The following is a 72089-nucleotide window of genomic DNA, read 5'->3' as shown; positions in this document are numbered from 1 at the left end:
CCCAGCGCATTTATGAATGAGTTCCTGCAATCCTTTTATAGTGTTACTATCATGCAATAGCTTCATGCATGTTTTTAGGAACGTCGTGAGCATCAATGGTTCCATTTCTGGCTCTGGTCTATCTTTGCTTCCTGAAGTGGAGGCATCAATGAAGCTCTTCCTAGCTTCCATGAAGGTTTCCTTAGCACGCTCCAAATCAAACTCTGGTTCTTTCATCGTAGCCTTGCGAACCTAACTACTATCTTTAGGCTACTTGCCTTTATCATCTCCTGTCATAATTCCACTTCGTAGCACAATGTTCACATTGGGGTCTTCTTCACATAGCTCAAACCTCATCATCTGCAGGTTCTAAGTCGAGGGAGGTTGGAGCACTCCCTTGTCTCGCATCCTAGCTATCAGTGTGGGACAATCCTCCATCTCATGATCAAACAACGTACAACGCAGACATGATGGACGTGTTGGATTCATACAATCACGGGCATAATGTCTTGGTCCCCCGCAATTGTAACAAATCAGTTGTCTGTGACCTCTTCCAGGTCCTCCTCCACCTCAACCTCATTCACGCCCCTGAAATCCGATTCATGCCATTCCTGCATTCTGGTCAAGGGGTCGTGTTTCAGTCTGAACTCTATAGGTGTGAGTCCTATCCATCATTAGCTCATAGCTTCTACAGGTACGCTCATCATGTCCCACTGATCTACAGAAATTACAAAATAACTGTTGCGAATTATGCATGTACTTCTGCAACAGATGACAGTTGTCCATAATATGCTTTCCTCCTATTTGACAGATTGTGCACCACAAAGAAGGCATCGCGCTAGGTCCTGCTTATGCCTCTGGTCTTATCGGCATCGGCCCTCCTCCCGCAAGGTAATTTGCAAACACTGGGTAGTGGTCCTTGTCTTGTCCATAACCCTTTCACTTTACGCACCATACTTCTTCGCGCACTTCCAGGTGAGATATCCTGTCCTGTTTCAGACTCTGCATCTCAAGGCATAATTTTTTCAACTGTGCATGGACCTGTTGAACTCCTAGGTTAGGATCCTGTATCGGGGTCTCATGCAGTCTCATCATGATCTCCAAGGCCTCTGCCTAAGTCGTTAACCTCTTTTGTGACAACGCATTGCTCAAATGCAGCATTAGCAATGCTACAAACCATTTGCGGTGTTGTCCATTTGTCAAATTCATATCGCCTTTGTGAATTGTGCACTTCAGTCTCTAATCCAACTCCCAAGGAGTCTTGCCTAGCAACATTGTGATCTCCTTGAACCCAATTATCAACTGCACCTCTGACTTCAGCATGCTAAATTCTTTATTCAACACAATTTGGATATCCATGGTCCCCCATTCAGATTGTCATTAGAATGGTTAATATACCAGGTCAACATGCGATCCTCAAGAGCATTGACCAACGTTTCTTTCTTTATGTTATCATCTGTAACTCCTTGCACTTCCCATAAGACTTTTATCACGAACGAAAACTGGTCTGAATCTTCACTTCCTACTCCCTTTAACACTGACAACTTTATCACGCTTGCCATATTGACTCACTGTGGTGGCGGAGGTGGTACGGGTGAAGATGGGGGTGAAGTCGGTGAAACTGGTGGTGGTGTCGGTGGGGGTGGTATGTGAGGAATCCTTTGCCTTATCAAATTAATCGCACTTCTTGGTGAGACCTTTGCGAGCTCCTCCTCATCCCCTCACGAAGGTGAAATTAAAGGGCTAGTTTCTAGTTCTGTACTACCTTCGTTTCTGTAAATTCTCCCACTTTGCATAGCCCCGAACATTAATGTATTTGCATAGTCCACTTTTCACACAATAGAATTTTAATCTAAGTGTCCAGAGACTTAACGTACTGACCTCACAGTCATTTGAGAAAGCATCGTTCTGCCTCACTATAGCTTACTGAAGTGTCTACCGCGAACTCAGTAATGAATCCTCCTATAATCCGATCAAGCTAGTGATCAACAGTGCGCACGAGCTTATCCTCCGATGCTTCCAATCTATGCACCAACTCTAGAGTCCACACAATAGAATTACCAAGTTTCCGCCTCCCTTGGCTATCTGCTAGCTTCGTGATCCACTCGTACAACTCAGTAGGGAAATATGTGAAGAAAATTTCATGGATTTCCGTGTAAAGGTAACAGTCTAACCACTTTTCCTTTGATAGTCATGAATTTTCCTATCCAACCAATCTTCAATTCCTTTCTTAGTTGGATTCCAATGATATGACATCAGACATCTCTATGTAGATTCCGGTATCGGCAAAAAAAACAATTTTTTTGCTTGTTGGTGCCTGACCCAAGTTTAGAGTTTATTAGCCAAACAAATCCCTATACTACTGGCCCTTTCGGCAACAGTCCGTGGAGTGACAACTAAGGTCTCACCCGAAGTAGTATGGGGGGATGTTGGAACCAGGTTTCTGCACCCTTCAGATGTCTGAGGGGTTGATTTAGTCCAACTATGCATGCCTTCACGCAGGTTACTTCACATACTTCCCTCACATGTGATGCCTTCGCACAATATTATATTTTCCTTCGTGCAGCCCTAACCAGGGGTTTTGGGGCTTTTGCATGGCCAGGGTAGTGATCTGCACTATTTCCCCAGTCACAACGAGGGTCTTACTTATCTTCTTATAACATTTAGTTATCTTCACGTAAACAAATACCTTCTATTAGATTTACTTATTCAACACATTTATATAAGCTTGCGTAGTAAATAAACCGTAAACTTAGAATTCATACCCCATATATTTCAATCCATAAAATAGGAAAAAAACACAGAAACATGGTGAAACTCCTCTTTATTAATGCTTCAAATGGTTACAGACTCGACTTGCCCTGTGCACTTAGCTGCAGGGGTCCGTGCACTTAGCTGTGGACTACTAGGCCTCTGTGCACTCAGCCGTAGAGCCTTCTCCTACTCTACAACCCAAAGACACGACTCTACACTTAGACTCAATACTTCATGGATTGATTTCCTTCCATTCTTTCTCTGATATATCTTTACACTTAGAGCCTCACTCTATTTATACAATCCCATGGTCCACAGACCATGGGTAGATCTCCCAAACCAGCATTACATTTACAAAAATGAGGGCGGACAACCCTCTGACTCATTTATCATCTTCGCACTCCGCACCCACAAATCACGGAGTCTTTACATCGGACTTAGTCAAAACTTGGGCTTTAAGCCCCAAAACTTGCCTTGGGGGGATCGCACACCCAAAAAAGAAGAAATTGAAGCTACCTCATTTAGAACATCCATGGAGTAAGGAGGTCCTAGAGAGCCAAACCCAGCAGGAGGAAATGATGGATCTCATTCTTCAACTAAATTCTCAAATGAAATAAATGGAGAATGAATTGAGCAGTTTAATCCAGTTGAAACAAGCCAACCTTGAGATAGCTACTGCCACTGCTATCCTTAGAGTTACTACAGTAGTTCCTTCAACTGTGCCAGCTTCATTGGCCCCAACATCTCCACAAGCTACAACAGTTCCAGTTGCAACTGCAACTACATCAGCAACAGGTTCAACAACAACAACAACTCAGCCAAGTGATGAGGCAAGTAAATTGGTCAAAACCATGGAGGACATGTCTATTTATACCATTGAGATAAATATATTAAAAGAGAAGATAATAAGTCTAGAGGATGAGAAGAAATTGACTCAGATTATGCACAAAAAAGAAGTACAGAAGTCAAACAGGTTGACTGAAAGGATAAAGAACTTGGAAAAAGAGTTAACATTGAAGGAGCCACTTTCCCAAGCTAAAGAACAATTATGGGCCAATATCATTGACTCTGTCAATGATATTTAGCCATATACAAGTCATCTTTGAACAAAATGATTTAGTCAAAGAGGCTACTAAAGCATTTGAGAGAGTTAATTTCGAACTTGGAGACATGCCAGAAGAAGCCTCAAGAATAATCCAATTCCTTAACTCCAAGAATAAATATGAATTGTAGGAGTTGGACATAGCTGATAGGACTGGCACTTACTAGAGGTGAAGAAAGTTCTCACCAAGATGAACTTAATGATGCAGCTTGAGGACAAATGCCAAACCATGGAGCTAGCTATAGGCAGGTTCATGGTTAAATTTGATGCTTAAGGTAGAAAGGCCTACCAAATCCCTTGGTAATAAATCACAGATTAATTCTACATGAAGACTACAACAGGAAACTCAGAGAAGTGACAAGAGAGCAAGCCAATAGTTCCTCTATGAAGGGGATGCCTATAGGAAAGGTTTTGTACCAGACTTTGGAGAACCTATTTTACCTCCAACATGAGGTAAAACACCTTTTAGTAACCAAGGCCACTTTTTCAAAATACACAGAAGTAGATGAAGTCTACAAAAGAATGGTAAATATTAAATTACCAGATATAGAGACATGGGAAAAATTAAATGACTTACTATAAAATGCAAGATAAAAGTGAATACAAAACAGTGAAAGAAAAGTAATAGTTCAACCTAGTCAAAGAGTATCAGTCAAAAAGAAAAGTAAAAGAATAGTGAGCGTGGAAGATAAACAGCAAAGGAGAAAAGGCAACAAAAGATCTGACAGCAAAGCCAAATAAACAGGGATAGCTTGAAGTAGTTACATATCTGTCTCTATCTTCTTGCTTGAAGATATATATTTTTCCTCGAATAATTCCCAAGGCAGTTTGGGAAATTTTGTAACTATTTTTGTATAAATACTTCATAATTTGAAGTATAGAGTGTGGATTTCTAGACATTTCTATCATTATATTGATTTGAAACATAAGGGTTCATTGTACCATTTTTCAAGTCAGCAGACTAGACTGAGTAATAAAGACATTGCATTACAGGATTCATGTGTTGGGCCACTTCAGAGAAGTATTTTCTGTTTGTCAAATTGCTATTCTCTTAAGTGTTTCACAAACTTGCATGTTATCTAAATTAAATGAAATAACTAGAAAACTATTACAAAATTTGTTTAAGTACACTCTGTCTTGAATAGTTAATAATTTTAATGTTTCCTTCTGATATCCAGAGTAGGGAATCCTTCATTTCTCCCTAGTTTCGATTAACCTTTATCATCTCTCTCATTATCCGGTTTGAGGAACCCTTAATTTCTCCTTGACCCCGATTGAAAACCACTTCATCATACAACCTAAAAGATCTGAATTTACTCAGCTACCTTGCCTTCTAAACACTATCTTTAGAACTTGATTTAGACATGTTTTCTTGAGAATTTACCCCATAGCCTAATGGTAAAATACTTCCCTCTATCCATCTAAGTTTGTGATTACACCACCAATTCAAAATCAAAACCCAATCAAAGCATAAATAACTAGCATAAAATCAATTAACTTAACAAAGTTAAATAAAAAAGAGACAACCCTCTATGAGCACTAGGAAGGCTAGACCTTGATCTCAAAAGTAGGTTTGTGGTTACCTCTATTTTTTCTTTCATAAAAATTCTAGGGAAATTTTATGGCGATAACATATTGGCAACCATACTGGGAACCAGTACTCAATTTAATAAAACTTTAAGGAAATCTTAAATGTCATATTGTGCACCTTAAGGTCATTTTAGAGTTGTTAAAAAAGTTTCATTAAACAATTAAAAAATTAAAATTCTAGCTTCCAAAAGAACACACTATACCAAGGCACATCTAGATCCAAACCCTACTATAATAGTTGATTATCCTCACAGAATTTTAAGAAAATAAAAAAAGGTAGAAACTCAATGAAGTAGTAGTAAGTTAATTAAACAAAATTCACTCCCTAAGGAGATATCAAGTTTAGAGGATATTCAATTTGATCTATCATTTGAGCTTTCTTTGTTTGGAACTAAATCTGAAAATTTAATTCATGATACTGTAATAGACCCTAATTTTATTCAATTTATTGAATAAAAAAAGGTTCCTATACATCCTGATTTAGATCAACATGTTTTGGATACTTTTGTTAAACAAGAAGCTTTAACCTCTACTTTGATAAGGCATATAGATGAAGCCTATCTTTAACAATCATTTGAATTAGCTGCCCTCATTGTTGCTACCCATGAAATTTCCACAGAGACTTCAAAAATTGTAAATACGGCTTCATTTACTACCACCTCACCTATAATATCCACCACACTTCACTCCCCAAAACCATTCATACCTCAGCTTCCTCCCCAACCAAACATCTCAAGTTCTTCTCCAAGCACCACTACTTTCCCCCCAGTCAAACCAGAATCTCAACCATGGAAGACAAATATTCACCTTTGGTCTTACCAGCTCAACTACATGCCATGCCCAAAGACTATCAAAGTAAAATGTTTCTGTTTGATGCTACTGGTCAGTATACTGCCCAACAGCAAGTGAATAAAATGATTGATTACTTTGAGTTACATGAGATTGATGAGTCTGATGTGAAAATGAGGTTATTTTACCAAACACGAGTAGGGGATGTCAAGAAATGGTTTAAAGATTTACATGCTAATCATATTTTTGATTTAGCTGCTTTTCATAGATTGTTTATTGATAGATGGGAAAGAAAGAAAAACCCTTTACAAATATTGTCTGAATATGAAAACATTAGAAGAGATCCTAATGAATCTGTTCAGGACTATTGTACTAGGTTCAACAATATCTATAATGCATTCCCTGCAAATATTAAACCTCCACCAGACCTAGCACTAATCAAAGTTCCTAATGGTTTTGACACTGATGTGTATTACCGATTGAGAGAAAGAAACCCTCAAACATTGGAACGAATGCAAAGTAATGTTGTTAGTGTAGAAGCCAATTTATTAGCTAAGAAAGCTAGGATGACAAATGAAAAAAGAGTTACCAGTAAAGAGGAACCATCCACTTTAGATGGTAAAATAGAGAGTTCAGCGAAAAGTGTAGAAAGGATAATGGATAGATTAGAAAATATGGAAAGAAAAAATCAGTGGGAAAATCAACAAGCACCCCCAATAAGAAACCCCAACTTTAGGAAAAATCCTAATACTACAAAAATAAGAGATGCTATACCTAATAAATAGATTAGACCACCTTTCCAGGAAAATTATGCTGAAGGTTTACAAAAACATGAAGAAGAGGACACCTAAATAAACCTATTAGGGATTAACAACGAAGATGTTGTTTTTCTTACTCAGGAAGAACAGGAATTGCACATGTTACAATATTTACAATTAGAATTTGGAGAGTCCTTTGATTACAAACAAGGCTATGAATCTGCTATCTGTGAACTTCACAAAAAGTATAGCCTTAGAAGCAAAAAGAATATTGAAGTTCCCACTATGAAATCAGTCCAAACCCAAACTAACTAAATAGCAGAATCTCCTATAACCAAAGTTCTACAAATTCTCCCTAGAGGAACTCAGGATACTTCTAGCCCAAAAATTGTAGATATAACTTCAACTGAAACTCAAACTTCAACTGTTACTCATACCATTCCAAATAAGAGAATTCAAAACAAAACTGCTGGTACACAAACTGAGTTGCCCATTGCTGATAAAGAAGATAAAACTACACAGACCACAATTGCTAAGGAAGATCTCATAGAATCAAGAAAAAATCAATTTCCATTCAACATTAAGACTGAGATAGCCAAGTTGAAAATATCAGTTCCTTTGACAGAGCTAGTGAAAAATGAATCACACAAAGCACAAATCACTGAAACCCTAAACATAGGGGAAGGTGAAGATGTTGTAAACCTTAATGATGATCAACCTGAGTTATTATTTGGACCGGAAGTAAATGGAAAACATCAACAAGGGGGTATCCCTCCATTCTACATTAGCTTAAATGTTCACGATAAAATTTTACATAATGCTATGTTATATTCAGGGGCATCCCATAACCTAATGCCTAAAGCAATCATGGAAAGATTGAACTTAGATATCACCAGACCCTACAAGGACCTCTTTGCCTTTGATTCTAGTCAAGTCAAATGTCTTGGCCTGATTAAAGATTTGTGTGTGACTCTAGTCTAGTGCCCAACAAAGAGTATCGTTATGGACATAGTAGTTGTTTCTATCCCACCCAAGTATGGAATGTTATTATCTCACTCATGGGGAGAAAAATTGTAGGGATCTCTATCGTTAGACATTCATATGCTACCATCTCTGTTTCTGGTTAGCAAAGAAAACTTTATAGAGAAACCTTGATGAAATACATGGTAAGTAGTTCAAAAAAACCATTGAATTACCCTATATACTGCATGCATTCTGATATGGACTCATTTATCTTATATAATTCAGACAATGGCCAAAATGAGATCACAACTGTAGAAGAAAAATACAAAGCACCTCATAGTGAAAACATTTTTCATGAGTCTCTATGGAATTTAGATTTTGATGGCTCTTTAAATAGATTAGGAGCAAGTGCAGGATTTTGGGTTCATAACATGGAAAATAATCATTCTGGAGGTCGTGCCTTTAGATTAAACTTTAAATGCACAAACAACATAGCATAATATGAAGCTTTAATCCTAGGACTGCAAATTGTAAGAAAACTTGGATACAAGAGAGTTTCTATCATGGGAGACTCGGAATTGATTATAAAACAAATTAAAGGAGAATATTCTGTGAATAATCCCAGACAGCCAATACAAAGAGATTGTTCTAGATCTTATTAAGGAACTTCTTGAAACTGATTTTGCTACTATTCTTAGGAAACAGAACATGCAATCTCATAATTTGGCTACTTTTGCTAGCACTTGCAAATTACCTTTTCAGCCCAACCACTAGTACATTGCATAAGTAAGACACAGACCTGTTATACCTAATAATCTAAAATATTGGCAGATTTTTTGACAAGATACTCAAATCTATGATTTCATGAATGCTGAAGGAGAATTTCAAAACTGTAACATAGATACTGATTGTATATTAGATAACATCATAAATAGTGAGATAGATATAAATGATTTTGATGTAGATAAACCCACTAAATTCACTAAAGTAGAAATAGATAACTTAGAAAAAGTAGAAATAGAAGAAATAATCAATGATGATTCTGAGATTTTAAACCTTAAAAGTAACTTTTTTCCTAAAGTATTAGTCCCATTAGAAGATTTGTTTGATTCAAATGATGTAGCCAAGAAACCAAAAATGGAGCCTTTTAGAATAGACATAGAAGAATGTAACATAGGAACAGAAGAAAAACCCAATCTTATCAAAATATCCAAAGCATTACCTCCAAAAGAAAAGCTTAAATACATAAGTCTGTTCGAAGAGCTTCAAGATGTCTTTGCCTAGAGTTATGAAGACCTTAAGTCTTATGATACTAGCATCATTCAACATAAAATACCTATCAAAGAAGATCAAAAACCCTTTAAACAAAATTTTAGGAGAATTAATCCAGTTCTTATGCCATTAATTGAAAAGGAATTAAAAAGGATGTATGCTGCATAAATCATAGCGCTAATTAGATACTCAAATTGGGTCTCTAGTTTAGTCACTACTAGAAATAAAACAGGAGAAATCAAACTCTGTGTTGATTTCAGAAACTTGAACAAAGTGGCATTAAAAGATAACTACCCTCTCCCTAAAATGGACCACATTCTCCAAAGCGTAGTAGGGTCATCCAAAATTTCATTGCTTGATGGATTCTCTGGATACAACCAAATCTTAGTTCAACCAGAGGATCAAGCAAAGACTGCATTTACCACTCCCTGTGGTACTTTCATGTATTTGAAGATGCCTTCTGGATTGATGAATGCTAGAGAAACATTCCAAAGAGAAATGGACATAGGATTTGAAAAAGAAATCCATGACTTTCTAGTTGTCTACCAAGATGACATCACAGTATTTTCCAAATCAGATAGCAAACATCTAGATCACCTAAGAAGAGTTTTCATTAAATGTAGAAAATTTGGCATTTCCTTGAATCCCAAAAAGACACTCTTTGGTCTAGAAGAAGGTAAACCCTTGGGGCACATAATATAAAAAGATGGAACTAGAATACATCTAGCTAGAATAGAGGCAATCCTAAACATCACTCATCCTAGAAACATCAAAGAATTCCAATCTGATGGGTCTCTAAATTAGACATAAATTAAGGCTCGTGCCTCTAATTTAAAACATAAATTAGTGCCTATGACCATCCTTCAGAACATTAAACCTCTCTTCTTGCATTAGATAATTTATTTTTAACTTTAAAGTATTCATTAGGAAGGTTTATGAATAATTGAATATTTGTGCCTAATGTTATTTATTTTTTGTGGAATATTATGAGAATATTGGGAAGATTATGAAGAGTTGGAGGAGGAGATAAGTTAGGGACTTGTTCCCTAATACTGGAGGATCAATTATAAATAATAAGTCAACAAGATACTCTGGAATTATGGCACAAATTGTGGAACTCCAGTGATTGCGAAAATCTAGGAATGTGTTCCACTAATCAAGGCAGAAAATACATTAACCAATGGAGTAGATCCACTAATCAAGGGATTTCGGTGGGGAAAGCTTCCTCCATTCATGGGAAATTATTATTAATCATTTTGTATAAGTACCAAGTGGAATTTTCCTCTAGGGAATGATTGAGAAAATCTAGGAATGTGTTCCCTGCCATTTAATGCAAATTCCTAGTATTGGGGACTAGATCCACTAATCAAGGTATTTTGATGGGGAAAGTTTCCTCCATTCATGGGAAATTATTCCAAATCATTTTTTATAAGTACCAATTCGAATTTTCCTCGAGGGATATTTTCATTAGTGTTATTGTGGAGAGAACTTGTATTCTTGCAGCTCCATTGTATTTTCTTGCAGGGATGTAATTCTATTGATGAAAATACTGAAGATTGGTGCCATGTTCAGCTTCTAAATCTTGTTCTCCTCCATAGGTCTCTGAGTTACCTTGGTCTTGGCCATCCTAGGAACCTCAAAGCCCTTTTTTATCATTTTCTTTCCTTCTTTTGATTGCTTATTTGCTTGCATCTCTAGTTTTTATTTCTTTCTATTTCTGCATTTAGAATTAATGACTTCTTATCGTAGGATTGAGTTAAATAGTTGATGTAAGTTCTTTTGCAGGATCAAAAGCATTATTTCATTCTTGGAAAAGATTTGGAATTTCATAAGAATCATTGAGAAGCTTGGATTAGTCTTCTTATTCCCAAATCTAGATTGTTGGACCTCCTTTTTAGCAAAAGAACAATAAATTTCTTCTATTTTTAGAGCATGCTAATGAGATTCAATCGACTCAATTCCACTTGCATTAGATCAAAAAAAAAAATAGTTCATAAAAAAAATTACCCCATTACATTTTCACTTGATTTGGTTAGGCATGTTTTAGATTTACTAGCTCACTAGTTCTCAAATTTCTAGATTTTCGACTAGTAATGTTTTATATTTTTTTATAATGGGTTAACATAGGTCTTTTTGAGTGATTCCACTTCGAATAGGGACCTAATACATCCTAGTTAATAAAAAAAAAATCACATCCACTTTGGATTTGATTTTCTTAGTCATTAAACCCTCACCAATTTCATCATTTCCCAAGGAAACTTCTCCAAGCTTTTTGAGCAAATCCATCCATCTCTTAACTTTGGTTTCGAGATTTGAGTGATCTTAGACATTTTCTCACTCCACTCCACCCATATACCACCTTCCATATGCCTTCCATCACCTCCAACACCTCACATTTTTCTCTTGGTTGTATCATGTAGGTTTCCTGTAATTCCTACAAGATCATCCTGTAGGTTTCTAGTACATCCTGTAGGTTTTCCTGAAACGACCTGTTTTGAGGATGAATTGATGGAAAACCTCTAGGAAGTCACAAAAAGCCTCCCAATGGTCTCCCACACCATCCAACCATCTCCTAACCCTTCCATCCAACCTCCAACAACCTTAATTCACCTGCCACATCACCAAAGGAAATTGGTTTGCATACTTGATTTTGCATAAAAAGATAAAAATACAAAAACATATTTATTTCAGTCCCTTTACTTGCACATTAGTGATTTTTGATGCTTCTTACTCCCATGCTTAGATAGTAGCATTTGGTTCATCATAATTTAGTGTTATTGAAAAGCATAGTTTCTTGGCAGTTAATTAGGAAATGGTGTGATTTAGCATTGAATTTCTGTCTTTTTCCTTGTTCTTTCTTTCTTGCAATAGGTTAAGGTTCCATTTCGAACATTTCATTAGGATTTGACTTCAGTACATGCACTCCATTACATCATGACAGCAAAGGAAGGACACATTGTATGTCACACATATAGTGTCGACACCTCTTAAGTTTGTACGAACCCCGGGTTGATAATTAAAATTGATAGCCTTGGGAGTTGCAACATTCCTATTGCAATATCGAGGCTCATCACAATAATTTTTAGGAAAAATAAATTTTCTTAGAAGATTCATTTCTAACTTGGCAGAATTAATCAAAGAATTAAATAACATGTTAAAGAAAGATTCAGCCCTTAAGTGGAAAGTAGAGGCTAAACAGTCTTTTGAGGAAATCAAAGAAGCCCTTACTAAAACTCCAGTCCTCATAAGTCCTGATTTCAAAAAAGATTTATAATTTCTTCTTTTGCTTCAAAACATACTATTGCAGTAGTCTTATTGCAAGAAAATGATCAAGGCTATGAGCAGCCTATTCCATTTTCAGCAAATCTTTGAGAGATGCTACAGTAAAGTACAACATAATGGAAAAACAAGCACTTTCTTTAGTGAAAGCTATTGAAGATTCATATACTCACACATCATTGAATATGTTCCAAATTCAGTAGTAAAGGATATCGTAACTCAGAATGGGCCTGAAGGAAAGAGAGGCAGATGGATTGCCACCATTTTGGAATATGACATAGAAATAAATCCTACAAAACTTACCAAAGGCCAAGATTTAGCTAAACTCATGGTTGAATAAAACTTTCATGCCTTAGATATAAATTTCATTGGTGTCCTAGACGATCAGGAAGAGATGGCGACTCCACAGTTCAGTGAAGCTTTCATAGATTCACCTTGGTATGTAGATATCATATTTGTTTTACTAAAACTACAAGCTCCTCTTGTTTTATCTAGAACTAAAGGTAGATTTTTGAAAATGAAATCAATGAAATATTGTATCATAGACAATGCTTTATTTTGGAAAGATAATGGTGGCATTTTATTGAATTATTTATTAAAAGATGGAGCTAACAAAGTTATGCAAGAATTTCATGCAGGAGATTGTGGAGGACACCTATACTGGAAAAAAACTGCTGATAAGATTTTAAGGGTAGGTTTTTACTAGCCCACCCTTTTTGCAGATGTCAAGAAATATGTGACCTCTTGTCACAAGTGCCAAATATTTGAAGGAAAAAAGAAACTCTTACCATTACCTCTCAAACCCATCTCCAGATAAATGCCTTTTCAACAACAGGGTTTGGACTTTAAAGGGGAAATTCACCCATCCTCCTCAGCCGAGCATAAATGGATTTTGACAACCATTGACTACTTTACTAAATGGATAGAAGCCATCCCTTCTAGACAAGCTTTTTTTGGAGAATTTGGTATCTACGAGTAAATACTAATTCCCTAGATAAGTAGCCATATCTAGAACAACAATTTAAAGCACTTTAGCCTTTTCCTATAAGCAGTAGATAAGAAAAAGAAGATGAGAATACCTACTTGTAGTTACAATTTCCTCTTGTCTCCTTTCTATCGATCTTGTTGCTCCTTCTCATACTTAACACGCTTGAGAAGTACCTGTAAACATCAACAGAAGACAAAGAACCGATCAAAGCAAAAGATCTATTGAACACAAGTAAATGGAATCAGATACATTCACACATATAAGCATCATATAACAAGATAATCATATGGGAAAAAGGTTCAAATACTTTATTGAATAGAAGAAGGAATTACAACCATCAAGTCTGATCCAAAGTCACTCCTCCAGCTTGGATCCCATCCACATCACATAAAAAGCGTGAAAAGCTTGTACCATAACAATACTTGTCTCAAAGTCAATTCTCATAGCAACATTATCTCCTTACAATTCAACATATTCCAACCCTTGATCACTTAGATGAGTGTTCAATTTATAGGAAGATGAAGGAGGTTATGTCATAAATGGGGGTATTAAATGGCCTTCCATACTTAGAATTAGTTCCATAGAGGAAGGGAGTGAGAGGATAGGATGCATCTTAACTCATTCCTCATCCATTTTCGAGCTCATATGAGTTGATAAGTGAGGGAAACTTCTAGATGACTCCAAGAGATATGAATATTCCCCAAACCCTATGTGAATTTCTCTCAATCTCACCAAGCACAGGTGAAAGAGGACCTAAGTGCTCTGTAGAGCACCCTGGGATGGACTCAACTGCTCTGCAACACGCCATTACATGGCCTTACCTATGCTAGTCCCTTTAGAGGTCATTTCAGGATGTCGTCAAGTCATGAAACTATCTAGGAAGGAGGCATGCAAAAGGGTGACTTGTTTAGGGCATGTAGAAACTAAAATTAGGGTTTCATAAGCCCTAAAACACTCATCTGGATAATGGGAGTGATGTGCCAAAATGGATTTGTAACAAAGCCACAAGCTCTGTCATCATTTCTTTCCTTGAGAACAACATCCTTTCTAGGTTTGGATGCCCACAAGATATCATTAATGATAATGTAGCTGCTTTCAAATCCAAGAAAATGGTAGACTTTTGTAATAGATATCACATTACCCTTGGCCATTCCACTGCCTATTACCCTCAAGGTAATGGACTTGCAAAATCCTCAAACAAAATCCTTGTTAATATCATCAAGGAATTGCTAGAAGACAACAAGAATACCTGGAACCAAAAGTTGGTTAATGCCTTATGGGCAGACAGACTAACTACCAAAAAATCCATTGGTACATCTCCTTATCTGCTAGTATATGGAATGATGTTGTTTTTCCATCCTCTTTAGGAGTACCAGTGACGAAAATGATTCAAGAGTTGCAAGTATAACCAAATGATATCCAAATGAGGATAAATCAGACAATACATTTGCAGCAAACCAAAGAAGAAGTCTATGTCAAATCACAAGTGATCCAGGATAAAATCAAAAATATTTTTGACAAAAAAAACAAAGTTGATGATTTTTACATAGGTGACAAAGTACTCAAATGGGATTCTACAAGAGAAGAGAAGGGTAAACATGGTAAATTTGATTTCCTATGGCAAGGCCCTTATATTTTTTTCTTTTTATAGAGGTAACAATGCATTTTTCTTGAGATGATTAGATGGAACATATCTGTCAGGAGGACCAATGAATGGTAGAATGTTGAAGCATTACTTGTCCACATATTAACATTAGTTCATTTCTTTACTTTTCTCATTGTATATAACATTGCAAAATTTAGATTGGATTGGATGGTAACCTTTTGAGGTTAAAGCCTGAAGAGAAGGCCCCGAGCTTTGAAAGGTGTACCATCATATGTATGAATAAAGTAGATCACAAAGGAGTAGTTACAAGGAAACCATAGTTAAAGTTTCAAAGGCTACTGATCTTAAGGTTCTTGACATTTCACCAGGAAATTCCATCCCCATGTGGAGCCACTATTAGGGTCCTATAATAATAGGATTCACAATTTTGAATTGGCTATGTTAATTATTGTAGTATTGTACATACCTTTTCTTTTCTGCAAATATTTTCCCATATTAAAAAATGTAAAGAGGGTATGTCATAAAAGAATAATCAAAGGACAAAAAGAAGGAAAATAACAAAATAGTAAAAAATTTGAACCCCAAAAAGAGATAAGAATAGATCATGAAAGTGTGCAAATTCAAATGCCACTCCTTTTACTTTATTGTGCAAAATAATATTGTGTGCAGCTTGTCAAAAATTCCACAATCCATGATGGTCAAACTTGTTTAAACTTGATTCATTCATGCTTTAAATTTCATGTTGATAGATAGAGAATAAAGATCTAGCCAAACTGTTTAATCTTGGCAGATCAGTAGTTAGGTAGAGAATAATAAGGAACTCATCAGTTTAATCTGAGCCATTGGAAGTTATAAGGTTAGAATTAGATAGTTTGCTTATCAAAGAAAAATAAATGAAGGGTCAGCAAGCTCAAATGCACCCAATGAATGAAGAGAAAATGCTAGGGTAAATAAAGGGTAGGTAGAAGAAGTTTTGGAAGTGCACAAGGTTGCTAAGTCCAAAGCACCTTCATCATGCTTAATCCTATGTTTCATGTGCCAAAGGAATTATCAAATAGAAAGGACATTCAATAAAGCTTATTTACTAATTCCCCCTCATTTCACTAGACCCCCCACATACTTAGTTTATTAATTTCCTCTCATTATCCCTTCATTACCTGTAAAAACCCTTTCCCCTCATTTTGACCTTCTACCCCTTTGTTTCACACATTTCCATAGATATTACCCTTTAAAATCATTTCTCTTCCCAAAAACCCTTTCCCTAGTGTGAAACCCATTCCCATCACAAATAATACATTCCCCCCTTATTAATTTCTCTTTTCCCCTTAAAAACCCACTAAACCCCTTTATCCTAAGTTATTTCCTAAAGTCCCGCTTTATATATTTAAAGTCCCCCACGTTATAAATCCTGACACCCTTTTAACTCACCAAACCTTGGTGTATAGTTAAAACCTCTGCCATATAAATCCATGGTCCCCACCTTTATTAACCCATTGATTATATTAAAATCCCATTAATACTTTTTAATTAATCATGTTTCATCATAATTAAACCTCGGGCCCTGCCAACCACATCCCAACTCTATCTGTTATGAAACCAGCTCACAAAAAGATAGAAAAGATAGATCAATGCCTTAGAAATAAGCCTCTTCAAGGGGGAAACCTCCTTTACATCACACAAATGAAAAATTCTTAGATGATACAAATGACAAGACCTCCTTTCTATATATAGGAGTCTAAGGGGTCATAATATAATCAGAGCCGACATAACAATAATAATATAAGGGCACAATAATAACAATAGTTGGTTTCTATGGGGCACAATAATAACAATATGGAGACTTAATGGGCACACAAATATAATAAGGGGGTTGTAATAATAACAATAAGGGGTTACACTAGTAGTATAGGGACCTAACATGCCCCTCTTCTTCAAAAAGTGTTGCCCTCAACTCTTGAGTAGTTATTGATGCTTTTGTATAAAATTCTTGTCCTCCCATGTGTAATCTTCAGTAGGTAAGTTCTTCCACTTGATGAAATACTCTGAAATTGATTGATTTCGTAGCTATTGGTTTCTTTTTTCTGTGACTACTCCAAGTTCCAATATGATTTTTCCTTCCTTATCAAGTTCTGGAAATATTGTCTGAACTAGGATCTTCTGTAACTTTTGAATGAGTCGCCACACTTCTTCATCCTTCTTCCATTCATTCATTGCTTCATTTATCCAATCTGGTTGGATAACAAAAATAACACAAAATAATGCTTCCACATCCTCATCCTTTCCTGAGAGTGCATATGCAACAACATGTTTCTTCCATTTTCTGTATATCATTTCAAAGTCATAACCCAACATATTTGTCACCCATTTTTTCTGTTCTTATAAAGATAATCTTTGTTCTAAAAAGTATTTAAGACTATCATGATCCATTTTTACCTTGAAGTGTCTTCCCATTAGGTAAGGTTGCGATTTCTTAAGTGCATGTAGTATTGCCAACGTTTCCTTCTCATAAATATCTTTCTTTAGATGTAGCCATAAAAATACCCAATCGCCTACATCAAAACTTCTTTCACTGCGATGTTGATTTGCCTATTGTTTCATTCGATTTTGTACCAAAGTGGCGTTATACTTTAAAAGTTGGAGAACTTGTTGTTGATGCTTGATGTGATCTTTCACTTCTTGAACCTTTTTCTTCTTGATATGTCCTTCTATCTTGAGAGTTTGAGGAGTGGTAATTTCTTCCAATGCATTACAAGATATGATCGAATTCATTTCTTGATGCTCGATGTGATCTTTCACTTCTTGAACATTTTTCTTCTTGATATGTCCTTCTATCTTGATAGTTTGAGGAGTGGTAATTCCAGCCAATGCATTACAAGATATGATCTGATTCATTTCTTCTTTCTCAATGTGATCTTTCACTTCTTGAACCTTTTTCTTCTTGATATGTCCTTCTATCTTGAAAGTTTGAGTGGTAATTCTTGCCAATGCTTTACAAGATATGGTTGGATTCATTTCTTCTTTCTCTGGGGTTGGTTCCTGGTGTATATCCTCCTCTTTTGATGCTTCTTGATACTTTTCTTCCTCCTCTTCACAATCAATGTAAAATAATTTCTTCTTAGCACACTTATGACCTTTAATGTATTCATTATCACAATTGTAACAAAGTCCTTTTGCTCTTTTTTCTTCCAATTGTTGTGGTGTCACCCTTGTAGGTTGTGGACGGCTAGGAGAAACAATACTTCCATCTTTATATTTGTGATGGGTAGACTTCCTTGTTGCCATAATTTTTCTTTGCACTTTTCTTGCCCTCTCCAGTGAATCAGGTTCCCAATGACAAACCTCATGATGAATGTTATCCTTTAAATTCCTTATGGAGACATTAATCCTCTGCTTCTATGGAATATCATTTTCCCTTATATTTAATTTTTGAAAGTCCTCAATTTTCTCTGTCAATGAACACTTTTGTTTGAGATTTGTCAATAGGCTAAAGAAGGTGTTGCTCTTTGTATCCTCATAATGTGCTATCATTTCCTTCATGAAAATTGACCATGTAACAAGTGGTTTACAAGAAAAAAGCCCTTTATACCATAAAAATTGATCTGGTTCCAAATAATTAGATGCAATATGTACCTTTTGTAATAGTGGTACTCCATTTAGATCAAAATATTTCTCCATCTATAGTATCCAATTTACCGGATCCTTGCCATCAAACTTCCTCATCTCGCTTTTTCTTGATTTTAGGAGCTCGATCTTTAAATGACTGTAACTATGTAATTTCGGATCGCAAAGTTTTGAAATTTTGGCCTATAATATCCCTTTAACTAATGTTTCTAACCCCGTAAGTCTGATCGAGATTGGATTCTCCAATGAAGAGTTATGCCAAATCTCCCACGATGACCTGAGTATAGACTGGCTTAGTAGAGCGAACTTTTACGACATGTCACAGGTCACTGTTTCAACCTTAGGTTCTGAAACTGATACTCGAAAAACATCAGTCCATCTTATTTCTGTAACTTCTTACGAAAATTCAATCTGATGCTCAGAGAAAAAGTTATGACGACTTTCCCACGGTGACCTCTTTGGAATGTAATTCAGGTGTCTGACAAAACCCTAACTTCCTCAGATTATATCTCCGAAAATATAGTGAGAAAGGATTTGAAATTTGGATTCTAGGTTCAAACGGATTTCTTCTCGAGTGGGTTTTTTTTACTAGCTTCTGAAAATTTGTAGCGAAAGAGTTATAGTGAAATGTCCATGATGACCTGTTTTAGATGATATTCTGGACCTTGCAAAAATCCTAAATTCCTCAAATCATATCTTTGAAACTATCATGAGACAAAATGTGAAATTCAAACCCAAGCTTCAGCATGATTTAGTCTCAAATGGGCTTTTTTTTTAGATTTTGAAACGTCAAAGAAAGAAAGTTATAGTGAAAATTCCACGATGACCTGTTCAGAGCAACGAAACCCTAGAATCCAAAGCTTTGTTACGAAACGTTATGAAACCATCTCACAAAAAAATAGAAAAGATAGATCAACACCTTAAAATAAGCCTCTTCAATGGGGAAACCTCCTTTACATTACACAAATGAACAATTCTTAGATGATACAAATGACGAGACATCCTTTCTATGTATAGGAGTCTAAGGGGCCATAGTATAATCAAAGCCGACATACCAATAATAATGTAAGGGCAAAATAATAACAATAGTGGGTTTCTATGGGGCACAATAATAACAGTATGGGGACTACATGGGAACAACAATATAATAAGGGGGTTGTACTAGTAAAAATAAGGGGTTACACTAGTAGTATAGGGACCTAACACTGTCCATCCAACTTCGCCACATGATATCCCTCTGATCTCCCACCTCGAGACCTAATGATGCACATCCATATTGTGCAGTTTCACAATCCGACAATTAACTATCCAAAAGCACGCGAGATTCGTGGTTTTGGCCAAGCACTATTTGGCTACATGGCAACACTGGGTTATATCGAGTTCTCACGAAAAATATCGCTCCCCACCCAAAAGCGGTGCGATATGGCACAAAACTACCTCCTCGCATAAACGAAAACTGCCCACTATTCATTTGCCAATTCTCACGCCAAAATGTAACCGTTGTTGGTTAAAAGGCCAAAAAAGCCCCATTTTTCTGTCTTTGCTCATTTCCACTCCAAACCTCTATTGACTAATTTCGATACCTTGAACCTCTGTGCAACAAATTTAACCACATTTTTCAACTAGAAGACACTGCAGACACCAAATTGAAGTTGCAATTAGACAAATGAAGCCTCAAGAAACTCTACTGCCACCACTGAACCCTGTTTGTGCACCAAATCATAAAAAAAAAATTCCAAGTATTCTTGAAAGAAACAGAGCGGCCCTGTAAATTTGAGCTAGGTGCTGTAATTATTAAAAGGTTAATTAATTAAATTAATTAAAAAACCTTGCTAAATTGAAGAAAAACTTACTGTGCATCCAAACCCCTTTTCTACATATTGAAATTACCCTCCCCACAGTTCCAGAACTTCTAACCTTACTCCTAAAGCCAAAGAAAAGGTAATATAGTTGAATAAAACAAATTATGGCTTCCCAAAGCTCTTTGGATGTAAGACCCCTACAAACCCCTCACTTTGATATTGACCACCTCCCATTAGCCGAGAAAGAGTTTCAGGTTAAAGACAATGCTTCCCCTAGCTACCTACTGAAACTCCACTGCTGGAGTAAAGATAAGTTCCTGAACCAAAATGATCACATTCACCTATGGAAATCAAATTTTCCCAAATACGTGTTCCCACAGGTGCACCAATTCCTAGAAATCATCCACTTCTACCAAGCTTGCTATGTCCCTAGTCAAAGAGCCATAGTCTCCCCTGACCAACAGGTTTTATTCACTATTACTACAGAGTCAATAAATCGAATGTTGGAGATCCGACCAGGCCCAAATGAGACCCCACTTTCCATTGAAGCTTTACTTGAACTCTACACAAAGCTAGGCCTTCCCAAGAAAGCTCAAATCTTTTAGACTTTCATCATAGAGGAGTCTCATACTCCTACAGATAGTCCTCCATATGTTGCCACAATTTTCTCTGAGAGAGGCAGACAAATTATAACCATGCTCTCTTATATTCTAGGATACACCACTGATGAACATGTGGATGAGGTTGTTCTTGCTTTCCTTTCTATATTTTGCCCACAAAAACCTCCAGCTACAGTTTACAACTTTGCTCAATTCTTGGCAGAAAGAATCCATGAACAGTTTATTAGACTGCCAAATGAGAGAGTATTCAAATACTCATCAGCATTGTTTCACATGTTCTTATACTTTCAGTCAGACAAGTTTCCAGTCAGCATCCAAAAGTTCGACACCAAGGGTAATCCAAGATCTTTCATCTTTTGGACACCATTGATCCAAAGACATTCCACTATCTTTACTTATAAAGAGTTCATTGATTCATTTGTTCATCCAGTTGTAAACATGCTAACTAGTAGTTATTAACGTAGGATCAATGATGAGATTAAGAGAGTTTTACAGTTGGCTAAGAACAGTAGAGTGGGAGACTGGTATTTGTACCAGGACCACACAGAAATCAGGATATATGGATGCAAACTCACTCCCTACAAGCCACCCAAATACCTCCCCATGAGCATATTTGCATTAGATTATTTCAGGCAGATCATAAACTCTGATGAGGTTAATTTTCTATCAGCTAGGAAGAAAACCCAGTTTAAAATCAAAAATCAATTGGGCCCTTTTATTTGCAATAATAGGGAAGCTGGACAGGAGGTAGATAAAATCTTACAACAAATGAACTTCAAAAGTAGTTTCATGTGGTAATATGACCCTAATGGAGTCATAAACAAACTAAGGCTCAAATTCAAGATAAGTCCTTTCATACATGAGCCCGGGCCAAACATTGAAAGATATGACAACTAGTCAGAATGGTTGGAGAATACTTTGATAGATGTGGAGAATACTTTAATAGATGTGGAAAAGTAGATTCATACTAGTTCCTTTCTCTAGGTTCCATCCCTACAGGAACAGATGGGTATTACTCCCATTCTACAGACTCCAGCAAATGAGGAAAGAAATGTAAAAAGAACTAGGGAAGAAGGTTCTAGCTCTGGGATGGACACTATAGATGACAGGTTTGAGATCAGTTACAGGAAGAGGCCCAAGCTTAATCCTATAACTGAGAAAAAAGACACCATTGAGACAGTTGAAATCGCTGATACTGACACAATGGTTGGAAGGAGTATAGGTCCAGCAGTTTCATAGGAAACTCATCAGCCTTCTACCTCAAACACTCAAATCATTGAAAAGCAACTTAGTATTGAAGTCTCTTCATCCAGCAAGCCAGTGGATAAAGAGAAATATATAAAAGAGAAGTACAAGGAAATCAAGGTGAGGAATGAGGCATTAAAGGTTGAAACTTATGACCAGTACTTCAAACAAACACCTGCCAATCAAAATAGATGAATGACAGCCTTTGACATTAAGACTGGTAAGATGAAAATGACCTTTATGCAGCCTATAGTCCAGCAGCCCAAATCATCAGCAGACTTCAAGAATTTTTTTTTGAATTTTTTGCTAGGTATGTTCACCTTATTGACCAAATTGAGTTCCATAAAGAGGCCGATGAAATTATTTATTCCACCATGACTAACAAAGAAATGATTGTGTAGAATCTTCAAAGCTCACTGGATAACATCACAATACATCTTAAGTTGGAAAAGGCATCCTCATAGGCCAAGGATAACATAATCAAGTCACTGGAAGACTTGGTGATTGAGATTGGATATGGTTCAAGTGACATCAAGGTAGCAGAAAAACTGATAAAGAAGAAAAATGAGGATATTGTTGCTTTGAAGAAGCAACTGAAGCTTCCTCATTCAGAACATCCACAGACCAAGGAGCTCCTAGAGAACCAAACCCAGTAGGAGGAAATGATGGATCTCATTCTTCAACTAAATGCTCAAATGAAAGAAATAGAGAATGAATTGGACAGTTTAATCCAGCTGAAACAAGCCAACCTTGGGACAGCTACCGCCACTACTATCCCTAAAGTTACTACAGTAGTTCGTTCAACTTTGTCAGCTTCATTGGCCCCAATAGCTCCACTAGCTACAACACTTCTAGCTGCAACTACAACTACATCAGCAACAGGTTCAACAACATCAACAACTCAGCCAAGTTATGAGGCAAGTAAACTGCTCAAGGCCATGGAGGACATGCCTATTCAGACCACTGAGATAAATATGCTAAAAGAGTAGATAACAATTCTAGAGGATGAGAAGAAACTGGCTCAGATTATGCACAAAAATGAAGTACAGAAGTCAAACATGTTGACTAAAAGGATAAAGAACTTGGAAAAAGAGTTAACATTGAAGGATCGACTTGCATAAGCTAAAGAACAGTTATGGGCCAATGTCATTGACTCTGTCAATGATATTTGGCCATCTATACAAGTCATCTTTGAACAAAATGAATTAGTCAAAGAGGCTACTAAAGAAATTGAGAGAGTTAAGGCCGAACTTGGAGACATGCCAAAAGAATACTCAATAATAATCCAATTCCTTAACTCTAAGAATAAATATGAATTGTAGGAGCTAGACATAGCTGATAGGACTGGCACTATACTAGAGGTGAAGAAAATGCTCACCAAGAGTAACTTAATGATGCAGCTTGAGGACAAATGCCAAACCATGGAGCTGGTTAGAGGCAGGTTCATGGTTAAATTTGATGCTTTAAGGCAGAAAGGTCTACCAAATCCCTTGGTAATAAATGACAAATTAATTCCACATGAAGACTACAACAAGAAAATCAAAGAAGTGGAAAGAGAGAAAGAAAATAGTTCCTCTATGAAGGGGATGCCTACAGGAAAGGTTCTCTACCAGACTTTTGAGAACCTATTTTACCTCCAGCATGAGGTAAAAAACCTTTTTTTAAACAAGCCACCTTTGCAAAATACACAGAAGTAGATGAAGTCTACAGAAGAATGGTAATATTAAATTACCAAATACAGAGACATGGGAAAAATTAAATGACTTATTGTAAAATGCAAGGTAAAAGTGAATGCAAAACAGTGAAAGAGAAGTAACAGGTGAGCCTAGTCAAAGATTATCAGATGAAAGAGTATCGGTCAAAAGGCAAAGTAAAAGAACAGTCAGCGTGGAAGACAAACAACAAATGAGAAAAGGCAGAAAAATATCTAACAGCAGAGCCAAATAATCAGGGACAGCTTGTAGAAGTTACATATCTGTCTCTATCTTCTTGGTTGAAGATATTTCTTTATCCTCGAATAATTCACAAGACAATTTGGGATATTTTGTAACTATTTTTGTATAAATACTTCATAATTTGAAGTATAGAGTGTGGATTGCTAGACATTTCTATAGTTATATTGATCTAAAAACTAAGGGTTCATTGTACCATTTTTCAAGTTATCAGACTGGACTGAGTAATAAAGACATTACATTACAGGATTCATGTGTTTGGCCACTTCAGTGAAGTATTTTTTGTTTGTTAAATTTTTATTTTCTTAAGTGTTTCACAGACTTGCATGTTATCTAAATTAAATGAAATAACCGAAAAACTATTGCAAAATTTTTTTAAGTATACTCTATCTTCAACAGTTAATCATTTAATGTTTTCTTCTGATATCCAGAGTAGGAACGCCTTCATTGCTCCCTAGTTTCAATTAACCTCTATCATCTCTCTCATTATCTGGTTTGAGGAACCCTTAATTTCTCCTTGACCTCGATTGAAAACCACTTCAACATCCAGCCTAAAATATCTAAATTTACTCAGCTACCTTACCCTGTAAACACTATCTTTAGAACTTGATTCAGTCTTGTTTTCTTGAGACTTGACCCCATAGCCCAATGGTAAAAGACATCCCTCTATCCATCTAAGTCAGTGATTCCACCACCAAATCAAAATCAAAATCCAGTCAAAGCTTGAATTATTAGGCTACAATAAATTAACTAAAGAAAGTTGAATAAAAAAGAGAGAGCCCTCTCTGAGCATTAGGAAGGGTGCTAGATCTTGATCTCAAACGAATGTTTGTGGTGAACTCTATTATTTCTTTCATAACAACTCTAGGGAGATTTTAGAGTGATAATAGCGTTGTCACAACAGAAGATAATAACTCAGGTAGAGGCCTTAGAGATTGCAATGAAACTGCATGAAACACCTATGCAAGACTCAAATCTCGGGCTTCAGCAGATCCATGCGCATTTGAAAAATATTTGCCTTGAGATGCAAAGTTTGAAGTAGGATAAAATAGTTCAACCAGAGGTGCACGAAGAGGTATGGTGCCTGAAGTGCAAGGGTCAGGGGCATGACAAAGACCATTGCCCATCTTTGCAAACTACATTGCAAGAGGGGGACCAATGTCCCTAATATCAGAAGCTTAAGCAGGACCAAGCACGAGACCTATGTTGTGGTGTGCTATATGTCAGGTAGTAGGAAAACATGCCACGAATAATTGTCATTTGCTGCAAAATTTTGTACAAATTCCAAAGCAACTGTTATGCAACCTTTGTAGGTCGGTAGGGCAGGATGAGCGTAATTGCAGAAGTTATGAATTAATGATGGATAGAACTCCCGCCTAGGGGGTTCAGGCAGAAACATGGACTCCTCACCAAAGCACAGGGATGGTGTAAATAGGCTTTCAAGGGCACGGATGAGGCTGAGGTAGAGGAGAACCTGGAAGAGGGCGGGGACAACTAATCTACTACAATTGTGAGGGACCAAGACACTATGCCCACAATTTCACTAACCCAACATGTCCATCATGCAAATATTGCACTCTATTTGATCATGAAATGGAAGACTGTCCTATGTTGATAGCAAGGATACATGAAAAAGGGGCGCTACCACCTCAACCGACTCAGAACCTGCAGATGATGAGGTCTAAGCCGCGCGAAGAGGATCCGAACATGAATATAGTACTCTGAAGTGGAATCACAACAGGAGATGACAAGGGAAACAACTCAAAGATAGCACATGGGTTCGTAAAGCTCCGATGAAGGAGGTTGAATTCAATTTGGAGCACACACGTGAAACATTCATAGAAGAAAAGAAGAGCTTCGCTGAGGCCCCCAACTCAGGAAGAAAGGATAAGCCTGACCAGGAGATGGACCCTTCTATGCTTACAACCTTCTTGGAGACCTGTATGAAGCTATTACGTGATAGCAAGGTTGTGAAGGGGTTACATGATCCGAATGGAAAACGGCATCAACCCATGGTATTCATTCACCCATGTTATTCATCCACCCATGAAATTTACCCATGGTATTGTAAGTGGCATCCACTCATGGTATTTATCCACCCATGTTATTGTAAGTGACATCCACCCATGGTATTTTCCCATGGTATCATGACATCCACCCATGGTATTTATTCAGCCATGGAATCAACCCATAGTATTGTGACATCAACCCATGGTATTCATTCACCCATATAATTGACCCATGGTATTGTGACATCCACCCATGGTATTCATTCACTCATGGAATCGACCCATAGTATTGTAGCTGAAAAATATTATAAGTAACAAGTTGCATTTTGTAAAAGGAAAGATTGTCCACCACAATGTAGTCCTTACAGTTAGCATCTGTTTTAATAAAAAAATTCTTGTTGGTTTTTTTATTGGGCATTCTACCCATTTTCTTCTCGCAATTTCAATTTTTCAGATCTTGGGGGCGTACCCCCCAAGATCCATTTCAATCTTTTAGATCTTGAGTGCCTCCCTTCAAGATCTGAATCAGTGGTATCAAAGAAGGTTATGATTCCATGGGAATGAGGGTTTCATGCATATTTCAGTTTCAAATTTTTGCAGCAATATTCAACAAACTTCCGGAACATGCTGCAACCTCCACAGAGCACTTTCTTGGGCCAAGCAAGAAGAATTTTTCTTTTTTCATTTTTTTGTAGGATTTTTTTTTGGAGGCGAGTTTCAGATCAGATATGAAACATTTGGTCCAATATTTACAAAACCAAATAACAGATATGTATTCCTTGTGAAAAAAAACCAAAATTCAAAAGAAAAATGGTTGAATCGAAGTCTGGATGAGGGAGATATCGCTGATTTAAAATCAGCTATGTTGTAGAATTTTTTTTCCGACGAAAACTCATGGATGACGACTCTCCTATCATTTTGTGAAGTTTTTGTTCGTAATTTCAGAAAAATGACTAGAAATCTGTGCATCTATTGACAAATCACCCAATTTCAAAAAAAAAATGGGTCGAATCGGAGTTCTGATGTGGGAGATATCGCTGATTTAAAATCAACTATTTATCAGAACTTTTGTGACGACGGAAAATTTGCAGTGTGAATCTGAGATTCTAGAGTGTCTAGATAAGGATTTCCAACACATGGGAAGATGAAAAGTGGTCCTTCTGCTTCCAAAAATAGGTTACAATAAATATTACAAGTTGTTTTGACCGAGTTATGTCCATTTTAATTCTAGAGCAACATTCAGAGCGGGTTCCCATTGGAGACATGCCCTCCCACCCCACTTTAGTAGGCACCTGCTTCAAATTCATCAGTTTCAGCATAGTAGCATTCGACTTGGGTTATTTGGAGACGTGCCCTCCCACCCCAGGCAATGTAGGCACCTGCTACTTCATCAACAATCAACATCACAGTTATGGGTCAACTGCACAAAATCCTTGTCATCGAAGTCCATTTGCTAGGCCACACACTGTTAGTATCACAGTTGGTCACAAGAATTAAAGGGTATCTATATCCTTGGTTCTTCATTTTTCATGGTTATGGGTCATCCACAAACCCACACTTCATCGAAGTCCATTTGCTAGGCCACACACTGTCAGTATCACAGTTGGTCACAAGCATTACAGGGTATCTCTATCCTCGGATCTTCGTTCATCATGGTTATGGGTCATCCACAAATCCACACTTCATCGAAGTCCATTTGCTAGGCCGTGCACTGTCAGTATCACAATTGGTCACAATCATTACAGGGTATCTCTATCCTCGAATCTTCGTTCATCATGGTTATGGGTTAACCGCATAAAACCCTTCTCTTTAGTGGCTCTTCATATTCAACAAAGGCTTCTTAGGAGGGAACTTCACGCAATGGTGACCATTGCTTCTTAAGGAGGGAGGAATGATCTGAATAGAAAATGGCATCAACCCATGGTATTCATTCACCCATGTTATTCATCCACCCATGGTATTGTAAGTGGCATCCACTCATGGTATTTATCCACCCATGTTATTGTAAGTGACAGCCACCCATGGTATTTGCCCATGGTATTGTGACATCCACCCATGGTATCCATTCACCAATGGAATTGACCTATAGTATTGTGACATCCACCCATGGTATTCATTCACCCATGGAATTGACCCGTGGTATTGTGACATCCACCCATGGTATTCATTCACCCATGGAATTGACCCGTGGTATTGTAGCTGAAAAATACTATAAGTAACAAGTCACACTTTGTAAAAGGAGAGATTGTAGTTCTTACAGATATTATCTGTTTTAATAAAAAAATTCTTGTTGGTTTTGTTTATTGGGCATCCTACTCAATTTTCTTCCCGCAATTTCAATTTTTTAGATCTTGGGGGCGTCCCCCACAAGATCCATTTCAATCTTTTAGATCTTGAGGGCCTCCCCTCAAGATCCAGATCATTACAGGAGCACATAAATAGATGCACTAGAAACACTCTGGGTGAGCTATGCATAGTACGAAATATTGGTAAGCATAAAACAAGGACGGGACGGGAGATGAGACTGACCGCGCATATAAGAGAGTATGAAATGGATCTGGGGTCAGATGTGAATGTCTTACCAAAGAAAACTTTGGAGTAGATGGGGAGACCCATGCTGCAGTGGTCTCTGATTCAGCAAAGGATTGCGAATCAACAGAAGGTCATCCCCATGGGGCGGTTGTAAGGGGCGACTCTAGATATTTAAGGCGCGAGCATGCTGGCTGACTTTGAAGTAATAGTAATTGTGGATAACAACAACCCCTACTCTGCACTCCTTGGAATTGATTGGGCTACTGATATGAATGAGATAATCAACCTAAAGAAGTGAAAAATGATATTTGAGAAGAAATCACTCCCCGTAATAGTACCCCTAGATCCTGTTGAAGGATCGCGCTATACTGAACTAGTCCGCGATTATGATAGTGATGATGATCTGGATTCTATCTATAAGATAACAGCGCGAGACCAATATTGGGTGAATCCCACCGTTGATGGACGAATTACATGGGATCGCGAGAGTTCTTGCACCTCAGACTCTGATGAAGAACTAAAGCACTGGTAGAATTGATTACAAGAAGTAACCACGCTAAGCTGTAACATGATGACACAGTCGCTACATTGTGTGTCATCAGAGGTAAGAAATCTGCCCACTTATGATGGCCTGAATGATGTAAATATCTTTTTGGATGCATTTGAGAGGGGGTACAAGAGAAGTAGTGCTTCCAAGCTTTGGACTAGGCCCTACGCGCTATGCCCACAAGATGGTGGGGTACACACAAGGGTAGTTTTGATGATTGGTGCGAATGTAGGAGGATGATGAGAACACACTTTGGGAAGCTGAGGGTACAAATGACAGACAAGTATGATGGGTGGGACTATCCGCACTCACACTTGGCCAAATGGGCTCAGGCTTATGGAGAGAAGCCCGAACTTGAATGGGTGCACTTGTTCTATCTCACCCTGGATGTCATCCCGATGAACTCGTACATAGAAATGGAGCTTTGCCATGGTACAAGTGAATGGGATATTCTACACAAGGGATTCATAATAACATTCATCTTTGAATACAGGTTTGACTGTATCGACAAGGCGCTACAAGAAGTAAAAGCAGCAATCTTTCAGATACTTCGAGATCCTTTGGACCTGATTCAGCCTGATTGGACTACTCAGCTGAGTCACGCGCTGGAATGCTCTAGTGTAACCACTGAAGAAGAAGATGAGGATCCGCGAAAGGTTAACATCCCTAAAACGGAAGGTCACCACGAGGTTGAAGGACCGCAGATTGAGAATCCTGATATAACTGCGCCACTTAAAACAAAATAAGCAAACATTGGTATGGAGGCAGAGCCCAAATTTGTGAAGATTGGAGATTACTAGCATAATGCAACGGTGGATAAGGTTGCTAAATTTATCCACAAATAGTATGATTTATTCCCTACCAAGTTATCGGATCTAAAAGGGATATTCAGAGACCTGGGTGTTATGAAGATCACGTTGAAGCCCAACGTGAAGCCAGTTAAGCAATGACCTTAACGTCTCAAGCCGAAGTATAAGGAGAAGGTCCTCTTAGAGCTAGACTAAATGCTCACAGCAGGCATCATTGATTCTATGGAAGAATCTGATTGGGTAAGCCCAATGGTGGTATAGGAAAAGAAGAAGAAGGATGAAGTCAGAATATGCATGGATCTCAGGAAGTTGAATGACGCTTGTGTACATGATCCTTTCCCTAATCCGTTCACTGATTAAGTGTTGGACAATGTAGGTGGTCAGGAGGCATATTCCTTTACTAATGGGTTCTCTAGGTAACATTAGATCAAAATTGCACTCGAGGATAGGAGCAAGACGAACTTCGCGCCTTAGTGGGGGTGTTTTCAGTACACTATAATCCCTTTTGGATTAAAGAATGCGCCTACGATTTTCTCACACGTAGTTGTTGCAGCATTCAAGGAATTTATTCATAAGTTCCTGGAAGTGTATTTTGATGACTGGACTGTGTTTGGGCTAGTGAAACCCCATGTCACAAGTTTACGCCTAATGCTAGATACCTATCGAAGATACCAGATCGCACTCAATCTGAAGAAATCCCTATTTTGTGTTCCTTTTGGGACCCTGCTGGGTCATGTGGTTTGTAGATAGGGATTGATGGTAGATCCCATGAAGATCGCGGTGATACTTAACTTGGAAGCACTGAGGAGTGTGAAACAGTTGCACGCTACCCTAGAACATACTGGATATTATAGGAAGTTTATCAAAGGCTATGCCTAGATCACTGCACCTATGGAGAAGTTGTTAAAAAAGGATGTCACATTTTGTTGGAACAAGCACTATAAGAAAAGCATGGATGTATTGAAAGAAAATATGGTCACTGCATCAATCCTAGTCTTCTCGGATTGGAAGGAGTTTCATGTGCATGTCGACGCGTCATGTATAGCACTGGGAGTAGTACTGGCACAGGTTGGAGGTGGAGACTTGGACCATCCTATAGCGTTCGCAAGCAGAAGGTTATCTAAGGCAGAGAAGAACTATTCCGCCACCGAGCATGAAGGGTTAGCCATGGTATACACACTCCAAAATTTTAGACACTATTTGCTGGGTGGCCATTTTCAGATGTATACAGATCATTCCGCATTGAAATACCTGGTCAATAAGCTTGTGTTGGGGGGGAGAATCTGTAGGTGGTTGTTATTGTTCCAAGATTATGATTTTTAAGTTATCATGAAGCTTGGACGACTGAACATTGGACCAGACCATATGTCGTGCACTGAAACTGCAGAAGAGCCCACTAATTTGGAGGAGGAATTGCCTGACGCGCAGCTATTTGTAGTGTGCATCGTGAATGGTAATTTTGAAGATATCATACATTTCCTAACGATAGGAACTACCCTAGAAGGATACACCATCTAGCAGAAGAAGGAGTTAGTGGTGCGTGCGGCAATGTTTTCTCTCATTGTCGAGCATTTGTATAAAATGGGGTCTGATGAGATATTGTGATGATATGTACCGGAGTTTGAAAGGAGAAGTATCCTCGTGGATGCTCATGGGGGGGTGGTGCGGGAAGACATTATATATGGAGAGCAACTGCACAGAAGATTCTATGCATAGGGTTGTGGTGGCCAACCCTCCATCAAGATTCAAAAGATTACTACAGAGCGCGTGATGTGTGTCAAAGGACTAGAAAGCCATCGCGGAGGGATGAGCTACCTCTGAATCCACAGATGATGTTACAACCCTTTGAAAAATGGGTGATAGACTTTGTGGGACCCATTCAGCCCCAAGGAAAGATGGGAGTGAGGTACACTATCACCACGATGAACTATTTGACTTGATGGGCGAAGGCACAACCTATGAAGGATTTCACGAGCGTGATTGTTGCAAAGTTCCTCTTTGAATATATACTAACGTGATTTGGTTGTTCAAAGATTTTGATGAGTGATCAAGGTATGCACTTTCTGAATGAGACAATCAGCGCGCTAACGAAGGAATTTCAAGTATATCACGAGAAGAGCATGCCTTATCACTCGTAGGCTAATGGGATAGTGGAAGCATTCAATAAAAATCTGGAGAACACGCTGACCAAGGTTTGCAATGCTCAGCGAAGTGATTGGGACCTACACATACCCGCAGTACTATGGGTCTATCAAACGACATGCAAGAAATTGACTAGAAAAACACCCTTTAGGCTTGTATGTGGTGTTGAAGCAGTGATGCCCATGGAATACATTGTGCCTAGTCTATGCATAGCAGCACTCACAGGTATGATGGATCACAGAGCCCTGGAGGAGAGGCTCGCGCAGCTGGCTGAGCTTGAGGAAGAAATATTTCTAGCTAGCTTCCACCAACAAGTCCAAAAGGGGATCGAAATAGCATGGCATGATCGGCACATTAAGTTGTGCACCTTTAAGGTAAATGACCTGGTTTTGTTATATGATAATAAGTTTGATAACTTTCCAGGGATTTTCAAAATGCACTAGTTAGGGCCCTATGTCATCAAGGAGATTACTGACAGAGGAGCAGTTGAGCTGGTCAAACTAAATGGAGATCCCTTCCCAAGAAAGGTAAATGGCAGTCAATTGAAGCAATACACCAGTGGTTTGGCAATGTGACTATATGCAGGTAGCACAGTCTTAGTGCTCCAGGTAGCTGAAAGGAGGCACAGGACTATAAACTACATTGCCCAGTTTGGGCAGCTGCACGATTGGAGGATTGCGCAAAGCAAGGAAGTGTCATAGGGTTCGCTGTAACGCGAAGGGAGTTGCGTTACCCAAGGAGAAATCATGTAGGTCGATCGGAAAGTGGCTATTAAAGTCACTGTTCATGATTTGACGCTAGAAATGCAGCCAAATGGATTGGGTGGCTGACATTTAAGATGGAATTTATGGATCAGATCCTTGTAAATCTACTGCCAATCTAGCATTAATGAACCAAATTTGGGGGCAATGGTGGGATTTCAATTAAAGATTCCCTATAAATTACAAGTGGTTGTCTGGTGAAAAAGACTTGGCATTTCAAGAATTGAGTTGTTGAGTTCTTAGGAGCACATGAATCATGAGCACTTCGAACTTCTGATAGCCAGTTCAGTATTTGATACATTGTCGAATGAGACATAGGAGTTCTTGTAGAACATCATGTCGGTGCCCGCAGAAGCTATATATACCGAAGCAGAGGAGTTGGTGCCAGAAATTGAGATGGAGGCTGAAGAAGTTGCTCCTGAAGTGATCGAATTATTAGCAGAAGTCCCTAAATCACCAAGAACGTTGAGACCAAAGTGCACCCCAACCAAGGAGAGTGTGAGGGATAAGAAGGGAAAGTAGCTTTCAATACCAGTGTGTGCATAACCAAGAAGAGACCCACAGAAGCCCACTGCACAAGAAAAGGGAAAAGCCATCAATCTAGAGCCAGAGGAGGAAGAAATTGAAGACATCCTGATGGATGATGAGGATGTGGGAGTAGATGTGGAGGAGGTTGAAGCCCAGGGTGCTAACCCTATCACTCGATTTCCTGAGTATGTCCCTCCATGCAAGGGCAAGACTAAGGTGCCAAAAGATATCGATGAGAGAAAGGTCCCCTTGCAAACCCCTCTGCTTCCGAATGAAATTATTTTTGAAGGACCGCGCATGGGGCAGGTTCCTTTGTTAAAAATTGAAGACTAGAACTTGGCCGATGACGAGAAGTTCCCACACCTGGCGATCGAGTAGCTGATGCACCACATTATCAACACAACCACCAGAATGACCGCATTGGAGCCGTAGAGGTGGCTCAGAGGAGTAGACAAGGTAGGCTTTCTCAACCTGCTTTGGGTGTTGCACTACAACCACACACTGGTTATAGTACTGATCATGAAGCAGCTGCTATGGTTCATGCATGATGGGTGTCTATCGCTGGAGGAGGCAATACCCATCACTGACAGGTTGATCCACAGGATCATGCAGTTGCCTTAGATAGGAGAAAATCCGGCCATGATATTTCGTGGAAAAGGTGGTGAGCAGGCCCTCGTGGAGGCCATGAAAGAGAAGTTTAAGTTAGTAAAGAAGTCGCGTGGATATGCCATATCTAGCATCTGTGACCTTGCTGTAAAGGTGGCTACACAGATTTTAGCAGGAAATGTGATGAGGAAGTGTCGTGTCGACGAGGTGTTGGTGCCTGTCATCGTGCTAGCAGCCCAGTGTGCCGAAGGATTTCAATTCAATTGGGCAGATTATCTCCGCAGTGAGTTCCTTGCGAACTACCGTGAAGCATAGCAACTTAGCTAGACATTCCACTACGCGTGGCTCTTGCTGTCAATTGTGCTAGTAGCATGGGAGCTGCCAGAGGATAGCCAATTCCCTTTGGTCACACCAGGCCTACCAGAAGCAGTGAAGTACGCTTCATTGTGGGTGACCAAGCATGCGCAGTGCATCAAGGACAACAATATCTTCTGGATCTTGATGGATATGAACATCCGCATGGCCATCAATCACAAACCGTGATTATTTCCTGTGGTGTATGCCAACCTACAGGGCTACGAAAAGTTTAAAGAAAATTGTCATCATGTGTCCATTAGGGCACGAAAGGACCCTGCGTAGAAATGGTATGACTTGCCTTACCTAGCAACGGATGATGCCATTGATGCAGTACTTGATCAATGGTCGGTAGAGTGGCACACTACAGTAGACTTGGAGGTGGGAGGGAGCAAGTTCAGTACATGGAAAAGGAAGGAGGAGGCCAAGCTTAAGATGACACAACTGGCCGAGAAGAGGAAAGAGGAGGCTACTGACAAGGCCCAACAGAGCGCGATGCCACTTAGCAAATAGAGAAGCAAACAGGTGGAATAGAATGGGGATTTGAAGAAGGCACAAGGTCGCCTTCACCTGAGACAGAGAGGAGATGGATGAACAGACAGAATAGCACAGCATGGACCGACAGGCGATGTCCACCCACATCAAGCATCCAAGGGAGCAGGAGAAAGGAGGGTCCAAGAAGAAATCGAAGGCTATTAAGACATCACTGGACCCAATCACCCTCACAGAGGGCGATTTGCATGACATCGGTGACACAATGCGAGATGTCACTGCAGAGGCCCTACAATAGTTTGAGCAGTAGGAGAAAATAATATTGGGGGCTATCCAGATAGGTTTGCAGGAGTTGCAGACTCACACATCACAGGCTAGCATGGTGTCTACCAGCCTTGCTATCGGCACTTCAGAAGCTGTCGAGATGTTGCGCGCGAAGGCCTCCAGCATGATAGTACTGCCTGATGGAGCACTGACCGTTGATAACGAAGCTGATAGGCCCACTGTCAGCACCCTAAAGGGAGTAGGTTTGAATCTGGCAGCGCTCCCTAGTGAAGTGCTCCACCTTTTTATAAGAGGGAGTGATTGCAGAGTTGAGGGCCCGTAAGCACTGCGCCCTTCAGGTGATTAGTGAGTAGCAGATTAACAACTAGCAGATGGCACTACAGCGAGACTCTACCATCACTATTCTCACCGAGGTGACCAATCAGAACAAGCGTATTATGTAGGTCATAAGGGAGGCATGCCGAATGGTTCCAGAGTTGGCCATTCCTGGGGAAGAACTAGTCGAGGTCTGCGTCCACAAGCTAGCCACAGGGGTGTGTGATGCTCTTACAGAAATGACAAGGGTTCAGTTGGAGTTGAACCTCCATATCACTGAGCTACAGTTGAAGGCCTAGCCTTCAACCCCGCCAAAAGTAAAGGAGCAGTAGACGACCACTGTCACAAAGGTAATACGGTGATTGACAGTGCAGTAGCAGACTGCACACAACTTTTTGAGCAATCGTTCGAGGTCCTAACAAGCTTGCAGGAGGACCCCAATGTACAACGACTGGAGACAGATGCACGTGAGCTACACCAATGCTATGATGAGGTCAAGGGCACAACGCGAACTGTCACGCTCACACAGAGACTAGCGAAGCTACACGAGGCCAAGCAGCTAAAAGAACATGTGGATGCAGCGCTACACAAGGAAGCAATGTTGAAGGCATGACTGAAGCCCTGGTTGGATGAGGCTTACATGGTGACATGCTCTATTGATGGAAATCTTGCGACTCTACAAGCAACTCAGCAAAAGCTTCAGGCCGACAGTTCAGGAGTAGTGATCGAGCAGATGGTTAAAGACGTGAAGTAGGTGATCGCACAGTACACTGCCGAGGTTGCGGTCATACGAGTCAAGCTGGAAGGTCTTTGCGCTAAGATCTTCATGCCTACTGAGTGACTCAAGGGTGAGTCACTATGTTTGTGTTGGGGACCTATTGGGAACGAGATCCCCCAAGGATAGTTTTGGGGCTAAAAGCCCATGTTTTGGGTCGAATTTTGTAATAAAGTTGTAAAGTCTCTGCATTTTGTGGTCGTGAAGAGCAAAGGTGTCATGAGTCATAAAGGGTTTTCCACCCTTATTTTTGTAAAGTAAAGTCAGTTGTAAAGATCTACGGACCATGGGATTGTATAAAAAGAGCTAAGTAAGTAAGCTTTAAGTATCTTTAGAGTCATAAGTTGTAGATGAAGTCTTGAGGATAAGGAGAAAAATCTAAACTTCAGGTCATAGCATAGGTAGAGGCTTACAGCTGAGTGCACAGAGGCCTAGGGTAGATGATGCAGGGTTACCCCTACTTACACCTACAGTATGCATATAAAATGCATTCACACATTTGTCCCAAGTATTTAGCTCTCAAAGAAGTCAAATCTTCAACCATAAATGGTTAAGGCCTCTTTTAGTCTCATGCAGATTGATTCATAGACTTAACAAAGTCTAAACATTAATCCACCCTTTCCTTTATAATAGAAAATTAATCAGCCCGCTTAAACCCTTATTAACCTTTATTTCTAATTTTCCATTCAAATCCTTCCTGTTGGAACTTTAAAAACCTTCACAACCTTCAATAACCCTTTAATTGCATATATATGTATACCTTCCCTCTCTACATTGGTTACATATATATTTACACATAAAACCTTTGATCAGCGCTATTTCCCTTTATAACCCATTTATAAAGGAATTATATGCAAAACACACTTTTTTTCTGGCTCGTACGGCCTCTGCACGTCTTTTGAGGTTCTACCTTATCGCTGATCGCAATCAGGGCTCTCCACGGTCACATTAACACACATCTCCTCTGCATCCCCGATGTGCGATAACCTTTCAGAACTCAAATATTATACAACTACACTTCTAAACCTTCTCAGGTCCGCTTCTTATCACTCCTTCACACTTTAACGCAATACAAAGGATTACACAAGAAACCCACTCCAAACCATAAAGTCGAACTTAAAACATTATAAACTCTCATTCATAATGATCATCAGGTCTGCTCATCGTCCCTTCGCATTATCGCAAGTCACTTTCCCTTCACCCTTGTTCGATCAAAAAACTTGCATATTAATCTTCCGTCGTCGATCTACACTTAGTAGATCCAACGGTTCGCTCCGACTTCGGATGGACCACGAGTATGGTGTTTAACTGCCCGATAAAGTAGTTTCCCCTCTCCACTTTGTTGTCACGCGTCGTGATATGTATGGAATCAGAAGGCTAACCTTTGATACCATTTACCACCTCTTCGCCACTTGAAATAACACTTAAGGTTATAAGCCTACCTTCCTTCGTTAAAGTTGGCCGATTGCGATATTTCAACGCTACTTCATGCGATATGATTTGGACCGTTGATCTATAAGATACAATGGTTGTTGTAGACTAACACTTAACTTCTCCACTCACCCCTTTGCTTATATATTTATGCTATCTCTTTAGCGTTTCTTTATGGTTCGGGGTTCTTCAGGTTTCTTCAAGGGTTCCACTGCTCAACTTCCTCTGAGCTTTACTCTGTTAATACTCAAATCGCTACCTCTCTAGAGCATATTCTGATCCTTCAGCTGGATTAAAATATCCTTTATGATTCCTCTGAATCATTTTCTCCTTTGCGTATCTACAGAATTCTACCTACAACTCCTGTTACAGAACCTACGAATTCACATATATAATTCAATCATTCAACATACACTCCACACACTTACACAGTTATGGAATAAACCTTTGTATATATAAATATGAACAATTAATTACATTCAAGACTCTCAGTCTCTCACATGCCTCATCTTCAACTGTCAATGGCCTCCCCCCTACTCTGCCCGTAGGCTTACATTTATACCAGAAAGCTATGTTTAACTAATTCTGGTTCCATTCCTAAATCTATTGAACTGGCTCCTAAATCCTCTCTATCCTCTATGTCCACTTGTAATCTCCATTTAATTCCTAAGAGCTCTCCTTAGTTCCTCAAATCATGGAACTACTTTAAGAGTCCTAATTGACTTTTAACTCTTTTGTCATTAACAACCACTCATGTTCTCATTTATTCGAGAGAATTTACAAATCCTCTCATTATCTAGTTAATTCCTATTTTATGCACTCAAAAGCCTAATATTACATTAATTCATCACTTAGAATCCAAATTCCTTAAAATACATGACCCCCTATGTCTACTTAATTACAATGATTTTCTCTTGGGTTGAATGCTCCTACATCAGTAGAAGTTTGTAGTTGAGTGCGTGGACCCCTGCAACTGTATGCATAGGGTGGATAGAGTCTATAATCATCCGAAGATATCAATAAAGAGAAGTGTTCTACAAATTCTGTGCCTTTATTTCCAGGTAATGCATCTTGTCTTATTGGGCATGAATTTCATTTATAATGCTTATGTGATGCATGAATGTATGTAATTATGTTGGATAATTGAATGCAAATAAGGATATCTGTTTACGCGGCACTAACTATGATTGTTTAATAAGATAAGTAAGATACTTAAGCTAATTTGGGAATCTGTACGATACTTTGCCCTAGCAACGCGAAAGTACCTAAGCCGCAGGTTAGGGTTGCGCGAAGGTGAATCATACCTTTTCGCGGAGGTACTGAAGAGTAGAATAAAGGGATAGTCTGGGAAAGCCCTAGAACTAAGTGACCTGCACAAAATCAGGAATAGAAGGAATAAACTGACATCATGAACATATCATGGTGCAGAAACTTGATTCCAGCATCCCCTATACTGCTTCAAGTGAGACTTCAGTCCGCACTCTGCGGCTGATGCTGAAAGGCCCAGTAGTGTAGGGATTTGTTTGGCTAACTAACACTGAACCTGGGTCAGGTGCCCCCAAGCCAACAATTCCATAAGTATTTTATTACCATTTATGTTCTAGCTTCATCCCTAGGTTCTCCTCACAAATTGTTTAGACAATCCAAGTTTCCCACTCTTTATTCTCTGGTGCATTTTGTCTTTTTTCTCACCCGAACAAGACTTTTGACTTTCACTTCTTTGTTTGTTCTCCTGAAAATAGATCTAGGAATTTATCATCACTTCATCTATAGTGTTTATATTATAATATTCAATCCTTTCCTTGAGAGAAAGTGGAAGACAATTTAGGAAACATCGTAATTTTACTTTTTCCTCCTTAAGATAGGGTACATAGTGTAATAAACGGGTAAATTTGTCTATCAATTCATCCATCAACATTTGTCCTAATTTTAATTCATCAAATTCCTTCACTTTGTCATCAAAGTGATGCTCAGTTAAATACTTTCTTTTGAACAACCTCTGAGATTCTTCCCAACTAATCTCCTTGCCTTCCCGATTATGGATTGTCCTCATTTCCTCCCACCATAAGGATGTCTTCCCTTGCAATGCACATGTGGCCATTTTGGACTTTAGTTTCGAGGGGTGATTGTATACTTGAAAATATCTATTAATACTCAAAAACCAAACTTCATCCACTTCTTTTATTTTCCTATCAAAAGTTGGGGGTCTAATTTTCTGGAATTCTATGTGAATATCCACCTTTGTCTTCTTCCCCATTTTCTCTTGCATTTTGGAGGAGTTATGCTCCTATGCTTCAACAATATTTTCTACTTTTCTTTCTGATATCTCCTCCACATTCTTACATTTACACATTCCCTCTTGGTTTCCTTCATCCCGTATTATTATCACGGTTTTAGGATTTCACTTATTAGTTATTTTTTAATGAATTTCTTCTATTCCACACTAAATTTCAGTAATTTTTCATGCTCTGCATGCAAATTTATTAATTTAGTATGTAGGTTCCTCATCATCTCCATTAGTTATCTAGTAGGAACTTGTGCTTACTATCCTAAATGGACATAAATTTCTTCTTCTTCAATATGGGTATCTTGTGTTTCATCCATTTTGCTTGTTCTATGCAGCTTCATTACTAGTTGCTTCCTATATTCATTCATTATTCATTGAAAGTGCATTCAACTCAAAAAAGCCACAATTTTGCAACCCTGGCTCTTATACCACTTGTAACATCACCGCTCTCATGATGATAAGTTACCACAATGAAATTTATAGTTCATTTAATTATGTTGTATTTTTTTATTTATTTTTTACTAAAACCATGTAATCACATTTTCTCACCTATAGTTTATTTCACATGTTGTTGTCCCTTGTATTTTTTTGGTGACCACATACATACATACATACATACATACATACATACATACATACATATATATATATATATATATATATAGATAGATAGATAGATAGATAGATAGATAGATAGATAGATAGATAAACAGAGAGAGAGAGAGAGATTATTTCTAGCTAACATTAATAAATGAAACAAAACCAATACATGTCTATAATTTCATATACCTTCTTCCAAGTTTAACCTTTATTATTTAACCTCCCTTTATGTCATGACTGGCGTGAATGTACACTTAATGAAACTTAAGATGTGTGAGCATGATCAAGGCATATTAACTCCATTTCTTATTTTGATATCCTTGGAATTTATGTAATCATTCATCATTTTGTACTATATGTTTATGGTGAATAATTTTCAAATGTTACAGGACCTTCTATTCAACCTATATATATATATATATATATATATATATATATATATATATATATATAGAGATATATATAGATATATATATATATATATATATATATATATATATATAATGTGACATCCTATTAACTTAGGATATCAAAGACCTTGCACCTTTAATCACTATTTCCATTATATATGTATACAAGACATGCTTTTCGAATATCCTTGACTTAAGCAGCATGCCTCTATGCATACATTATAGTGTTGGGATTAAGGGTATATGTTGTGACTATTTCTTTTTGGTGTAATCGGTCAAATGGTAAGTTCAACCACCACATACATGGATTGTTTGTACAACTACATGCATTCTAATTAGTGGCATCTAGTTTTCAGCTTGTGCATATGATTTTTCACTATCAATGCTCAAGATCTATTCATATATTTGGACGGTGAAGATTGAGTAGTTCATGGTTAGGATAACCACCCTAACCCTGTCCCACCAGTGCCTCTCATTCTCTTTGAAGCTTCTCAGGGAATCACTTTCTAAGTATTTTCAAGTGTTCTAAAATTGTAAGGGTTTCCTTTGGAAATTCTGTGAGATTTTGCATTCCATGATGGTGAGATTCTAATTTTCATTCTTTAGAGCCGTATATTTCCACCAAGTATGTCTATATTCCATTCTATCAAGTAATTATTCGTGTGTTTCGTCTATTCATTTTGGAAGTGTTCTTTTTTTTACTAACATAAAGAATTTGTTTTATTTTCAAGTGACTCACTTAACTTACACCACTTTGTTGTTAAGACCGTGGTTCCTTTTCAAAGAAGGTTCACTCTCAGCATTGGATGGAAACCACAAATTTAGGGTTCTTTATTTTTGGTTGATTTCTTCCTCACTCAGCGTAGCCATTCAATATGGTGTGCAATTTTCCCCTTCTTCCTCCCATTAGATTTTTATTTGAGAAGAAATGATACTCACAACTAATGCTCCTTTTCAGGGTTTTCATTTAGAAGGTCTAACCAGTTTTGGATTTTCATTTTTGTGACCATATTTCTAGGTATAGAGGATGGTTGTTCCAAATTCCATTCTTCTTAAGTATGAAATTGATTTTTGGTTCATAATGTATATTGGTTCCTTGAGATGTTTCATTGCGATATTCCACAACTCATCGTGTTTTTTGTTATGTCATAGGTATGGTGATTTTAGTTCAATAAGGGTAGATAAAAGTAATTGGACTCTGAGGATTGTTGGTTCAAAGGGTTTCAACTTCATAATTGAAAACATATACTTGGTTTCTCTATTTGTTCCATGTTGGGGCTTACACCTTATGGTTTCATGATGAGATTATAATGTTTCTTAAAATAATACCCTAGTCATTAGGGTTTCAAATTAGTCTAAGCTTTGATTTTACTTGCTTAATTTTTATTAATGTATCATATAATGTACTTTCTAAATTAATGACCATGGACTTGCCTATGGATTTCTTTAGAAAATGTGAAAATACTATATAGATGTATATATATTATGTATATGTTTATTCACTCAAGAAAAAATGGATTTGTGCCTTATGTGAATAGATTGTATTTTTGTTTTAAAAGGACCTTTTTTTTATCGATTTTGATACAATATATTTTTCTCAGACAATTAAACCCTCCTAGGCTTTGGATTCATTTCTTTGCATTATTTTGAGAATAAAATTGGTTAAATATATGGATGTGTGTGGTTAATGGGTTCAGATTTCTCTTGTTCATAACTAGGATAAGGAAAACAATGTTTCTTTTTATAGGTTTCTATTTCGTGGACTACTTTATTCTATAAACAATCCCATTTAATTATTATGTCATTGTAAGGGCAATATTGTATATATTATGTAGAATCTTTCTGCCTTTCTTTGTATATATATGCTAAGCATATCTTTGATAATGATAATAACCATTTTTATTTTATTTTATATGTTGTTATTATATAGTCTAGACCAAAGATATCTTTAGGTCATAATTCTTATATTGTACAAGACTAAATATTCTTCAACTATAGTATTTATTTTTAGGGTTTTACCTTCTGACCTATACAAATCTCCCATATATATATACAACATCTTCAAACAAACATGCATTTTAGCATTGAACTCTAGATACTACATGCAACCAAAACCATTAGTCAGTATAATAGTTTCTTTGTGAAGTAAACATTCAGTTTCTCTCTTAGATAGTTATAATTTTCCTGTAAATCACAAATCTAGTTTTTCCAACAATCTTCCAGATATGTCTTTTAATTTTGCACAAAACTCTGTGCTCCTATACATACACATATTTTTTTCATAACCTTTTCTTGTAAAATGCACAGTTAGTGCATATAATTTTTTTTTCCAAACAAATGCAATTTTTTCAGAAACTTTTACTCTCATAAATTGAACCTACTCTTATATAAGTCCTTTCTGAAAAAATTCATATGCCTCCACATTACACCCAACATTTGTTGGTTCCCCCCGAGCTATTCCCACAAGTGGCAGGAAAATGCTAACACAATAAGAGTTGTTCTCTAGCTTTGTACCTCCTGAACCCTTAACAACATCCTACTATATTTTATGGGTTCTATCAATCTTTCTCTCCCACTGGTATTTTATCTTTCAAGCACTTTATTTATCTCCCATAGTTCTTATTTTCACAGAATCCACACTATGCCATTTATCTCTAGCCATAAATAAACATTGTGGTATATCAATATGCCTTTCCTTTTTTCTTTTCTCCCAGAAGCAAGTAACAGAAGGTACATTTATTTTTTTTATTTCTACCTCGCTAGGCACAACCAACTCCAACTATTTTTCATGTCATTTAGGGTTTAATCTCTCATGTTAGCCTCTAAATTTTTCCTAAGAGGATTAAGAACTTAATTCAATTTCCTAATTCCATATTTTCCACGTAATATGTATTTTATATTATTCATCACGTGTCATTTAATTCATGCAGTCAAAATTAAATAAGATAAGTCATATATTAATTTCCCTAGGGGTATCACACAATGTTTAAATAATTAATGACAATCTCCAATGTTAGTCAAACATAATCTCTTATTAATATCATTGTTTAATATTCATAATCAAACATGTTGTGATGCTTGAATGGTACATAAATCTATCCAACATTACAGTGACAAACATTATCCTAATTTGATATTCATTATCATAATCTTACATAACATTTCTATTTATCCAATGTCGAAATGCAACATTACAAGATTAGTTCACTACATTTACTAATGTGGTAAACTATGTTCAACTATGTTTGTTGGCTATGTTTGACAACCAACACTCTTCAACTTTAGTCAAACATAATTGTGTATTATTATTATCAATTAATATTAATAGTGAAACATAGTCAACCACATTAGTCAACAAAGAAAAATAAAGTGAACCTTTATAGTCATTCTTTAGGTTTTTTACCATGAACAAACTGCGTCACAATGTGACAACCATTTTGACAATGTTACATTACGTTGAAATTTATGCACCCTCACATTGCAAATTTAGAAAATTAGTCAAACACATATACTAATGTGGTTGACTATGTTTGTTTAACAGTCAAGACTTCTCAAATTTACTCAAACATATTCATCTATTGATATTATTGATTGGTATTAATAATCAAACATAGTCAACCACATTAGTAAAATAATGCCACACTCTATAATCAATAATTAAATAGTTAACCATGATGAAACTTGGTCAAACCTATGTTTACTATATTTAACAATAGTCAACCTCGTTTAGCATATTTAAAATTTGGGCTTATACTATTGGGTTTGTTGAGGCTCGGTTTTGCCTAATTTTGACTCCTTTTCTAGACTTTACCTGTCCCATTTTGAATTATCCTTGACCCCTATTATGCTTATTTCAATTATAACATCTAGGTTTTGGCCAAAAGGGTGCTATATGCTTGAGGTATGCAAATTAACATAAAAATCATAAGCATTACTTAAGCTAGTTGTCTCCTTATTGAATTATCATGCCAACTAATCTAGTGTTCTTATGCAGATTTGTTTTGATTCGAAACAATCTCGCATTTCCTGTAGACAGCTCATGCAATCATGTTTCCTATAGACGCTCTGAAATTGCTACAGACTCGGATTTCTTGCAGCCACCCAAATTTCCTGCAGCAAAATCGGTGGTTACCTATGTTCCACTCATTTCCAGATCAAATGAGAACATGGGTTGTGTGGGGAATTTGTCATACATGGATGCTATCCTATTGGCTATTTAGAATCCTCCAATGAAACTGCCCAGATTTGTAGACTTCTTCTCGTTGGCCGTATGAAGGAAAACTCCAGCTATGTAACGAATTTTGTCTAATCCATGCTTCCAGTGATGGATTAGAATCAGTATAGCTAATTTTGCTACTTTGTACCAATGTTTTTATCCAATGGCTTAGATTAGTAGTTTTCCTTATTTCGAGCCACATATGGGCGTTTTGCACTTGTATAAATTCGACTCTACTTTATATTGTAAGGAGTTGTTGGGTTGGCTTCACTGATAGTATATATCATATTATACTTGACTGTAACATTTTCAGATTAATATAATATCATATGTTTTGTCTATCTTACTAAGCAAGCTCTTCTAATTTTTAAGCGGTTGTGAGTGAGGGAGGGCCCCTTTGCTCACAACTCCCTTAGTGTAGTATGTGCGTATTTTAGTTTTGTTATGGAGTAATAATTTGTTTACACAACTAATGTACTCTTTCTGATATATCAACAGCAAATGGTTAAATTATTAAGTTTCATTTTAATGTGTTGATTTCATTTAATCAAGATTTGATTTACATTGTTGAGTGATTTCTTTAATTGTTGTAAGTTTTATTTCTTATCTTTTCTAATCAATATCAGAAATACTAAGTGTAGAGGGATGTTTCCATCCACTCAATAGCCTTTGCTGCTAAATGTTGAAGCAAAAAAGAGGCATTAGTTCTGTGTATGGTTGACTAGTTAACTTAATAAGCACTTAAGGTATTAAGCCTACATATATTTTGCACAACATCTCACAAGCTTACCTACCCTAGGTTGATGATTTATGTTGACAAATTATAACTCTATAATTTGACTCAACAGGGTTTATAAGATAGGGTTAAATATTTTGGTGTAATATTGGGTTTAACATTAGGGTTTACAATAGGATTTCAATGTTAATTGAAACTTACTCACTTAGTTGAATACTTAACTTATCCTTACTTATGTTAAAATGATAATATTAAAATATCAATATGAAAAACTAATAATGAAACCTGATATTAAAACCCAATACTAATCCCTAATGCTAAAACCAAATATTAATAATATAATTACTACAATTATATACTAATTAATGTTAATATTAATATGAAATCCCTACCATACATATAATAATTATCAATGTGATTGATATACATATCATTGTATGTCAACTACATTTATTAATGTGCTTGCATTAATCATTGCTTTAACAAAATTCATTGTATACCTATTAAATTACAAATTCAAATGAAAGTTGAACTACATATATTTGATGAATATGTAATCTTTATATATATATATATATATATATATGAAAGTGTAACTGAAACATTTCTCATCATGCAATCACACATTCATTTTGGTATTTTCTTTGGGATTCACTAAGAGAAAATTAGGTGCTCTAAAGACAAGGGTAATATGTATTTCTATGTTTATGTACATTAAACAAGAAATAAAATTACTATCATATAGGAAATATAACAAAAAATTACTATCTCATAGAAAATATAATAATGAAGCTAACACATCACAAGGACATTTGTGATGGATGGACAGAAGAGAAAACACCAAATTAATACATTAAAAAAAGTTACTTGCTTCTCAATTACTCTATTAAACACAAAATTGGTATTCACGTAAACCACTACTGAGCTACGATTTGTCTATCTTCCTTCACATTACAATGACATGAACACGGGTATATAAACACCAAACTTACTAAATATGGAATCATGCAAAATCTAACAAGACTTAACATTTCTCTCACTAACTACTTCATGCAAATTTACTCTTGAATTGACTTCTAATATTAGAGTTGACTTTCCATGATATTTTCTAACAATCTGCTATTTTTCCTATATATAGTATTATAGACAACTATTCTAGTTTGAAAATTCACACATATAGAATGCAGGTGAATAGTCAATAAAAAAACATGTAATTTACTATTAAAATTTATACATTTTTGGTGAATATTAACTATTTAATCATATTTATGTAAAAAATAGGTGAGGTTTTAGAAAAATTGACATTTGTTTTTTAGAAAATGTCCAAAAAGTAGCCCATTTAAGAAATTTTGTCCCTAAATTTTTCCTACTTGATTTTCTTAAGTTAACTCATGATTCAGGTGGTTGTTGGTGGCCACCTACCTATTCCAAATGGACCCCACCACTGTCTCTTCTAGTTTTTCAGTTTCCTTAATTGTAGCATATTTTACTATTTTTGGCAGTTTTTTGGGTCCTAAAATTTTGGAGCCGTTTTGAAGCCCTAAACGACATTTTTTTTGGGAAAATCAGAGCCAACAAGGGTTTCTGGTTTATTTTGGCCACTCAAAAGTTGTATTCCTCAGATATATATTTATAACGAGGTATTGATCGCATCAAACAAAGATCGTATACCAAATCTATGACCCTAGGAAGTTGATGTATTAATTTACCTAAATAGGGCCCACAGTTTTGGCGCTTCATCTCCTAGGGTTAGGCTTTTGGATGTTTATGGTTTTCCATTGTTTATCAATAATAAATAGGCCTCTAAGCCTCATTTTAACACAATTCAGAGGCATGTATCCACCACATCTCTTATCAGAGATAAGCTACCATCGCATGAGCTAGTCTTATTTCCATTCTGTTTGTAAGCATATTCCAGTATTTGATATTAATGAAAAGAAGTGATATTTTTGTTGCATCTCTGTATTTATGTTTATATTTGTAATTGTTTGCATTCATGTTTAAGTTTAGATCAACTCATCTCTTCGTGCATTGCATACATATGGGAGTAATTATTGTTTCTAACCCCCCCTTAATTACGACATTATCACTCAATCTTAACATAATCGTGAATCAACATAAGTTAAAAAACTTTGTTGGTCTATGTATCAACTAGGCTTACAATGACTCAAAAACATTTTACAATGTTGGATTTTCTTTTTCATTGTTTCCAAATTCTATACCCTCGAAACTACTTCATTCTCAATTGTGCTTCCTTACTATAAGATTTGTATTTCTTCCCTTGCTCCTATTGAAAATTTTCTTAGACTTCTCTTATATTTGATCTGAAAAAATAATTAAGCTTTCTAAGCAGGCCTTCAATAGCTTCCTCTTCAAATATTTGTTCACTCATGGGCTGCTGCTACAACTATTCATATTCAAACTGTGAACTTTTCTCCACTTCATGTGCTTTATATTCATGATCTTATTTACGTCATATTTCTTGATAGTAGAATTTTTATCTCTTCTTCACTCCATTATTGAAATATTGTTCCAATATTTTTTGTTTCAGAGTTAGAAACTTCCATGTCATTTCTTGCATCTTTTTCTTCATCTTCTCTTTCAACTATAACATTAATTGAACTACTATCCTGTTTACCTGCACACTCAAAATCAATGTTGAAAACATCTTCATTATTCCCTATAGTGAGAGATTTCTTTGCTACTTCTTTCTTCTCTGCCTTATATTTGACTTATTTACCAACCTTTGTTATTGCAAATAGATTGTCTTCCACTTTCCTTCTAGACACAGGTGGGATTCTCTCATCAAATAGCAACATATCAATGAGATATTTTTATTGCATCATGTGCAACCACGCGTCACTATTTAATTGTTATTCATTAAAGTTAACAACAAAAATTTCAATTTTTGGATCCACCAAACCACTGGCTTCTCCATCGATAGCTTCATCTATGCCAAACTCGATTGCTGCAAGACCAGGCACTACTTCTTGAGCAGTTCTAACTTTTCCTTCATAACTTGTTGTTACAGTGGCAACTTCAACCTTTAATTCTTCATCAAACATGGCACTTTCCATATTGCCACAATCAGTCCCTAATTTAAAAAAGAGACCACAAATATCATCAACAAAATTTTCATCCACTCTATGGTTGGATATCCACGCATACATGTGTTCATTAGAAATTTCAACTTCACCAGATTCATCAAGAACGTCTATTGTTGGATTCACCAATTCAGAACTCACTTTCTAGTCATCACCCACATGTGTCTCGTGATAATGGGATTTCCCATCATCTTCACTATCCATGTTACATTGGAGTTCTAAAACATCTATATGATCTTACTCTTATTCACATACAAAGTATTAAATTTTTCTCTCTGCAATATTTTCTTTGTATTCTTCATCCATATGCATGGATTCTCCAAGATTTGTTGTGCTCCTAGGGTCTTGCACAACTACTCTCAAACCTGCGACTGAATTCTCTATTAATTCTTCAACACACTGTGAGACAATTTGTTGTTGCCTGTCACTTTCCTTTGTAACAAATACTACTTCCAGGATCATAGTAGTGAGTACATTGAAGGTGGAGAGGGAGGCTCGGTGCATGGTCGATTTGAAAGGAGAAGGAAGACTTTGTTCTGCCAGTAAATCGAAGACAACAGTTGGTGCATATGTTGATTGTTGTGAGAACACACACCACGATAGATCAATAGTAAGCCACGATCAGTCATTCGAGTGAAGGGAGGCCATGGTTTCGGTGGGATTCGAGGGAAGCAACAACTCTATTGGGGAAGAAGCCTGTAGATTAAGAAGTGCAAAGGTCAGTGCTTGATATGACTGAAGCTCATCATAGTGAAATCAATTGCTTCAATTCAATGCTCGGTAAGCTTTTAAAAATTATTTTGTGATCATCGTGAGGAAAATATAATTCCTACTTGTATTAGTTGTGATTATTTATATGTAAAGAACGTTGTTCCTATTCCTTGGGAGTTGTTTAGATATAGATTTTTTCTAGATTGGTGTGTGTTTGAGATATTCTATCAACCAAGGGATTATGTGTCTAAGGTAGTCTACCTATCCTGAGACAAAACTACATGTATTTATATGTAACATTAGTTGATTAATTAATGTGGTAAAATTGGTATCAAAACCAGTATGGGCCTAGACCTTGGCCCTCCTGAGACGAGGGAAATAAGAGAGTATATCTATATTATTTTAGTTTTTTTTTGTCCATTCATTTAGGTGGATCTTGGTGAAGTGTGGAAGAGAAAGAGCATTATGAGAAAGGCTCCCATGTGTTCAAGAGAGGGCGTCAGATCTGGTGAACCAGACATGAAGACAAGCCCGTAGCTAAAATAATAAGGAAATATGGCACCAGAATAATCAAAGTTTTGTTTAACACGTCTACAGTGTCGTGTGCTATCTTTTGTTGTGGTGATTTCCTCTTAGTCCAATTTGAAAAAGGAGCGAGCCGCTAGTTGAGTATTCTATTTGAATGTTATTATGGGAGCATAATGGGATTAACAACAATATTATTGTTCATTTTCTTCTTTGTCTTCAATAAGGGCCACATGTCATGGGCCATGTGTGATGTGAAATCTACAATAGGTGGCACTAATCATCATGGTGGTCCTCCGGAGTAGAAGAACAAGGGGAGGTGCCTAGAATTGGGTCTAAGAAAAGAGTTCGTGGTAATTTCTAGTTTAAGGCATATGCAGAGAGGTGATCAATTGATTTTTTAGTTAATGTTTTGATATGACCAAGGGGAAGGGAGATCGGGATGCCTCTAATATTGTGGAGGAGAGATTTGGGGTGGGAATTGGGAGGTGCCCCTCTCAGTCTCACTTGTCTGATCTTGGTATTTTCTCTTGGCCTAAGTGGGGTTGTCCTCCAGGAAAGTTTCCACTAAAAGTCAAGGGATATGAGACATTCTACCTTGTAAGAGGTAAGGTGAGAGAATATATGAAAGGCTCTTGAGATGAGTACGTCAAGTTTGGTGTAGGTGATTTAGTGGTAATTCCCAAGGGGATGAGATGCACTTGGGACTTCTCCGTAGCTATTGAAAAGCATTACAAATTTCAATATTGATTGATAACCCTCACAGCTACTCGGTGGCCCTCATAGTACTTAGAATTTCTATGAATATTGATTGGAATGTAATACCCATTGTTTCATGCTACCAAAATGGAAATTACAAATATTTTCACTAGCTACACTAAATATAATGACCTTGGGACTAAAAACGTGGAGCGGCGACAACATTATCTCAGAAAGCATTGTGTATAATACATGATTGGAACTCACTTTGAAAGCTTGGAAAATGATTTTGTTAGTCCTTCAACACCTTATGAAAAAGTGGGGATGCTTAACTGCTACATCAAGTGAACTAATGATGTTTTCGTACAATGCTCATTGGAAAGATCTTCCTAACTGTCAAAGTTGGACATTGAAATCAAGTTCTACCAGTGTTGGAAATGTCAATGCTATTGTAGGAATTCCAACAATCTTCTATCTAAGGTATGGCTAGCTCTCTAGTCATGTTTTTCATATGTCAAATGCAGAGCCTCGTCAGCAACCTGCTTCTAGTTTATCTCAAATGAACGTGCCTTAAACATGCTTGCAATGTCAAAGCAAGCATGTTGTTAAAGTGCGCAAATTAGATTGTGAAAGAATCCAATACAACACTAATAGTTTACGTGGAATTGGAGATATTGAAAGGATTCAATGCTTTGAATTTAAATTTGATTAAGTGTTTAAAAAATGGGCATGTCATTAATGTAAATCTAGTTGAAAGAATTGTACGCTTTTGTTGAGAAATGGCAACAAGAAATTCAAGTTTAAATTTGTCCTAGAATATAAACTGTGAATTAAAATCAAATTATATTCTCATAGCAACTTGTAAATAATTAATTAAGTTTAATTAACTTAATAAGCTTAGGAATTTTGAGTTGGAAGTCTTTAAAGTCATCTATATGTTCTCCCTAAGTTTTAGGTGTCCGGGATGAGTTTAATTGTGAGTTGCAATTAGATAACTCAATTTACTAAGTTATGTTTAGTTAAATTAGTTCCAAACTATTTAAGGAACTAATAGAGAGTTAACAGTCATTTGGTGCACTAGTGCATCCACAAGTGTCACTCTAGTTAACTAAAGATTCCCTCATCAGAAACTCATCCATGTCTATTATGAGAAAGACCCAGTTGAAAGTAGAGTGCAGGGACAATGTACTATAAATTGTATGATTTACTGAGTTGTATAGATCATGCATGTAATTAGAGAAGGACCTATGTTTGGATTGCATAGTTTTGGAAGCATGAATTCCCTTTAACTACAATCTATTCATCCTAGGAATTACGCAAGGAAATAGTTTCTTGGAGAGTTGCAGAATTGGCTAAGTGTTGGCCAAGAGCTTGCCTGTGAGCTAAGAGAGTTGAGCATACTTTTGTGAAATTGTTCTAGTGAGAAAAAGATTTGTATCTTCACTCATATTTCCGATATATGTAATATAGATATCAGAGTTTTGAGCAGTGGCTTTCCCCATATACATCTTGTGTTATGTGCCATTGATTTATCTTCTTCTTGTTCATATTGTTTTCATTGATCTATTGGCTTCTGCTGATTGAAAGTAGAAGTAGATTCGTGTACTCTACTTTAGTACATTGCATGATCTTGTGAAGTACAGGAAACTTCTACATGGTATCGAAGTTGAATTCAATATACAAGAGGATATTTCAAGGTTTTGAGTTTTGGGTTACATGTGAAATTTGAATTTGCAATACATACTTTAGTATCGACAGATGGTGTTCTACATTTTTTTCGTGAGTATGCCTTGGAAGGTAGCTCAAATTTTATAGCCTAGAGGGACTAAATGGAGGCTATACTAGAGGATAATGGCTTGAAGGATTTCATTGATCAAGAATTCCTAAGCCAGCAGCATCGGATGCATATAATTTGGCAGAATGGAAGAAGTGTGTGGCGAAGGCGAGGCGGATAATCCTCGAGGGAGTTCGATACCACACTGTCTCAAGTCTCCATGGAAAGTAAACTTCGTATGCTATGTGGAAAACATTGACGAACTTGTATCAAAACAACAGTTACCAAATGAAATTGGCACTGAAGGGAAAACTTCGAAAAATCCAAATGGAGAAAGGTGAGAGGATTCCAAAATACTTGACCAAGTTCACTCAATGTCGTGATGAACTTGGAAGTGTTGGAATCATGGTTGTTGAGGATGATATGGTGAGTCTTGTTCTTCTAGGAATCCCAAAGAGTTGGCATAGTTATTAGGACCTTTTTCATTGGTGGGGAGAAGTTTCCGAATTGGGAATGACTATGATTGGATTTTATGCAGGAGGAGATGAGGAGGAGCACCAAGGATGGCTCTTGTTGGGTCTCAAAATGGTCCCTATTTTCACTCCATTATTCATCAATATCTTCACATTTTACCCTCATGTCACCTCCATTCCACCTCCATATCATTGCATTCACCTCATTTTTGGGTCATAACTATGTTTTTCCAAAGTTTATTAATTCTTAACATTTTTAAGTGAATTTATGGCTAAAACTTAGAAAATAATATGCTTAAACTTATACCTAACATTTAGCATGAGTTTGTTGACATGTGTAGGCACAAAGGAAGCTTCCAGGGCATCTTTATGTGGCCATGAATGATCAAATTCGAATTTGAAAAGATAAGCTTCATGGAGGAGATCATGGAGGATAGGGTTATGTGTCATCATTGGTTGAGAAATATGTGGGTTAAAGGAGAGAATAGTGGGTCTACATTTATGAGGTTGTTATCTTAGTTTTTGTATAAATAGGAGCACCTCCTCCATTCCAAAGGAGAGGACTCTTAGAGCATTGTATCCAATTGATGATGGAATAGAATAAGGCTTCATTTTTCATATATTTTCATTATGTAGTTTTAGATATAAATTGTGTGAATTTAGGATATGAATTTATGTAGTTTTAGATATAAGTTTTCTTAATGTAGTATATGGAATAATTTGTCTTGTTCTTAAGAGAATTGAGCTCACTCTAAAAGGATGAGAGAAACATTTTATTTCATATTAGATCTTGTTTCATTTCATTGTTTAGATGTTTAAGGATTTGATTGATGAATGAGTTTTAAATTAGAATCTTATCAGCATGTGAGAGGATATCCAAGGGTCTAAGTTAGGCTCTCTCTCTATTTGATTTGCATGATAATTGAAATTCATTCTTTTGCTTTTATGTTTCAAGTCATTTACTTTCTTATGCTTATGAATGAATCTTAGTTTAGTTTGGATTAGTACATGAGAGGACAAACAAAAGACTAAGTTAGTCTTTCTCTCTTTGAATCTAAACGAAAATTAAAGTTCATTCTCTTGTCTTTATTTCAAGTTTCTGGTTTTATGAATGATTTCTCTATGATACTGTAGGGAAGGACAACCAGGACCTCCTTAGTTAGGAGCCTCTTCCCTTGCATATTATATTGAATCGTAAATAATTTAGTTAGACATAGGTTAGTTGCCTACTCCTGCATATATTGTGCTGGCATCATCACAAGCTTACGAGTTTCCCTGGTCGATAATTTATGCAGCAATTTAAGTCCAATAAATTGCCCAACATTTTGGCGCCGTTGCCGGGGATGGTGCTAAGGGATTAGGCATTAGAAATTTAATTTAGTACTATTTTTCTTTAGACAAAATAACTTGTGAGACCTGGTGACAACAGGATCTTCACAAAGGAAGTTTAAGTTTGAAGTTTTCTAATGTTTTAATGTTTAGCTAGTTTTAAATTTTGTCTTTTCACAAACACCCCCCTGCATGAATAAAAACAAATCAAGTGATTAGTATGCTCTCTTCCTGCGCTTCGTGCGATCAGGAAAATCAGAAAATCTATTGATTTTGTTTAAATAAAAAAAACTCTTGTTGGAGAACTAATTTGCACAGAGACAATAGAGAATTTTGTGAATGAAAAAAACACCTTTAAATTTTTAGATGAAATTTAATTTTTTAATTTTAGATTTAAAAAATAAAAACTAAAACATTTAGTTTTTTTAGTTTTAGATTTTAAAAATAAAAAAATTAGTTTTTAATTTTAATTTAAAAAAAAAAAAAAAAATTCCACACAATAATAATACTATATGTATCATAACATATATTATTATTATTAAAAAAAACTAGCCATTTTGTTTTTGTTATTTTTAGATATAAAAAAATTTTAACCATTTTCTTTTGTTTTAAAAAAAAAAAAAAAAACCATGTTTTTTTCTTTTTCCCTTTTTTGAGATATTAAAAAAATGCAAAACATTAATTAAAAAAAAAAATTAACCATTTTTGTTTGTGTGTTATTTTTTAAGATATTTAAAAAAAAAAAACTAACTAATTTTTTTGTTTTTTAGATATTTTTTTCTAAAAAAATTGCCAAACAAAAAAAAATCTTAAAAATTCATTTTAACAATTAACCATTTTTTTTTTATAGGATTACCATTTTCAACGGTTAATTTTTTTTGATAGGATTACCATTTTCAACGACCTGGGCAAACAATAGCAGGGAGTTGATAAGTGAGGCTCTTGCCACCACCAGGGCAAATACTATCAGTTCGCTGGGTAGATCCCTGGACAATGGAATCTTTGCATTTGCATGGGCGATACAGACAAATTTTCAGCAGCTTCAGTGATTGCCTGGCTTATGTATACAAGAGAAACATACAAATCCTAATGTGAATATCTTTGAGAAGTGCAGAAGGCAAAAATTGGAGGTTCCAGTTTCAGGATACACTTCGATTTCTAGTGTGGATCCAAGCTGCCAACGATTTCCATGTTTAAAATGTCTCACTCTTCGCAGTGTGAATATTTCTGCATTGGATTTGAGCCTTTTGTTGACTGCATGCCCTAAGCTTGAGTCCTTTTCACTCATAAAACCCAGAAATCGCCATGTCTGATTCTCAAGCAGTGATAGCAAGAAGGGCTCTCATCGATGCTCTGCCAGTGATTCAAACAGGATGATCCTGATGTGGATCAAAAGCGAAAAAAGCAGCACTTTGCTCAGCGTTCTCGGAAACTTCAGTACATTTCTGAACTTGAAAGAAATGTCAGTGCTTTGCAGGCCGAAGAGTCAGAAGTGTCAGCCGAGTTGGCTTTCTTGAATCAGCAACGCCTTATTTTGACTTTAGAGAATCAGGCTCTCAAGCAGCGTATAACTGGTCTTGCTCAGGAAAATTTAATCAAAGATGCTGAACATGAATTGCTGATAAAGGAGGCACAAAGATTGAAACATTTGTACCAACAACAGCAAATGCAGCAGCATTCTTCATTACAGCCAAGTCATATGCATCAGCTCCCAACTTCTTTGGATCTTGATTTGCAGAAGTAGCAGTTTAGCAAGCTCAGTCTTGGTACAGTGAAGCCTGTAGATTCAATGTTTTCCATGTCAAATAGTGTTTTCGGACAACCAAAAGATACGGGAGGAATGTCTATAGTTGATGGAAATGATGGTGGAACAACTCATAGGAATGGAAGATCTGAGGTTTCGAAGGCAACATTCCTTCATCTTGCATGATAGCTGGCACTAGCAAAAAGCTCGACGGCAGAAGAATGATGACTGGAGGGCTTTGCATTTACAGTCAATGGTTGGGTACAGTCTTATCGATCCCGTTGTATGAAGCCACCAGTTATCTATGGTGATGTCAGTCGCCCAAAGGCTATCACTGTATGTCAGAGCATGACTGCTCGACCCATGAAAGGAATGCTCACCGGCCCAGTGACAATTTTGAACTGGTCCTTTGTTAGAAATGATCAACCAAGATCTGAAACTTGCATGCAAATTGCCTTGGCCATCAACGATGAGGTAGAAGATCTGGAAGCGGGTACTGAAGTTGCTGTTCTAGAGAATTATCTGCAGATACTCAAGATTTCGGCGGCATGGTATAATGACAAATACACATCCACGTGGGAGAATGCAGATAAAGGCGATAATACTTGCTCACGATTTCGGCTCGATCCACTATGAAAGTTCATGATAACCGGAACATCTTATCTCGCCTACTAATAGGTGTCTCGTTCATATGATCAAGTCCACCAAAACCTCGCCATGGATACAGCAGGATCCATGAATACAGTGGAAAGATCCATCACTATCGCCGGTACTTATGAGCTTTGTGAAATATTCTTGCTTACGGTTTGTTGTTGTTTTTATAGCTTATTTAATTTTTATTTGTAAAAAATCAAAAAAATGTTTTTAATTAGTTATTTAAAACAAAACAAAAAAATAATCAATATTGTGTACATCGATTAGATTTTTTTTATAAATAAAAAAAACATATAAATAATAGATTAAAAACCATTGTTTTTAATTTGTTATTTAAATAAATAAAAAAATTGTGTTGTTTTTAATTGGTTATTTAAATAAAAATAAAAATAAATATTTTGTGTGTTGGTTTATTCAATATTTGGATAATAAAAAATCAAAAGAACACAAAATAATTTTTATTTTTATTTTTACTTTAAAAAAAAAAAAAAAACTAACTTTATATTAGTTATAGCATATTTTTTTTTTTTGAATTTTTCTTTTATTAGATTTTAATAAATAAATTTTGTTGATTCTAAAAAAATTCAACTTAAATAATAAATTAAAAATATTCATGTTTTTAATTTATTGTTTAAAGAGAAATCTAAATAAAATCAACATAAAAAATTAGGTTTTCATTTATTTTAATATTTTCTTTTTAATTTTTGTTGTTAAAAAAAAAAAAAAAAAAATTAAAAATTAATTAAAAAAAAAAAAAAAAAATTACAAAAATAAAAAAAAAATAATCACAAAATTCACACAACTTTGAACATACAAAATGGCATACTTGGAAACCAATTTCACAAAACGCTTTCTCAAACATTGGAGGATTAACTCATCACATCCTTCTGTTGTATGCTTTATGATGCACTAATATGCAGAACAGAACAGATATTTCTCATGTCACTCATTTTACCGAGCACATTTCAGAAGTTATCTGACAGGGAGTATTATTTTTCATGGTTACTTTTAAAATGGATTGAAATTGATATCATGAATTGAGTTACTTTCAACGCTTTGATTTTCTTCGCTCTGTTTTACTTGGTACGGAATTTTTGCGTAAGAATCATGAAAGATATGCGCAATTCTTCTTGAGCACACTTATGTTTTCTTTGTACCAAGTTTTTTACAGGTTACAGGATAATCAAGTGATCATAAGGAGATTACATTATGTGCACAATTGGTCTTCCAAAGACTAATTCATGAAAAAAATTCTCAAGACAAATCCATCTCCACAACCACTACCTTCCACCTCCCTTTCTGAAAAGATTTTGAATCCCACCAATTGATTTCACAAAGAGTTATTCAATGAACTGGAGGAGAAATATCTCCATAGGCATATCGAGATGGGTGACGATAGGAAGTATAGTGTTACTAGATTGGGTACGATTATTTTTCAAAGGGAGCATAGGACTCCAGTCACTTTGAAGAATGTTATGTATGTGCCCAGACTGAAGAAGAACTTGGTATCTGTTTCCATGCTTGAGGATAGAGGCTATGATGTGATCTTCTTGAAAGGAAAGGTGTTCCTTCAAAACATAGCCACGGGTCAAGTAAAGAAGATAGGGATTCAGGTGAAGAATCTCTATAAGCTAGTGGTAGAGGAGTGTGATACTTTGAGCACAAAAGTAGAAAGGGTGTATAGCTGAGATATTGGTGAGTTGTGGCATAGGAAATTGGGCCACTTGCATCATGGGGCTTTGAAGGTATTGCAGTAGATCTCTACTGGTCTTCCCAAAGGTACGCTTGAGCAAGTTGATACATGTAAGGGGTGTACTTTGGGAAAATACACCAAGTCTTCCTTTCACGACAGAGAGAGTCAAACAGAAGCTATTCTAGAGTGATCCCATGCAGATGTGTATGGACCATTATCAACAGTATCCACGGCCAAAAATATGTATTATGTTATATTTTTTGAAGACTTTTCTCGTAAAAGTTGGATATTTTACATGCAGAAAAAGGATCAAACTTTCTCAAATTTTTGTGAGTTTAAAGCATTGGTGGAGAAAAAGTCAAGAAAGAAGGTTAAACAAGAGTTAACGACACCCCATAACCCTTAGCAAAATGGGGTGGCCGAGAGGAAGAACCGAAGCATAGTAGGGGCAACAAGGGTGATGTTGCATGATCAGGACCTACCACTACACTTCTGGCTGAGGCATGCAACACAAATATTTATGTTCATAATCGTAGCCCACATCAGATACTTGAGATGAAGACACCAAAGGAGGCTTATTCCGGTAAGAGGCCAGATGTTGGTCACTTCAGGATTTTTGGGTCATCGGTATATTTCCATGTGACTAAAGATGTATGGAAGAATCTTGAGCTAACATAAAATTTGGGGATATTTGTGGGGTACACTGATACACCTCACAACTATCAAGTGTAATTTTCGACTAACACGATAACAATGTCTCACAAGGATGTCAAATTCAATGAGGAAGAGGCCATGCAAGTTTCCCTTGAGAGGGAGCTTGAGCTACATGTGGATGAGGAGCTTTTAGCTCCTAAGATTGAGGAGCCTCAGATTGATGTGGAGTAACCACATGTTGAGGATCTGGGAGTGGAGACATCCACTTAGGCAGAGTCTTCCATAGAGGGAAGAAATCGCACCAGAGAGACTAACAAATTGTTGAAAGATACAGGTGAGAATGTGGGAGCACCAAATTCTCACCGCAGGCAAAGGAGGTCACCAAAGAGGTACACTAGATACATGGTTCTTATGGGTGAGTGTGTTGTTACAGAGCCATCTTCCTTTAAGGAACCAATGCAACAACCGGTTTGGGTTGATGCCATGGTGGAGGAGTATGACTCCGTAATTTGTAACAGTGTCCGGGATATGTTCCCTAGATTGGAAGAAAAGTCAGTGGTGAGCTCCTATTGGATTTACAAGGTAAAGCAAGTTGCATATGGTAGTGTGGAGAAGCATAAGTATAGATTTGTGGCCTATGGCTTTTCAAAGGTAGAGGGGATTGACTATGATCAGACCTTCGCTCCTATTGCAAGGTACTCGTCAATGAGATCTATATGGGCAATATCATTAGAGATGGGTTGGAAGATACATCAAATGGATGTGAAGACAACCTTCCTTAATGATATGATTGAGGAAGAGGTGTACATAGATCATCCTGAAGGTTTTGAGACCTTTGACTGTGAGTGGCATGTGTGCAGGCTCAAGAGAGCATTGTATGGGCTGAAGCAAGCACCCTGTGCTTAGTACACCAGGATAGATAACTACTTCACCGGGTCGGGCTTCATGAGAAGTGAAGCGGATGTGAACCTGTACCACATAGTGGTGAAAGGTAAGTTGTTGATCATTGTACTTTATGTTGATGATCTCATACTCACAAGTGATGATCCGTTGATCAAATCTTACAAGGAGGACCTTATAAGAGAGTTTTAGATGAAGGACATGGGGCTCATGAATTAGTTTCTTTACATGGAGGTATGGCAAGGATATGGTGAGTTTTTTTGTGTTTAAGGGAAAATATGCCAACGAGATACTCAGGAGATTCGACATGGAGAGTAGCAAACCCAAGGACACTCCTTTAGTAGGTAACTAGAGGAAGGAGGATGCTAGTTCAGGGTAAGTAGTGGAAGCTACTATTTGTAGGAAGCTTGTGGGATCACTCATGTACCTGGACAACGCATGACTGAGTATCTGCTATGCAGTTAACCAACTTAGTCTAGCAATGTTTAGGCCTACCAAGTTGTATTGGAAGGCGAAAAAGCATGTGTTGAGATACCTAAGGGGCACTTCTTAGTATGGATTATGGTACAAATGGAAAAAGGGAGTGAAGATTCAAGGTTTCACCGATGTAGATCGGGAAGGGAGTCCATCCAACCAGAAAATCAAATCAGGAGGGATTTTTAGTATTGGATCAACGATAATTTCTTGGTACAGGAGGAAAGAGAGATCGTTTGCACTCAATTCGGTAGAGGCAGAGTATATGGCTGCGAGTTAGGCAACATGTGAGGCCATCTCGATGAGGAAGATCCTAGTTGGGTTGTTTGTTCAATGGTTGGATCCCACTGTGATTTACTACGATAATCAAAGTTGTATCAAACTCTCTGAAAATCCAGTTTTTCATGATCGTTCCAAGCATATTGATATCTGATATCATCATCTCAAAGATTGTGTATCGAGGAATATTATGTTGTTAGAGTACATTCCCATGAAAGAGCAAGATGCTGACGTTTTGACAAAGGAATTGTCAAGATGTAAATTCGAGTTTCACAGAGATAGGATCGAGGTAGCTAATAATCCCTTTCTTGTTGAGAACAACTGTTGAGAAATGACAATAAGAAATTCCAGTTTAAATTTGTCCTTGAATTTAAATTGTGAATTGAAATCGAATTATATTCTCATAGAAACATGTAAATAGTTAATTAAGTTTAATTAACTTAATTAGCTTAGGAATTTCGAGTTGGAATTCTTTCTGAAGTCATGTATATGTTATCCCTAAGTTTTAGGGGCCTGGGATGAGTTTAATTGTGTGTTGTAATTAGCTCACTCAGTTTACTAAGTTATGTTTAGTTAAATTAGTTCCAAAATGTTTGAGGAGCTAATAGAGAGTTAACACTCAGTTGGTGCACTAGTGTATCCACAAGTGTCACTCTAGTTAACTAAAGATTCCCTCATCAGAAACTCATGCATGTCAATTCTAAGAAAGACCCAATTGAGACTAGAGTGTAGGGACAATGTACTGTTAGTTGTATGATTTATTGAGTTGTATAGATCATGCATGCAATCAGAGAAGGAACTATGTCTGGATTGTGCATTTTTGGAAGCGTAAATTCCCTTTAAATATGGGTTATTCATCCTAGGAACTGCGCAAGGAAATAGGGGTTTGGAGAGCTTCAGAATTAGCTAAGTGTTGGTGAACAACTTTCTTGTGAGCTAAGAGAGTTGAGCATACTTGTGCATAACTTTTCTAGTGAGAACAGGCTTTTTAGCTTCATTCATATCTCTGCTATATGCAATACAGATAGTGTGGTTTTGAGTAGTGGATTTCTCGAGATACATCTTGTGTTATGTTCCATTGATTTATCTTCTTCTTGTTCATATTTTTTCATTGATTTATTAGCTTCCACTACATGAAAGTAGAAGTATATTCTTGTCCTGTTCTTTAGTACATTGCACGATCTTGTGAATCTATAGGATTTTTTATAGCTTTGTTGTTGTGATATTTAGTCTGGCCAATTATTGTCACACATTTGTGTCTGTGTTGGAACTGGCCATTGCAACAATAGAAAAATTTATTTGTAGGAATGATTGCATACTTGATATGATGAAGAAATGGAAGCAAAGATGGCATCAGAGGAAAGTGGTGGGAGCTATGTCAAATATTAAAGTATGATGAACAACAAGTTGAGATTTTATGTGTTTTTGTGAGATAGACTCACTAGCATGTTGTATTATGGGTCACACATCTTAACTATAAGAAAGTATATGGTGTTTTTTATGGTCTTTCTAAATTATGTACCTGGTAACTCCATGAGTTGGAGTGTGTAATGTAAGCCATATGAGGCATGTGTAGCCCCATAAAGTTTGTTGTATTCTTAAAACCACTTTGTAAATGAAGGTTAGTGGCAAGCCAATAACCACTATGTAAGTGCAGGTTTGTGGAAAGCCTAGAACCACTTGGGAATGTGTATGTAAGTGCAAGTTTGTGGTAAGCTAGAAACCACTTTGCAATGTAGGTTTTTGGTAAGCTAGAAACCCCGTGTGAGAGTGAAGTGGACAGGTATTCTTGTGGTATGGTTTAGGGCCAACCGACAAAACCCTGGGCATGGTTTAGGGTCAGCCAATAAACCCCAAAGCATGGTTATGGGTAATTCGAGAACACCCACGAGAACGACGATTGAGGGGGATTTGCAGGTAGAGGTACAAGTATGCAAATAATGGTTGACTGAACCATGTACATGAAGGACGTCCTAGTAGACTCACGATTATCGCGGTTGGTACCCATGCATTCTCGTATATGGTTGTTCATTTATATGGATGTCGACATATTATTTTTAATCATGTTTGTAAACACCAGGACAACAACTAGACTTTGCATATTGAGATCGAGACAAGTAGTCTTTAAATGGCGGACTTGGAAAATATAATTCATGCTTGTCTCAGTTGTGATTCTTTCTATGTAAATGAGTCTGTTCCTATTCCTTTAGATATTTTAAGATCTAGATGTTTCCTAGATTGGTGTGTGGTTGAGGTATTATCTCAACCAAGTGATTGTGTGTCCAAGTTAGTCTACCTATCTTGATACAACACTACATGTATTTATATGTAACATTATTTGATTAAATTCCTCGACTCCATTAGATTCCTCGACTCCAACGAGAATGCTTATGAGCTCTTCAAAGTACTCTAGCTCTTCCTTTCGATTTCTTTTCTTGGCTTGCTCCAGTCTCACTTTGCAACCATGACTGTCGTCATTCTTTTGTCTTCTATCTTATTCCTTATTGCGTTAGTCGTCTTTCCATATCACCCCATAAAAAAAAATATGATTTTCAATATGCACCCCAGTGATATAAAATCTTCACCAAATTCACATATCATTATCATTCAAAGGGATTTTTCCGAACCCAAAACATTTTCATGCTTATCAAAACAAAAACTTTTTACAAACTGACACACGATTTTGTTCTCAATATCACGGTAGCACTTCAGACCACTAACACTCACTAGTGATTTCTAATGATGGCGCTCTTCTTACGGATCTCAACACTCCAAACAACATGGCCCTAAATTTTTTCAAATAAAAACCCTTTCTTTTTAATCCGCTTTTTCAAATAATAATTGTTAGGGTCCTATAATTCATAGGATCAAATGATGATTGAATGATTTATTTAGTATTTCAAATTGTAAATAATATTGCATAATGCAAATGATTTCCAAAAAAGATAGAAAAATGAAAAAATAAAAAATAAAAAGAGGGTATAAATAGAAAAAATAGAAAAAGCAAAATAAATGATAAAATAAGTCCACAAAAAAAAAAAGAATAAATGTGCAAGTGATGCGAGTTGAAGTGCCACTGATGGTCTAATACTTTTGTAGTGAATAAAATTATGAAATTTTGTGCAGCTTTTTTAAAATGCCAGAATACTTCCTTTTGTTTGAAACATACAGTTTAATCATGTGCGAGAAAATTTCAATTTATTTCAATGTTGTAGCGGCTACAACCACCCTCCAAAAATTTTCCTTAGATTTGTTTTAGAGCCTCCCTAACAACCTTTCACAGCAGCATGTCTTTTCTTTTAAAGTACACAAGCTTCAGTGATTTCCTTGAAGAATGACAGCCTGTCCGTCAAAGCTTGTTGCATCCCCTTCACAGGTTGTTTCATCAGACTTGGTCTAGCTGCAGGCTGAGAAGCTCCCTCAAGAAATTTTGCAATTCTGGAGGGAAACTGGCCTTCCCTCCAGAAATCTTGCAATTCTATCTGGCAGTCTACTGGGCTCCAGAATTCCCCAAATTTGCTTGTTATTGCTCACTGGAAAAATTGCGCAATTCCTCCCAACAGGACTGCTTAGCCTAGAAATTGCACAATCCTAGGTAGTAGTTAGCTGCTCTGCCCAGAAATTGTGCAATCCCTCTGGGCAACCAACCCATCTCCTTCCCAGAAATACGCATTTTTTCCTCCTAGCTGAGCAGATTGTTGCATGTGCAGTTGATTTGATCGGTTCCCTCCGGGACCGAGAAAAATTGTTTTGCATGCATGGCCTGCTCCTCCCAAGGCAGCACGCAAAGACATCCCTTGTTTCAGGGATCTATTTTTAGCAGCTGGAGGTTACATGGAAAGATCATTTCAGAAACCTCCCACCAAGTGTCACTTTCCCTATATTTGTGGCATGCGCATCGCAACCGTGATTTTATCAAAACTCATCAACCAAATGTTGCAGAGCTCATTCCTCACATCGATTTTGCAACACTGACATCCCACATTTCATCTAGGAGTCATCGGCACATTCAGCTCAGTTGTTTTGGGGTAAGCTGACTTTTCATGTCCTGCACTGCGTTTCTGGCACTTTTTGTGTTTCGCTTCGTATGAATGTTTTCTTCTTAATTTTAGTGAGAAATTATTGTCATTTTGATACATACTAGCTTTTACTAGCACCGTTTTAGTTTTTGTGACATCTCACTATTGTCACATGCATGATATTGTTTTTGCATGGACGGTCGTCATTACGCCGATTAGATTCACACACATGCATGCCTTCCTATTTCTTGAATCCTGCACTTTCTGTTTGTATGACTTATCATACACTCTTGTTTGCACTCATCTCATCATGCATTCACACTTCTCATATTTTCAGTCACTCATTGGCCGGACTGGGTTGCCTTGGCCCAGATCGTGCCTTTCCCAGATAGCACTGCACACTTTCGAAAGCAAAGGCTCTTCCTTCCCTCTAGAAATTGCGCAAGTCTAGCTAGACACTGACGTCCAGGCTTACATTGTGCAATTCTTGGAGGCAATTTCCCGTTGTCCCCAAAAACTACGCAATGCAATTTGCTGGTTGCATGTCATTCTTGACTGAAATTTCACATTGCGCAGTTTTTAGCCCTCAGCAGGCTAGGCTGGAATGTGCATTACACAGTACCAGTAGTCAGTTAGCCTCCTGAAATCTTGAACTGTGCCTTGCACAGTTTTTTAGTCAGTCTCCTGACCTCCCAGAGGAAATTGCACAACCTTCATGATCACTCACACAAGTATGTTGCTAGTCAGTTCTCAATTTTGTTTGGTTTTTGACTGACAGATTGCTTTCCATGAGTATTTTGATGTCCACGGGTATCGCAGGTGTTCATCTACCTCTCAAAAGCACAAGTACAAGGGCCTTCAAGAGATCAGAGTCAAAGGACACCATTAAGAGCACAACATGGGTTACAACCAAGCTAGTGTCTATGAGCTTGCCTACCTATGAGGACATCAAGTTTTTTGTGGTCAAGGACATCAAGATAATATGGCAGTAGCATCACATCAATGAGCATCACAAGAAGTAGCATCATCAGTAGCAGTTGAAGGAAACATATTGGATGCAATGAATGTAAGAGGAAGGTTGTTGACAACATAGCAACAGAACAAAGTTGCAAGCTCAAGCAGATCCACTTGTGATGAAAGAAAATTTGAGGACTCAGGCTATGAGGTGATGACATGACATGAAGATTGCATGAAGATATAGAATGGAATAGAGAAGGAGTTGCATGTGTTGAAGCAACAACTCAAGGAAGAACAGGAGTTGCATAGAAGAGAGAATGAGTTACAGTAGGAACAGGTACAGAAACGGGCACAACATGCACTGAAGGATTAAACTACACCCGTACAAGTCATAGATCCATCCTAGCAATTGGGACGGAGCACACATGGTGAACAATGTTGTTGATTGCATGCAAGAGAATTTAGCAAGGTACGTGTCATTGTGTGCATGCATGCGATCTAACCCATTTGGCACACTCACTGAGGTAAGGACAAGAAGCAAGTCCGACTGATGCTGAACATGCAGTTGGCAGTTGATTGGCATGACCACTAGCACACACTATAATATCAACATGGATACTATGCATCAATGTGTTTCTGGTTTTGCCGCACCCAAGAAGACCATGCGCATGCTAGTAGACAAGTTGGATTAAGGAGCCACACCAATTCACTTGAATGCAATGGAGGCAAGGGTTTGCTTCAACAAGATGTCACCATGGGGCGCATGCACACCATCACAGACAACCAAGCTCAGCGTCAGCTCACCACCTTCACTATCACAAGCATGTGAAAGAGTTGGTCTCATCACAATAGACCAAGTGTTAGTGATGTCATGCATGGCTTAGTCAAGACATTTTTGTCTCACATGAGCACATGTGCATTGTAATGTACAACGTCTTGTCAAGTGGAATTTCAAGTGTAGATAGTTGGATATAACAGTCATAGAGTATATGAATAGTCATGAGGGTAGATGAACTATCACAAATGGGAATGTCAAGGGTGACCCCAACCTTTGCTATAAACAGAACCTCATAAATCATTGTAAAGGATTTTGGTCATACAAGCTTCCGATAAGACTGTCTTGGAGAGAGCTTGGATAGTATTGTAACGAGCCTTGTCTTCTCCACTGTGCAAAGCTAGTTTATCTCTTCGAAGGAGTAGGCGGTTGTCGTTGTAATGTTCCACTGTTGGAACTAGTGGTTAGACATGGATGTATTGTATGAATGGAACTTACACTTCTTAATATAACCAAGCCAACACGTTTCATGCATATGTTGTATTGTATTCTATGCTATCTAGTTTACTCTAAATGATATATGTATTTTTTTCTCACACATGCATGTATGTACTATTCTGTATAAGTATGTATGAATCTTTCTTAAATGTGTTGTTGGTTTAACAATCACTTTGGATTGCTCGCTAACTTTCTTTCCATCTTGTGATGCATCTTCGCTCTTGTGTTCCCTTCCAAGCCACGTATTATTACAGGTTTCCAAGGGGCACACTCACCTCACCCTCAGTGTGATAGAACCTCTCATGCACCTTCCTTGACTTACTGCAGTTGTCACACCCTTTCTACCAACATGGACATCTTACTTTCCTCTGTGCAGAATCACGGTCAAGGAGTTACCGTACAACCCACTACTAGGACTCCTACACCAAACTGTCTGAGGTCTAATTGGGACTTCTTACTGGGGAGATCCCCTTACATTTTGGTGGGACAAGCATTGTCAACATTTTGGCGCTAGAAGGAGGGCTAGATGACAAGTTGAGTCCTCACATGTGTTTTAAATCTTTACATATCTATCATGACTAACTACAGAGATACTCTTCCCAAGTGTATGTCTTATTGAAATGACTTTATAATCTCAGAAGAGCTCTTAGATAACTTGTCACATAAAACATTTGATGGTGGAGGCCACATAACCTTGGTTAGGCACGCAATCGATGTTGTAGGCTCATACGAAAGACATGGAATATTTAAAGATTACATGACCTACACGTTGTTCATAGACACGCTTTGAGGGCACCCCATGCATTGGTGTGCCACGGTGCCCGAAAAATATCTTCATTATCTTGCTCATCTAGTCACAGAGATAGACCATGCTTTCAATCACTTTAACCATAAAGTTCTTGATCAAGAAATTATGAAATTATGAAAAGAATCTGATGAAACCGTTGATCAATTTTACACACGCTTTTGTAATCTTGCATATTGATTTCCTGAAGATGAAATTGATTGGGAATTTCTTATGGAAGATTTGATTATATTCTTCGCATATCCAAACCCCACTTAGCACACTTCAACGATGGAACTGCACAATCACAGGCAGGCATAGTTGCTGTCACAAATGATTGTCCTCCTTTGCCTCATCAAACAACTCCACCACCGCAGAGTGATGTGGGAGATCATGCACACACATCTGTTGAACTGTCACATCCTCCCACCCCACTTGCTCTTGATGTCTACATAGATTTGGCTTGCAAGCTTCTTGGTTGTCACCTGGATTCGTTCCCTCAACCTTCATCAACGCATTTTGTTGATCCTCCAGATTGTATTGTCTTGTGTTCTCCCATTCCAGAATCCTCACCTGTTTTGAACGAGGATCAAGTTGTTGACGAAGTTGGTGTTATGTAGCCAACCTATGCCACCATTCATGATGAGTGTGTTGGCATTATGATGCATGTGTTGTCCTTGATGGCAAATCACACAAATGATAACTTATAGTGCAGCAAATTTATTTGATAAATTATAGTGCAGCAAAGTTTCCTTCATGTAGAGAAAAGTTCACGCACTTTTATGCAGAGAAAAGTTTATTCCATGTAGAGAAAATTTCACGCACTTTTATGCAGAGAAACGTTTATTCCATGTAGAGAAACGTTCACGCACTTTTATGCAAAGAAAAGTTTATTCCATGTAGAGAAAAGTTCACGCACTTTTATGCAGAGAAAAGTTTATTTCATGTAGAGAAAAGTTCACGCACTTTTATGCAGAGAAGAGTTTATTTCATGTAGAGAAAAGTTCACGCACTTTTATGAAGAGAAAAGTTTATTTCATGTAGAGAAAAGTTTACGCACTTTCATGCAGAGAAAAGTTCCCTTCATGCAAGAGAAAAGTTCACACACTTTCATGGTTGGTTCATGGTATTAGTCCGACAGTTTTAATCCTATGGTTTTGGTCCGCGGTATTGCATCCAAAAGTGTTGATCTCACGCACTTTCATGGTTGGTTCATGGTATTAGTCCGACAGTTTTTGATCCTATGGTTTTGGTCCGTGGTATTGCATCCAAAAGTGTTGATCTCACGCACTTTCATGGTTGGTTCATGGTATTAGTCTAACAGTTTTTTTTGATCCTATGGTTTTGGAACGTGGTATTGAGAAAGGACTAAGGCTATAAAAGAGGAAGGAGATCATTTGGCAAAGCATCTTCTGATTAATTGAATATCTGATAAAGTGCTAGATCTGGAATACTATGATTGGGTTATGGTGCAGATCTGGATCTGAATGAAGAAGGAACCTGAGCGCAAGGAGAAGGATAAGTTCTATTGATGGGTCAAAATCTTAAGGCTGGAATAGTGTGTTCTGGGTTCAGAAGTGGGGTATTTTGATTCAGTTTCTGCACAAGGAAGTTGGTTGGCTGCAGATTTATTTGATACTTGGTGGATCAGGTTGGAATGTTTATCATTATCTGTTTTGATAGACCAGATCTGAATTATTGACCTATGTTTATGTATGGTATGATTTGGGTATGACAAATGTATGGAACAGTTGCAAGTTATAAGGAAATATTTGCAGGTTGGTTTTTGGTGAAAGTATTGTTTCAGTATTGGGTGATTGTGTGCCTCAATGATATAGATGGGTCCATTATGAAAATTGGATGAAACGTGGCCTTTTAGATTATGGTGTTGTGCTTTAGTGTATCCAGTCTAAAAATTGATGAAACGTGGTACCTGGAGGAGAGAAGATTGTAGGCCGACACCTACGTACTAGTATCTTAGCTAGTACAAGAGCTAAGGGGGTGGCAGCTCCCTTCCAGTAGCAGTTGAAAACTTTGGAGCATTGTAGCAGGTAGCAGCCTGCGTACTAGTAAATGGATCGGCTAGTACAAGAACTATGAGGGTTGTAGCTCCCTTCCAGGAAAGACTGGAGAACGAGAGAGGGTTGTAGCTCTCTGCAGGTAGAAGCCTGCGTACTGGTATAAGACTGCACCAGTACAAAAATATTGTAAAAGGATTTTCTTATTAAGAAGAAGATTGAGATGACTTGCAGCAGGCGGTTTTCTCCCACATTGGGTTTCCACCTTATATCATGGTGTTCATGTGTGTGGTTTATGTGTGATGATCTGTTCTATTTTACTGCACCTGTTTACTGTTAATATGGTTGATAATGTTCTAATGCACTCATTAAGGATCAACTAACTGAATCATAAGAAGCTGTGGAAGTAGCATATATGAATCTGAATATGGAAATGAAAAAGTTTTATTGATGTGATAATACTGATTCACCCCCCCCCCCCTCTCAGTATTATTTCCAACAATTGGTATCAGAGCAGGTCCTCTTGTAGAAGCTTGATCGCTTGAAGGAGATCCGTGGAACAATGGGAAAGAAGCTTAAGAAGAATGCGCCTAAGCAGAAGAAGACATCTCAGAAGAACTATGACAGTGGGAGAATCGATTGGGGATTATGTGGAAGAAGCACTTCAGATTCAGAATCATTTCAGAATGAAGATGAACTATCGGGTATGAATTTGTTATCCTCTGATGTTCCAGCTATCTATCCATTTGGAAAATATGAAAGTGATAGCGAAACAACTGAATTTGCTTTTATGGGTGAGCAAGAAAGATATCAAATAGAGGTAGAATTTAAAAGGCTTACAGACAAAATTAGAGATCAACAAGATATATTGAACAAAAGGGAATGTGTCTTCAAAGAAGAAGCTGCCAAACTAAAAGCTCAACTAGAGGAAGGAAACAAGGTAAGGAAGTTATTCAAGGACAAATATCAAAAGTTGCAGGATGAAGTAACATCACTAAGAGATGAAGTCAAGGAAAGAAGCACAACCATCAAGAAACTCAGAGATAGATCCAGTTACAATGAAAGTCTTGAAGCCACGATCCGCTCGCTAAAAGAAGATCTTGAAGAATCAAAGAAGCAGAATAAAGAACTACTCCAAGCTCATGAAAATGAAGTTCTTGAACTAAGACGTCAGTTGGAAGAAGAAAGAAATGCTGAAGAAAACGTGAAGAAGCAGTATCTTGAAAAGGAAGAGCAACATCAAGTTGAGGTAAATATTCTAAAAGATAAATTAGAAGAAAAGGATAAACTGTTACGATTTCAAGATAGTACTAAAATTTTAGATGATATTCTTAGTAGTCAGAGATCTCCTACTATCAAAACTGGTCTTGGTTTTCATGAATCCATTGAAGGTGAATCTAGTTCACAAAGTAAGACAAGGAACTCTAATGCAAAATCTGAGATGCTCAAAAAGGAAATGAAAGGTCAACCCCGTCAACAACCAAGGAAAGAAATTCTTCAAAGAAAATCCTTTACTCCTCCAATGAATAATGTTGAATGTTATGTATGTCATAATATTGGAGATGTTGCAGCCGGATGCAGAAGAAGAATAAGTCAAGATCATCACTCAGAAAGATCATCACATTCCAGGTACTTTCAGGGATATTGTTTTTGTTGGTCATAAAGCTATTGATTGCTACAGAAGGAATATGAAACATGTAAGATGCTATGCATGTAACAAGCTTGGACATAGAGCAAAGGAAGTCAGGAACAAAGTACGAGCACCATCATCACGCTTAAAGATATGTAAGAAGAAGGAAGTTCAGACAGAAAGATGTGGCACAGCTGCTGCTGCTGCCGCCTGTATTCTGGTCTAACAAAAAGATGAGGT

At 37.2% G+C, this 72089-nt stretch overlaps 1 protein-coding gene across 1 annotated transcript; it reads left to right on the top strand.

Moving 5' to 3' along the window:
- The first annotated feature begins 35479 nt into the window (after positions 1-35479).
- Positions 35480-56697, top strand: LOC149210959 (basic leucine zipper 6-like). The gene is made up of 2 exons (XM_089399152.1): positions 35480-35605; positions 56143-56697. Exons 1-2 carry the CDS (start codon positions 35480-35482, stop codon positions 56512-56514), a joined length of 498 nt encoding a protein of 165 aa, XP_089255278.1. The 3' UTR covers positions 56515-56697.
- Positions 56698-72089: the final 15392 nt, after the last annotated feature.

The sequence above is a fragment of the Pinus tabuliformis genome, chromosome 1_2 (genome assembly GCF_031772625.1).
Source record: "Pinus tabuliformis cultivar Carrire ecotype Pingquan chromosome 1_2, CPIR1, whole genome shotgun sequence".
In the NCBI taxonomy this organism is placed as follows: domain Eukaryota; kingdom Viridiplantae; phylum Streptophyta; class Pinopsida; order Pinales; family Pinaceae; genus Pinus; species Pinus tabuliformis.
Note: the sequence above shows the minus strand (reverse complement) of the source record. Positions and strands in the feature narration are given on the sequence as shown.

What these genes read in the sequence shown, in the direction of transcription:
- LOC149210959 (XM_089399152.1), top strand. Translation starts at nt 35,480, where the DNA reads ATGGTGTCTACCAGCCTTGCTATCGGCACTTCAGAAGCTGTCGAGATG. An exon ending in ACGAAGCTGATAGGCCCACT is followed by an intron (nt 35,606 to 56,142) that starts GTCAGCACCCTA and finishes TGATTCAAACAG; the next exon opens with GATGATCCTGATGTGGATCA.